Source organism: Ctenopharyngodon idella, chromosome 17 (assembly GCF_019924925.1).
Source record: "Ctenopharyngodon idella isolate HZGC_01 chromosome 17, HZGC01, whole genome shotgun sequence".
Taxonomy (NCBI): Eukaryota; Metazoa; Chordata; class Actinopteri; order Cypriniformes; family Xenocyprididae; genus Ctenopharyngodon; species Ctenopharyngodon idella.
Window position 1 is genome coordinate 21,515,815 of NC_067236.1, and position 72,089 is coordinate 21,587,903.

General features: G+C 37.9%; 1 protein-coding gene across 1 annotated transcript; it reads left to right on the forward strand.

Annotated features, from left to right (window-relative positions):
• Positions 1–1,677: 1,677 nt before the first annotated feature.
• rps6ka5 (ribosomal protein S6 kinase, polypeptide 5) lies at positions 1,678–42,784 on the forward strand. The gene is made up of 17 exons (XM_051868555.1): positions 1,678–1,967; positions 6,772–6,843; positions 6,933–7,151; positions 12,511–12,626; positions 14,117–14,218; positions 18,079–18,162; positions 18,360–18,463; positions 21,174–21,324; positions 21,486–21,647; positions 23,494–23,619; positions 24,848–24,981; positions 25,091–25,184; positions 29,239–29,409; positions 29,731–29,922; positions 33,187–33,346; positions 33,448–33,611; positions 33,987–42,784. Exons 1-17 carry the CDS (start codon positions 1,898–1,900, stop codon positions 34,260–34,262), a joined length of 2,397 nt encoding a protein of 798 aa, XP_051724515.1. The 5' UTR covers positions 1,678–1,897; the 3' UTR covers positions 34,263–42,784.
• The last annotated feature ends 29,305 nt before the right edge of the window (positions 42,785–72,089 follow it).

The window sequence follows — 72,089 nt, forward strand, 5'->3', positions numbered from 1 at the left end:
TTCTGGGTTATATGACAATGATATGTGCTGCAATAAACAATGTTAATTGGTCCCTATAGCCATCTGTTTAGATGTTATGAAGACAATATATTGTGAACAAACCATGCAAAATGAACAATTTGTGTAGTAAACAAAACAGGAGACAATTACCCGAGTCTCATATGGAAATCTGGCAACCCGTTAATCTTTTCAGAGCCATTATCCCTGATGTAGACCATAGACAAACAAGAATAGTCATACACTTGTTTGCACTGCATGCACAGGTGTGCCTCCCTTATATGTGTGTGTCTGTTTGCTACAACTTCTTATCTGTACATTGTGTAAACATCTAAATCAATATGTTTAGGGAATATTTACATTGTAAACTATCTATAACTGTGTGTGTGGGCAGTAAGAGAAGTGCAGGTAACAGGCCTTTGCTTGTCCAAATGAGGACACAGGCTTCCCTTCCCCCTTAAGAAATTATAAACCTGCTCTTTTCTCTCAATACAGCCTGAGCCTCAGGCATTTATGCATGAAAAAAAAAAAAAACAACAACCCTTTGAGCTCACTTATCAAACACACAACAGAGTAGAAACAGTGACTGATGGTCAATTACAAAGGGCTCTACATGATCCCAGCCAAGGAATAAGGGTCTTATCTAGAGAAACGATTGGTCAAATTGTGGTTATAAAGTTATATAACCGCAACCACAACCTTTTTAACCACAAATGCTCATCTTGCACTTCTCTGCGATGCACCACGCATTACGTAATCACGCTGGAAAGGTCACGCGTGACGTAGGCGTAAGTACCACGGTAGGGCGAAAAACTCCATCTCATTTTCTCCTCCAACTTCAAAATTGTCCGACATCATTGTTTTACCTTTTTTTGTAAAGGCCGTTTGACTTCGTCTTTGCATGTTCGCTTTGTAAACACTTGCTCGGTACTTCTGTCTACGTCATGCGTGACCTTTCCAATGTGATTACGTAATACGTGGCGCATCACAGAGCAGTGCAAGACGAGCATTTGTGGTTAAAAAGTATATACATTTTTATTTATTTTTTTAGAAAATGACCGATCGTTTAGCTAGATAAGACCCTTATTCCTCGTCTGGGATCATGTAGAGCTCTTTGAAGCTGCACTGAAACTGACATTTGGACCTTCAACCCGTTGAACCCTGTTGAAGTCCACTATATGGAGAAAAATCCTGGAATGTTTTCTTCAAAACCCTTAATTTCTTTCCGACTGAAGAAAGAAAGACATAAACATCTTGGATGACATGGGGGTGAGAAAATTATCAAGAAATTTTAATTCTGAAGTGAACTAATCCTGTAAGGCACCATTTGGGGTTCATCAAAATCTCTGGAGAGCATCTAAGCATAATAAGATAAAACACGTAAGCATATAAACCATTAAAATGGTTTTGATAACATTTATAGTATTTCCATTTTAGTCGTTAATATATCAATAATTATTAATTATTAAACTACATTTGTTTTAATATATTTCTTTATTAGTATATTTTATATATTTCTTCATTAATAGTTATTCTTTAACAATAATAAATTGTAATTTATCTGTTACACTGTTGTAATAACTGCACGATGGGCAGTGAGTGACAGTTGGGCGGTCCAATAGTGCACAAGTATTTCTCCCAGCAGCTCCAGTGGGCGTGTCTAGTTGGGTCGGCGTGTGTGTGTGTGTGTGTATCTCAGTTAGTGCAGCTGTAGTATTTGCAGCCCCACTCTCTTTTCCACGAGAATGCAGTTATTGTCATTTACATTATTTCTCCAAAGGTTGCTTTACAGCAACAACTCCGTGTATGCAATCCTGCCGTGATTGTCTCGGCTGTAGTATTTTGCATTAGTGTCGCGCAGCGAGCAGAGGAAAGAGTGTGCGCTCCGTTCACGCGAGTAATGCCGTCTACGATGGAGGGCTCGTCGGGGGAAGGTGACCTGTTTACCGTCAAACACGAGCTCAGAAACGGTAAATGAACGCCGGGCAGTCCGTCCTACGCTTATGTTTAAGAAACAGCGCTTATATATCTTGGACTGATAGTGTTTTCGTTGTATGATGGAAAAAGCAGCTTTAATGTTAGCTGGTCGGCTAGTGTAAATGCATTAGTAAGTGCTGTTAGCAGTCTATATTAATGTATTGATATCTGCATCATCACAAAGGTGTTACTTTGAGGTTAAAGGGTGTTCTGCATGGGCAATTTCATATTTCACATTCATAACCGCAGTTGCACTTAAGTGCACATAAGTGCACAGTGCATGTTGTTGAGGTACATTAGATTGACATTTGATGGAAAGTATTTTATTGTATGGAAATCATTGCATTTATTATGTGTCAGCTCTTTAATCAGTTGCTCAGTCATGACATGGCCTTGAGTCCAAAGAAACCCAATTACTGGAGCTAATTTTATCTCTAGGGCCTTGATGATGTCTTTGTATAAATGAAGTGACCAGGTGTGTGTCCTCACTTGCTTCTCTTAGTAAACTTGGTACAAATGCTTAGTAGGCACATTCTGCCAAGCTTTGTTGTCTCATTACTTTTTACAGGCACTGTAATCTCATTCAGTTTTCTCAAATTTTACCAAAATATGACTGCATTCATGAACCTAAACAATTCAATCCTGTTAGAAAAAAAAAAAAATCCACCAAATATTTGTTAAACTGTATTTTGACATGTTCCAAATTTTCGTAACAAAAAGTTATACTTTTTATTAACTGTATGTACAGTATATAGGAATTCAATGTAATATTTTTTTACCCTCTACATTTTTTAGTACAATCTCTACTTAAAATACCTAACTAATTTAATGACAGAAAAACTCTTTGGTCTACATTTTCAGCACAACCCTGTTAAAGAAGATATATCATTTCTTAAAGTCCCCCTGTAGTCAATAATTTTATCTCATCTTTGATCACCAAAATGACATATTTAAACATTTTTCCTGTTAAAAAAATTCTTCATGCCTTAAAATAGCTTGCATGTAACTCTACACCCTTGATTCATTTAATATATGCAGATCTATGAATATGCTAATTAGCCCCGCCTCCACTCACTCACACAAGCTCAGAGATCCACTCGGTCAACTTACTGAGGTAAACGCTGCACAATGGTATCGCTTTTTACAATGTCAGACACATGACGGTAATTAATATGATTAGCCTTTTGCTTGACTATGTTATCAAACAGCTAATAATGTGTTGCTAATGTTACACAAACCATGTTCCTGTTCGCAATCTTAGTGTCAGACAGCTGCCTTCTAAAAATTAGCATCCTTACAAACGCATTGAACAACTTAGAACTTCAGTGGAGAAAGACATATAGTTCATCATAACATCATAATATACATCACACACCCACTATATTGCTTAATCTACCCTATTTTTCATATCAACAGAAAAATATACCGGGATAATCTGGCTTCTCTTGAGTTAGTTAATGATATGCTAAAGCCTGCCGACATGTTGATGTAATTGGTTAAAAGGTAGTTTGTGACGTTTTTGAAACTGTCTTTAGATCACTGCCGTTTTAAATGGAAAATACTCAGCAATGATGTTAAATTAAGAATTTGCACATGGTTTGTCTTAAAGCACATTAAAAACACCACATAGACATATAAACAACATTAAAAACTTGATCTTCACCACAGGGGGACTTTAAAAATAGCCCCCATGGGGAAAAAAAAAAAAAAAATTGACTCTTACTGCAGCATGACAAAAATTTAGTTTAACCTTATGAGGTTGACGATCAGTATTTTTGAAGGTTAAGAACCTCCTTTCACTATTTTTTAAAGAGTTTCAGGCCCTATTTTGTACCCTATCCATTGGCAGTAACTTTCAATGAAACATTTATTGTGCCACCCTGATACAAAGGTCTGTTTTGAATGGAAGCTTATTTCCACCAACTAAAAAAAAATAAAAAAGGTAATTGTGACTTTTTATCTCACAATTCTGACTTTTTTTCTCACAATTGCAAGTTATAAAGTCAAAATTGTGTGATATAAACTCTTAGTTGCATCTTATAAAGTCAGAAATGCGAGATATAAACTTTTTTCCTCCGAGTTTATAGTTGAGTTTATATCTCACAATTCTGACTTTGTCTTACAATTCTGACTTGATAACAAGCAATTGCGAGTTATAAAGTCAGAATTGTGAGATATAAATTCGCAGTTCTGAGAAAAAACATCAGTCTTTTTTCCCTCACAATTGAACATTATAAGTTATATAGTTTATATCTCACAATTCTGACTTTATAACTTGCAATTCTGACTTTATATCTCACAATCTCAAAAAAATATCTCAAATCTCAAAAAAAGTCGCAATTACCTTTTTTATTTTTTATTTCATGGTGGAAACAAGCTTCCATAGTTTTGACTTCTGTATTAAATCATAAAAATGAGTTTCAACTACTGATGAATCAGCCAGGCTGAACGATCAGTCAGTATTTTCAGATTGTTGTTGGCCCATAACTGTGCAGACTGGCAGATTAACAGTAATTTAATCCACTAACCAAGATCTAGATCTTAGACTCTGTAGTGCATTACTGTATCAGTACTGTACTGTACTGTATAAAATGCAGGTCAATGGGGATGATCAGTTTACAGGCACTTAATTGTTTCTGGCTTGTTATGGTTTACAAACGGTGTAACATTAGAGTGAAGAGCTAAAGACAAGAAGGCGGTCATCTGATAAGGCTCATCTAAGAAAGCCCAGTGGGGACCACATTCTCTCCATTAATGCCTTTGTATCCTGAGTGGAGAAAGTCAGGGCCTGGAAGCTTATTCATAAACATTGTAGTTCCCATGGGCCTCTAGGTTGGTTGCAAAGGGGGCTACACATAACTTAAACATGCTGCTTGATATCCAGTTAGAGGATGTGGTAACGGCATATGTTTTTTTTCTTTTATATCTAAAATCAGATAATTTGCAAAGACAGAGAAAGATCAGTGTTTTGCGAGAGATGCAGTGCTGCTGTGAGTGAGGATAACAGCAGGAATGCGTTCACTTCGCTGGGCTCGCTCATTGCTATCTACTGCATAAAACAAGCGACCTCACTTTAGCCCCAGCTAACGTGTAAACATATACCGCGCACATGTTCACATTCTTCCTTGTCTCATTCATGAAGGCTGTTTTGTTTCCTCTGAATCATCAAGCTCTTCGTTATTTATGAGCAGGCCCACACAGAATCAGTGCCTGCAGAACTCGAGTGCTTTTTTAATTCATAGTTCTGGCTCTTGTTTATTTATATTACCATTCAAAAGTTTAAAGGATTAGTTCACTTCAGAATTAAATTGTCATCCAAAATGTTCATGTCTTTCTTTCTTCAGTCAAAAAGAATTTATGGTTTTTGAGGTAAACATTCCAGGATTTTTCTCCATAAAGTGGACTTCAACAGGGTTCAACGGGTTGAAGGTCCAAATTGCAGTTTCAGTGCATCTTCAAAGGGCTCTACACGATCCCAGCTGAGGAATAAGGGTCTTATCTAGCTAAACAATCGGTCATTTTCTAAAAAAAAATACAAATTATATACTTTTTAACCACAAATGCTAGTCTTGCACTGCTCTGAGATGCGCCACGCATCCACGATCCATCAAAATCGTCCGATATCATTGTTTTGTCTTTTTTAGTAAGGGCCGTTTGACTTAGTCTTTGCAAGTTCGCTTTGTAAATACTTGCTCGGTACTTCCACCTATGTCAAACGTGACCTTTCCAACGTGATTACATCATGCGTGGCGCATCTCAGAGCAGTGCAAGATGAGCATTTGTGGTTAAAAAGTATGTGAAAAAAAAAGTATGAAATGACCGATTGTTTCGCTAGATAAGACCCTTATTCCTCGTCTGGGATCGTGTAGAGCCCTTTGAAGCTGCACTGAAACTGACATTTGGACCTTCAACCCGTTGAACCCTGTTGAAGTCCACTATATGGAGAAAAATCCTGGAATGTTTTCCTCAAAAACCTTAATTTCTTTTTGAATGAAGAAAGAAAGACATAAACATCTTGGATGACATGGGGGCGAGTTAATTATCAGGAAATTTTAATTCTGAAGTGAACTAATGCTTTAAGGTCGGTCTTTTATACTCACTGAGGCTGCATTTATTTGATTAAAAATACAGTAATATTGCGAAATATTATTACAATGTAAAATAAATGTGTTCTATTTTAATATATTTTAAAATGTTATTTATTCCTGTGATGCAAAGCTGAATTTTCAGCATCTTCAGTGTCACATGATGTGCTGATTTGGTGCTTAACAAACGTTTCTTATTATTATCAGTGTTGAAAACAGTTGTGCTGGAAACTGTGATGCATTTTTTCCGGATTCTTTGATAGATAGAAAGTTAAAAAGAAAACTCTACTGTCACATTTAACGGATCCTTGCAGAATAAAAGTATTAAAGTATTGTCATCTTATTGACTCCATACACTTGAACGGTACTGTATTACATCATTTATTCATTTCATATGCTTTCAGCTGCCTCTTCATATTTTACCATGTTTAAATATTTAAAATCAGTGCAGCAAATGCATAATAAAGTCTGCAGATTCCATCTGGACCTGTTTATAAGCAACATACTGTATTTACAAACAGTTGCAGGCTCGTCTCCAAGGGTTCGCCATTTTGAACATATTTTCTTTTCTCGCTGTTTGAGAAAGTGGCAAGAGTTCAAGTAACTGAAGTTGGGAAGGTTTACGGGAGGTTTTCTTCTTGTATGATATCCAAGTGAAGAACATGATTTCTTGGCTGCATGACCAGATGTATGTGTTTAAATCTTTCCCCAGCCAATCTGACGGGTCACGTGGAGCGTGTGGGCATTGAAAACTTTGAGCTGCTGAAAGTGCTGGGAACAGGAGGTCAGTGGTAGTTCAAGTATGTGAACCATGTGTTCTCTCCTTATCTTTGTTCCTACTCCACTAACAAATCGTTCTCCTCCTCTGGGCAGCCTACGGCAAGGTGTTCTTGGTTCGCAAGGTGAGCGGCCATGATTCGGGTAAACTCTACGCCATGAAGGTGCTGAAAAAGGCCACTATTGTGCAGAAGGCGAAGACTGCAGAACACACACGCACAGAGAGACAGGTCCTCGAGCATATCAGAGAGTCTCCTTTCCTGGTTACACTCCATTATGCCTTCCAGACAGACACCAAACTGCATCTCATTCTAGGTACGCTCTCTCTCCTCTCTCCCTTGTGGATTGTGAAAAATGTGAATTGCACGTTATGCTTGCTTTTGCATTTAAGAGTGCAGTCTGTGCAGCAGAACTTGTGCTCTGCATTGCTCACCAGTGTTGTTACAGTGAACTATGGGTATGTTCCTGTGTCTAAGGGTGCTTTCACACCTGAGCGATTGTTTTAGAAGCTGGTGAGTTTTCTCCCTTGGTTCGGTTCATTTAGGCATATGTGAACACGGCAATCACGCTCAGATCCGCACCAAAACAATCACTCTGAGACCGCCTGTACGAGGTGGTCTCGGCCCAATTTCCAACGGACCAACGAACAAAAACGGTATCATAATCCATACAGGGCCGTAACTACCATAGACATTGAGGGGGACAAGTCCCCCCCAAATATTAGAAATGGCCAAATTATACCCCCCAAAATTTGATATGCTTGATGCTGCTCTGCTGCTTATGCATCGCTCAGTTTGTTGTTATTATGACAAAAAAAGTTTTAAAAGTTACATTTTTAGGCTGGTCTGCCTCAGCAGTCTAACAGTGCTCATCATGAGTGAGGTGGCCAATCAAATCAAAGAAGGCAGGGCTTATTGTTCACAGAAGACGAGTGTGAATTACTATACAATGTTTTTTTTTAGCAGTAAAAAGTATGGCGAGTAGGCTAAGTAGCTAAACATTTAATATTTGACGACTCTTTTGATTGAAATATTCAGCGACCGACAGTAATGCAATAATCCAGTGATGCAAACTAATCAATATTTTTATGAAATTTGGCTGTTTTGAATTGAAAACTTGCTATTATTTGATTAATATGATGTGATTAATGTAATTCATAACTGAATGTGACGAGACAAGAAATGTTTTGCGTTTTTGTCATATTAGATGCACATAAGAGTGAATTAAAAATATATATATATTATTTGCAAAAAGTTTAAAGTCAGCATGAAGCGGAAATTGCGATTATCTTCTCTACTGTGACGTCTATCCCAGTGAAATGGCATCTGAAATAAGAGGGTGGGACTTGATTTCATACTTCAGGAATTGATTGGATCGTTGGAAGTTGGGCGTTGTTAACAAAATGGAGGCAGATCTGAATGCCCGTTTGGGGATTTCTCTCCACCAGACTCACTGTGAGCATCCTCACGTTACTGTAAGAACTTTATTTATTGAGGATGACGAGGACGGTCGACGGCACTAAACAGCGAGAGAGTCTGACTGACTGACTGACTGACGGTGCGTGTCCATTGGTTAGTGACGCTCAACTTCCATGAATCTAAAAACGCTCTGGTCGCTTGCTCTGCTCCAGTGGACATGCAGCCTGACTGACTGAGCGTGTCCTCCATCAGGTTCCTTTCAGAGTTGACTGGCATCAGCGGTGGTTAATGCAATGATCTCTATAAAGTGAAGCATCAGCTTACCCCAGCGACAGCATTTACCCCTTACCTCACTGGATCTGCTGGCAGTTCCAGATAGCTCCGCCCTTGCGCCATAGCATGTGACAGGAAGAGACAATGAGTCGTTTTGAGGGAGAGGGCAGGTTAATGTTTTTGATTAAAGATTACAAGGGCACATGAATTTAAAAAAAATAATAATAAAGTACACAGATAAGTTATTAATAATTAATACTACAATATTCCATAAAAAAATAAGAGTTGTCCATTTTGATTTCATGCCGACTTTAAATTGATTAACTACAACAGACCTGAAACTTTTAGCATTTTTATATCTTTTTTGTTATTCCCTTAAATCCCTTTTAATCTTTTAATTATTTAATTCATTTTAATAAAGTTACTGCAAGTTACTGCAGTTGAAAATCAAAGAGCGCCTCTTCATCTTAAAATGTTGTGTAATCCTGACAAAGCCTTGATTCCTGCTCTGCTCCATTATAACATTCGTATAATGCATCTTGATGGATGACGCATGAGAAACTCTGACCAATAAGAGGACAGTTTTACTCGCATGTGATTTGCATAAACATAGTTCAATCATAACAACTTTTGGAAGATTGTTAGCATGGTAATGAATATGACAATGTTCATGTATTTGGTCTTGGCGGAATAGATCTGCTACGCTGCTGCTGAAATGATGCTGCTGTAGAGCAAGTACAGAAACTTGCTACTGCCAATACGTACGCTGATATGCTGCTGCGAATAAGATATAGTGCTGCTGCACAAATAGCATATATCAGTAACAAATAGCAGATCTATACAGGTGGAGCTAGGGAAGGTGGAGGGTTTTAAAGAAACTCTGAAGCGTGCTGCAAACTGCTATAGTGAATGTAAACAGCCATTTAAGTGTGTGAGAAACAAGCTCATTGGATGCAGATGTGACATGGCCCAATCGGCTTGTGCCAGTAGTTAACGCTGTAATTATCATCAGCTTGCTTAAGACCCATCAGCCTGTGCCATCTAGAGTTTCATGACTGAACTATGTATTTTAGTAGGTTTTGAAGTGTTGCCTTGTGAAACCGAACCAACTGAACGTTAACAAATTAAGTCCCTTTTTCGAAAAAAACAAGGTGTGAAAACGCTCTACGAAGTGGATTTTATAGGGTGTGGTTCAGTCATAGGAAGCATTTAGTCTGAAATAGCTTAGTGAGCAACTGTACACTGATATCTCACTTCACAGGAAGCGGGCAGGGAAATTTACCCATCACTCATTGTGCACAACCTCAGGCATTTTTACTCAGCTTAATTAACCTCAGAAGTGGTTTACTGAGCAATTTGAGGGAGGGTATAATGTGCACCAGATATGTGACCTTTAGAAAACCGTTATTACTATGTCCATCTGTTACAACAGTTAAAAAGAATTGCATATTATAATTATTACAATATTGCAACAGTATTTTTTTCCAAGTTTGGCTATTTTTTAATAAATATAGTATTATATTTATATTTTTATATAAAAACATACACTACTGTACAAAAACTTAGTAAGATTTTTTTTTTTTTTTTTTTACGTTTTTAAAAGAAATGTTTTTGCATTTATTTGACCAAAAATAGTTTAAAACAATAATATTGTGAAAAATATTATTACAATTTAAAATAACTTTTAATTTAAATATATTTTATAATGTAACTTATTCCTGTGATGGCAAAGCTGAATTTTCAGCATCATTACTCCAGTCTTCAGTTTCAAATGATCCTTCAGAAATCATTCTACAACCCGAATTCTGGAAATGTTGGGCCGTTTTTTATATTTGAATAAAATAAAAACTAAAAGACTTTCAAATCACATGAGCCAATATTTTATTCACAATAGAACATAGATAACATAACAAATGTTTAAACTGAGAAATTTTACACTTTCCACTAAATTAGCTCATTTCAAATTTGATGTCTGCTACAGGTCTCAAAAAAGTTGGCACGGGGGCAGCAAATGGCTGAAAAAGCAAGAAGTTTTGAAAAGATTCAGCTGGGAGAACATCTAGCAACTAATTAAGTTAATTGATATCAGGTCTGTAACATGATTAGCTATAAAAGGGATGTCTAAGAGAGACAGAGTCTCTCAGAAGTAAAGATGGGCAGAGGCTTTCCAATCTGTGAAAGAGTGCGTAAAAAGATCGTGGAATACTTTAAAAACAATGTTCCTTAACGTCAAATTGCAAATCTCATCATCTACAGTGCATAACATCATCAAAAGATTCAGAGAAGCTGGAGAAATCTCTGTGTGTAAGGGACATGGCTGAAAACCTTTATTGGATGCCCGTGGTCTTCGGGCCCTCAGATGACACTGCATCACTCATCGGCATGATTGTGTCAATGACATTACTAAATGGGCCCAGGAATACTTCCAGAAACCACTGTCAGTAAACACAATCCGCCGTGCCATCTGCAGATGCCAACTAAAGCTCTATCACGCAAAAAGGAAGCCATATGTGTACATGGTCCAGAAGCGCCGTCGTGTCCTGTGGGCCAAGGCTCATTTAAAATGGACTGTTTCAAAGTGGTAAAGTGTTCTGTGGTCAGACGAGTCCAAACTTGACATTCTTGTTGGAAATCATGGACACCGTGTCCTTCGGGCTAAAGAGGGGGGAGACCTTCCAGCGTGTTATCAGCGTTCAGTTCAAAAGCCAGCATCTCTGATGGTATGGAGGTGCATAAGTGCATACGGTATGGGCAGCTTGCATGTTTTGGAAGGCACTATGAATGCTGAAAGGTATATAAAGGTTTCCAGACAACGTCTATTTCAGGGAAGGCCTTGTGTATTTCAGCAGGACAATACAAAACCACATATTGCAGCTATTACAACAGCATGGCTTCGTCGTAGAAGAGTCCGGGTGCTGAATTGGCCTACCTGCAGTCCAGATCTTTCACCTATAGAGAACATTTGGCACATCATTAAACGAAAAATACGTCAAAGATGACCACAAACTCTTCAGCAGCTGGAAACCTATATCAGGCAAGAATGGGACCAAATTCCAACACCAAAACTCCAAAAACTCATAACCTCGATGCCCTGACGTCTTCAAACTGTTTTGAAAAGAAGAGGAGATGCTACACCATGGTAAACATGCCCCTGTCCCAACTATTTTGAGACCTGTAGCAGGCGTCAAATTTGAAATGAGCTAATTTTGTGCATAAAATTGTAAAATTTCTCCGTTTAAACATTTATGTTATCTATGTTCTATTGTGAATAAAATATTGGCTCATGTGATTTGAAAGTCTTTTAGTTTTCGTTTTATTCAAATTGAAAAAACTTCCCAACTTTTCTGGAATTTGGGTTGTAATATGCTGATTTGGTGCTCAAGAAACATTTCTAATTATTATCAAGCTGCTTAATATTTTTGTAGAGACAATGATACTTTTTTTTCAGGGTTCTTTGTTGACTAGAAAGTTCAAAAGGACATTTTGTAAGAATGTACAGTCATTTTTCATCAATTTAATACATCCTTGTTGAATAAAATTATTATTATTTTTTTTCCCAAAAAAAAAAAAAAATCTTATTGACCCCAAATATTTGAATAGTACTGTATAATTTATTTTCATTCATTATTTAAATTAATTATTTGAGTGAATATAAATAACTGATTTCATGTCATGCCATCACATTTGAAGTGTTGTTTGATAAACTGCAGGACATTTCAAATAAACTGAACTTCTACACACAGCAGTGAACACTGCATACGGACCCTGTGAATCGTAACAGTTTATTTGCTATAATAATGAAATGCTGAAGCCTTTTTTACCACTACAGGAACTCTTGGCTTTTGTGGTATTGCTTGGAACCGATTGAGTCAGTGTTAGCATGAAAGCAGGATTTTGCAGTAACTGCACAATACCAGGTGCATTTAAAATATAAAACCCTCATTAACCAGTTGCAATTTTGTTTTCTATATCCTAAATCGCAGACTATGTGAATGGAGGTGAGCTCTTCACACACTTGGTCCAAAGGGTTCGCTTTAAAGAGCAAGAGGTTACCTTGTACAGCGGGGAGATTGTACTAGCACTGGAGCACTTGCATAAGGTAAAATTGCAAAAATTGCACACTTATTTTCACCCTTCATTTCCTTTGCAATCTGACTGAACGCTGCCTCATTTTGAGAGAGTAGTGAAAGTAGTTTCTTCCTTTACTCAGGAGGTACTTCTCCTCTCTCCTGCCTACTCAGATCAATTCCTCACTCATCTAACCAGGCCAGGCCGCATGTATCTGCAGTGCTCAAAATTTCTTGAATGCTGTGTTTACAGAAAGAGGAAGAGAAGTGTTTTTAATGCATGCTTGTTCTGTGCAGCCATTATTCAGAGAGAAGAGAGTTGCCTGGGGGCCAGTGCAGGGTTGGTAGAATGGACCTTGACAGTGAGACTAACATTGTTTTGGTTCAGTCTCATTTTTTGTCATTGCCTATTATGTTGCCATTTATTATTTATTAAAGTAGCAGTACATTTTCCAGGTGAATGGCTGCATTTTATGACCCAGACAAGTTGAGGTTGTAAACTCAGCAGTTGAGCAAATAACTTTGGCAAGGATAAAAAAAAATGTGGTAAATAGGGGTGTGAACTGTACACAAACATGATGGCACGTACCTCAGTATTGAAGTCACGGTTCGGTACAGCAGGGTGGAGAAAACTAAACATAAAATTGTTACTTTTTTCTTTTTTTTTGTTAAACAGCGGTTTATTGATCAAGTTGTCTCTTTTTTAAATAAATTCAATTATAATTAACATTTTCTTAAGGATAAAAATTCTTTCTCAGCTAATGCTGCAAACTACATACAGGGAGCCCTTTCTTACACATTATTATAATATTAAAGGTTACAATTAACAACAGAGTCCAAACTATTTTAAATTCAGTTGCTATTTATTTTTAGATATAATAATCAACACGCAAATAAAAAATAAACATGTAAATTGCACATAAGCAGTTTTGCATTAATAATTCTCCAATTAATTTTGAAATATAATCATTTACACCAATACTGTCAACTTGTTTTCATGACAAATTTATTTAAACATATATTAAATAATTAAGACATTACTAACAGGTAAAGTAAATATAATGAATATATAATCTAATATAGTGCAAATATTCAGTGAAATGCTCCCTCTAGAGTTCATTTCTCCAGTGAACTAACATGCTGTGGACACTAAATGACTTGCCTGAGGTAAATGTAATGCTACGTGAGATATTATTCTCAAGCTGTTTTATTGATGTCTTTCTGCGTTTGGTTGAGAGATTACACATAAACATATCTATGCATATATCATCTCTTCTTCTTCTGCACTTTTTCCTGTTGTGGCAGTTAGCAAACAGCGTTGCATTACCGCACGCGCCCCCTTCTGGACTGGAGTGTGGATCACCTGTGACTGACTGTATTCATCAACTTACTCTATAATTGTCGAATACATGTACAAATACATGTACCATTACACCCCTAGTGATGGATGATGACATGAAATTGAAGTATTTGGTCTCACATCTAAACATGAGATCTTATTCGGTTCTGTTTGTTTTTTCAGCTAGGAATCGTCTACAGAGATCTAAAACTTGAGAATATACTTCTTGATGCAAACGGTCACGTTGTGTTGACGGATTTTGGCCTTAGTAAGGAATTTCATGAGGTGAGTCCCTTTTTATATATATTTTTTCCTTTCAGAAACTCATTTTGCATTTTGGATTTTTGCCAGTTCTCCACAATTTAAAATCACGTTTTTAATGTTGTTTATATGTGTATGTGGTGTTTTTAATATGCTTTAAGACAAACCATGTGCAAATTCATCAGTCAACTCCATTATTTATCCTTAAAACTGCAGTGAACTAAAGACAGTCTCTGTCTTTGTTTCACTGCAAAAACATGCCGTTTTTGTGTGTGTCCCTTTAAATGCAAATGAGCTGCTGCTCCCGGCCCCCTTTCCAGAAGAGGGCGGAGCTTTAACAGCTCGTGCTTCAACAAGAACAAATCTGGAGAATCTCACTCAGCCAAAATGTCAGAAATTGTCAGTAGCAGTGTTCAGCCTTACAAGTTCGAACAGGAGGCGAACACTGATAGAGAGACGCAGTTATAATTTTCACGTCCAAGACCCATGTTGTAGCAAATGCACCCGCGCCCATCTGTTTTCCCATGGGTGTTTTTGGCGTGTTGTTATTTTGAGGCAACTGAAAACGACTGTGCCATTGACCAACAAAACCTATTTATTTTTTTTGTTATTTAATGGGTGCGTTAGTAATATGCACCTATAGGCGGGTGCACAATGCGCATATACTCTGCTTGTTACACACACAGGGACGCGCAGAAGCACACAAACATGCCAAATATTAAAAATAAAAGGATTACAATGCTTTAACCTCGCGCACAAGCAGATCTGTTTCCTTTCTGGAGAAGTATTCAGTCATATTACGCCATGTAAATAGCAATCCGCCATGGTGCAAGCACAACTGGCTTTTAAAGGGAATGGGAGATGACACTCAGGTTGGTTTATTGCACGTTACGCCCAAAACACACCCATGACTCATAAAGAGAATAGGTACGACTCTTTTGGACCATGCACCTGGCGCACCGACCAGTTTTTATGTTGTTATACTAGCAAAAGTGGATTCAGACACGCCCTAAGTGCACCTTCGCCATGAACTTTAGACCATGTGCTTAGATCGTTAAAATAGGACCCAAAAAGTTACATAGTGTATCTTTTAAAATGTCCAAGTGTTCCTTATTAAAAATGCCCAGACTTTCACTTTTCTAAATGTGTTTATGGGTGTATGAGACCAATGTTGAAAGATCTGTATTGAGAGAGTTCTTGTTGCATCATTGTCTGGGATTTTGACATTCACCCATAAGAAGAGCATCTTTTACTTAGCTAACAAATGACTGTTTATTCCCGGGGACCACCCAATATCCTGCACACGCAGGTCCTGGCGTGTCCTGCCCTGTCAGAGATGATCTGTTTGGTGTTTCAGTAGTTCACAATAAACCTTATTCCGTCCCATGGATGCAATTACAATGCAAGGCTGTTTACTCAATGCTGTAATTGCTTATCATGCATGTTTTGATCATGCTCTTTGTTCTAAAAGATTATATTAACTTTTTGTTTTTCTCAGTTTGACCTTTTTTGTACCAGCTAACAACCCATTTCAGCCAGAATTTCATTTACGAGTGTGGTTTGAAAAGACGCCTGTGACTATTAAGACTTTATAGCGTACATATAAACCAGCACACATAAAACGAGTAAATTCATCCGGCAGAAATATGCTTATTATGAGATGCATAAAAATAAAAGCAATTAATAAATGTACACAGGAACTTTAATTATAAAAGCCATGTGCTTGTAGCGGTATTCAAACGTGGCAAGAACATTAAATGCTCATAGGATATTAAAGAAGATTGTTCCAGATGTTTTCATGTATTTCATTCCATAAATATGCCGCATAATTTAGAAAGCAGTTTTGCCCAATTTAGAAAGCACAGATGGTGCGTTTAGTCTTATCCACAATGGCATCTAAGTGCAGTAAGTAATCATTCTAGATTGATGAATCTTGTTTCGATGTATAGGTTTAAATTTAATTGTATTTTTGACTTTTGAAAGACTATGTTGCAATTGAAGTGTACTACACTCAAGTTTGGGGTCAGTAAGATTTTCTTTTTGTAAGAAATTAATACTTTTATTCAGCAAGGACACACTTAATTGATCAAATGTGACAGTTTATAATGTTACAGAATGTTTCTGTTTTGAAGAAATGCTTTTCTTTTGAACTTTCAACATTGATTCTTGAGCATCAAATCAGCATATTAGAATGATTTCTGAAGGATCATGTGACTGAAGACTGGAGTAATGATGCTGAAAATTCAGCTTTGCATCACTGGAATAAATTCAATTTTAAAATATATTCAAATAGAAAACAATTATTTTAAATTATAATATTATTTCATAATACTTCTGTTTTTACTGTATTTTTGATCAAATAAATGCATAAAAGATTTCTTTTAACATTTAAAAAGCACTGTAAAAGGTTTTGCCACAAACTCAACTGACTGGCTTCTCTCCTGTATGATTTCATACGAGTCTCTTCAACAGCACATGATTTATGAGCTTTTGACCTCCTAACTAAACTCCTTTCCACAAATTGATCATAAAAATTAAAACATTATGAATAAAAATGAATAATACAGATTTCTCTTAGTCTTAAGTGCAAACAATAAGTGCAACCATAATCAAAGTTTAAAAAAATTTTTTCTTCAAACATGATACGTGGTTACAACTACACTCCTCTGAGATTGACGGTTAGATGAATATGTAAAAATATTGGGCGCTTTCCTCTCAGTAACAAAATAAACACAACAAAATTGAGAAACTAGCAAGGATTTTTTAATAAAGCATAAGAAAAGCATCTGATCATGGCAATGTGGATATGTTTGTTTGCACGAGCTCTGTAATTTGGCACTCCAGTAAAGTCACGTCGCGTTTATATTATAACACTTTATAAAATAGATTGCTTAAAATCAAGCAGCTTTACCGTATTAAACACGAAAAACGGTGTCAGTCTCTCATTTTATCAGAAGTACAGCTTTGTTTTCTACTATAAAGCAGCTCTCCAGTGTTCATGTTTTCACTCGCGGACGTCTGACTTCTACGGACTCGAGAGGAGAAATAAACTGGAAAAGATTTTCTGAGTGAAAGAAGTCGGAGCTTCAGCGCACACCTACCTTACGTAATGGCCAAGGACCAATGGTAGTACGAAGGTGTTTAACAGCCGAAGCGAACTTTTTCAGAAAGCTTTGTCAAGCTGTTTCGAACTTCCAAAATGAACTCCAAACAAACTTCATTTCGGACTGATTTTATTCGAAATGACGTCACATCAGTTTGTTCTTCGATTCCGTTTGAAGTATATCAGGGCCTTAAGATAGCTTTCATATTGGGTGATATTTGCATGCATCAGGTAGTCAGTATTGGATATTATCAATATTTTCAATATTGAAATTGCATTTGAATGTGTGCTTTTCAGGCGGTGCTGAGCGCGCATTCTACAAGATAAGACATTTGTCAGATGCTTTGGCTCTGTTGTGCAACTCTGCAGCTCGTCTTAGATGAGCTGGATGGAATTGAAGCGACCGTTATCCAACTGAATTAAATGTTTTTTATTTCTATAAAAAGCAAAAGGACTATTATATCCTAATTTCACCCTCACACTCCGTCATGGTAATATCGTTTCACGTTTTAATCTCGCAAGGTCTCGTGGCACCACGAGATCTCATCACACCCCTAGTAAACACCTTCGCATTCATGATGTATTGAGTCATGACTTGTATTTGATATGTAACGTTGCCTTTGATATATCATGATGTAATTGCTGATACCCAGCCCTAAACAACATCTACACTTCCAAAAAAGAAATAATCATCTGGATGTGACAAAGGCAACCGTAAAAACTGAAACTGTACAGGTTTTTACAAACAGTAAAATGAACACTTTTTTTTTTTGTCTTGTAGGTAGAGAGGGCTTATTCCATCTGCGGTACTGTTGAGTACATGGCGCCTGAGATTGTAGCGGGAGGAGAGTCAGGACATGACAAGGTAAAGTGAACTGCTTATCCGTCCATTTACCACATTTTAAGTTCTGTTTAATTACGTCTAATTTTCTTAAGTAGCTTTAAGTTAGACTTTTGTTTATTGACCAGTGATTCATTCATTAATTTTTTTAATGTTCCTGCATACATTTGAATGTGCTGTTGGGAATATAACCAGCGTGTTGAACCGATGTTCTCCTGCAGGCAGTGGACTGGTGGAGTATGGGAGTTCTGATGTATGAGCTGTTGACCGGAGGCTCTCCTTTCACTGTCGACGGCAATGAGAACTCTCATTCTGACATTGCCGAGTAAGACCAGCACATACATACACCAATACATGATGGGATGGGAATTGTAAGGAATTTAAGCATTTTGGTTCTGATTGTGATTCTTCTTAGCAACTCTGGTTCAATTAATAATTCTCTAAGTTCTTTATTGAACTAAATTAAATATATTTATTTAAAGTCCCTCTGCAGTCAATAATTTTATCCCTTAAAACTCATCTTTGATCACCAAAATGACATATTTAAATGTTTTTTTCCTTTTAAAAAAATCGCTTAAAATAGTTTGAATGTAACTCTACACCCTTGCTTCATTTAGTATACGCGGGTCTATGAATATGCAAATTAGCCCCGCCTCCACTCCACTCCAATCATCGTTGATGATCACACATTGACGTGAAGGTAGTTTGTGATGTCAGAAACACCGCGATTTCAAACCGCGTTTTTGAGACTGTCTATGGTTCACCGCAGTTTTAAAGAGAAAATACTTAGCAGTGGTGTTGAGTTACCTTTGGTTTGACTTAAAGCATGTTAAAAACACCACGCAGGCATATAAACAACATTATAAACTTGATTTTCACCACAGAGGGACTATTTTTTTTAAAATACCACTTACTAAAATGCAACAAAAACCATGATGTGTATCTCATTGTCATATGAACGATCAGTTAACTACACTGACTTTAGTATCATGAGCCTGCATACACATAAAAATATATATATATATTTTTTGGTTCATTTTAAATCAGAAATGATGAAATTTGAAGACTGATAAGAGTAATTCGTTCAAGAATCAGACTTAAACAGATCTGAAAGCATATGAAAATGTTTAGATTGTTGCTTTTTTTATAAAAAGTGGAACTTGCTCTGAATAAGAACTGTTTCTTGGTTCCCATCCCTAGTTCTCTGTACGCATTTATGTGGTTAAACATGTGGTTTCCTTTTCATTATCTAGAAGTCCATCTTGTTTTGAAATCATGAGTTGAATATTTGGTTGCATCAGCATGTTGACAAAATAACATCAAATTACTTTCTTAAAGGCACAATATGTAAGATTTTTGCATTAAAATATCCAAAAACCACTAGCACAGTGTTATATATCTTGTTAACTTGTGTACTTACATTATCCCAAATGTTTCCAACAATGTTGAAATTCAGAGAAATTCACAATTTTAACCAGTGTAGCCTCCTTCCTCATTGCATCACCTGTTAATGCCCTTGTTTTCAGCTTTTACTACCATATAAACCATGGCAACACAGTGAGTCTCATGAAAAATGCGGAAGTAGTTGTTTTAGTGTCTAGCCAGAGCCACTTGTAGGCCATAATAAGCCAAAAATAAGGCCGTCTCTGGTCTAGCACGCCACTCTGTTGTTGTTTTGCACAGCTGTCATGGACCACAGTTATTCGTTATCGTTTGCAGCAGGTTCTGTCGCCAAAGACAACTCCAAGAAACGTAAACGCAGGGGTGAATTAAATGACCCCAAAAGAGTTTTGGACAAGAGGAGAAAAAAAAAAGGAGTGCTGTCAGTCGATTAAAAAAAAATTAATTGTGATTAAAAACATTTTTATATTGTAAAAATTTCACAGTTACTCTCCAAATTAATGTAGTAACAACTTAAAGACAGTATATTTTAAATATTTGTCTTTTTATGAATGAAGGCCAGTATCACTGATACTAATACTGGTACTGATGTCTTTATGAAATTGATTTTTTTTTTAAACATTAATTATAGACATTCAACATTACAGTATAACGAAAAGCTATCAGTTTAAGCATTTATTAGTCTTTAAAGAAAATCATTTTTAATTCAAGTGAACTTAAAACAATCTTCACATAAACCCATTATAATAAATGTCATATTTACCTGTGGCCTTCTGTCTAACAGGTAGGAAATATACAGAAATTGATAAAAGTTATATTAAATTATAAATTAAATATAGATTAATTCTTATTAAAGCTACAATTTTCTCTCTTACCTTTGTTCTTTTATTAACATTAATGACAGACGTCACAGCAACTGATTTATTAGGCTGCTGTCACTTTAAGAGCTGCTGCTGCTGAACATGATGCGGATCTGATGCTCATTTCATTTTCTCACAACTCTTTAAGTTCATTCAAGAGGTTATTTAACTCATTTAAGACTGCTCTTATGAGGATACTCAACAAAACGGGCATTTTGGCATAACTCTGTGTTATTGTTTGTTCAAGTGCGAAAGAGAACTTGATACTGGCATGCTGTGTACACGAGTCGTGTGTGTGTCACATGTCACAACATTCACAGAGAGCGCATTCTCGTTTTTGTGTCGCTTGAATGGTTTAAAAGCATCTGCGTGAATAAGAGCGTGATCATATAACGTAACACTAGCCAAATTATGACGGAAAAAAAGATGCTGCGTTAATTGCGTTAAATATTTTTTACGTTAAACTGAAATTTATCACATGCGTTAACGCTAATTTTGACAGCACTAAAAAATTTATGTCATAACCTCATCCATGAACATGATTTGTGAGTCCTGTCGGATTGATTTCCATCGGCAGTGGAGGTAAAGACGACAACTCCCATCATTCCACACTCCTTCACAAGCTACGCCTTTTGTTGTTGTTTTGAATATGCAACCTCTAACGGGGAAAATTACATACTGTGCCTTTAAAGCTGCATTTGTTTTTGTTACAATTCAAATACGAATTTGCAGGAAGGGTATGGTTTTGATTAATTCTCTCTCTTTGCCCAATAGGAGAATTATGAAAAAGGATCCCCCGTTCCCCAAAGACATGGGGCCTCTGGCCAAAGACATTATCCAGCGACTGCTAATTAAAGACCCAAAAAAGAGGCTGGGCTCTGGCCCCTCAGGGGCCCAGAATGTGAAAAGCCATCCATTTTACCAGGCAAGACATAAATGAACCATTGACTTTTTTTCTTTTTTTTTCACAAAAATTCATTTTAAATGAGAAGCATAATTATTTCCCTTGTCATTTCGTTGGCTTGTTAAAGTTCATTCAGGCTTTGAGGGACCAACATCAAAATTGTTTGACTTTTGTTGCTTCAGAAAATGAATTGGGAGGATCTAGCTGCTAAGAAGGTTCCGGCTCCTTTTAAACCTGTAATTCGTGATGAGCTGGATGTGAGCAACTTTGCGGAGGAGTTTACGGAGATGGACCCCACCTACTCTCCTGCGGCTCTTCCTAACAACTGTGACCGCATCTTCCAGGTAGAGGAATTAAAGGAATAGTTCACTTAGTTCAATTTCCTGATAATTTACTCACCCCCATGTGATCCAAGATGTTTATGTCTTTCTTTCTTCAGTTGAAAAGAAATTAAGGTTTTTGAGGAAAACATTCCAGAATTTTTCTCCATATAGTGGACTTCAACGGTTACCAACGTGTTGAAGGTCCAAATGTCAGTTTCAGTGCAGCTTCAAAGAGCTCTACATGATCCCAGACGAGGAATAAGGGTCTGATCTAGCGATCAGTCATTTTCTAAAAAAAAAATGAAAATTTATATACTTTTTAACCACAAATGCTCGTCTTGCACTGCTCTGCGATGCGCCATTATGTTGAAAGGTCACACGTGACATAGGCGGAAGTACCACATTAGGGCGAAAAACTCTCATTTTCTTCCCCAACTTCAAAAATGTCCGATATCGTTGTTTTACCTTCGGCTTAGTCTTTGCACGTTCGCTTTGTAGACACTGGATAGGTACTTCCGCCTACGTCACGCGTGACCTTTATAACGTGATTACACGTTAGCGTATTATTTGTGCGTTTATTTGTAACAGAATTTTGTTGTAACCTTATAAATGTCTTTACTGTCACTTAAATTTTAATGCATTAAAAGTGTTAATTTCTTAAAAAATCATACTGACCCTAAACTTACTCGAATTTCACTCAAAAATATTTCAGGGTTCGAGCAGAATAACCCAGCTAGAAATCAGCTGATTTCTTTGCCAGGCCAATATATCAGTCTATCACTAATGTTGGCCAATGTGTGATCTACCTAAACCAGTGTTGATTCACACACTGAGCATTTATTTATGATACTGAGAATGAAATTCTGCACACGAGTGGACATTTGATGTTGCGTTAGGATATAATTGTTCAGTTAACCCTTCATTATCATTAAGCAGGAAGTACTGAAGTGGATATGGGCAAGTCAGCCTTTATAATGATCACTTACGCAACGTGAGCCCGGCTGTCTGTGTTGGTATTCAGATGAATTAGAGAGCTGTTTGGGGATGTAATTATGGTGATATGTTTCAAGCATCAGATGTGAATGACTATTTTTGATGCGGCTTGATCCATAACGTTGCCTATAGCATGATGCCAGCTGAAATGGGAGGCTGCGAAAGAGATGGTGTCTATGATTGCCTTCTGAATCCTTCAGTCTGGCGGATCAATGCCGCCATTAAACGGCTCTGTCATGGAATAAAAGGTCGGCGTCTGCGAGAACAACCATGTCTGGCTCAATTACTCCTTCAACCTTTGATTACCAACTTCATCTTGGCTTTTCTGAGCGTTCGCCTTTCATGTGCGCTGGAATTTTGATCCTTCATAATTCTCGGGCGGTACAATTGCAGCGACGTCTGCAATGATAACTTTCGAAACGCTCCACCACGCACACACATGCATAGCCGCATATAAACCCAGCCACCCCCTCGAACTCCTCACAAACTGAAATTAGGCTGCATTAGAGGACTGTGATAATTTGAAAAGCAGGGCAATCAAATACCTTGGCTTAGCAATTAAAAGCATTTCAACCATTCATCTCCTCATCCTTCCGTCCAGCCATCCTCTCATCCCGCCAGCCACTCCTCCGCCCATGTAGCACACAGCTGCAGTCTGGCCGCGTAAGTGGGACATGGGCTGGCGGAGGCTTTATTTAGATGGGCGCACATGATGCAGTCGTCGCAAACAATGTGACTGGAGTCCCTCGGCATGTAGGATTTGCAGAAATGCAAAAGGCTGTGTTGTTTGAGTTCCTTCAGTGACCCTGAAACTTCCTCTGCATTAGTTCCCTCTTCTGTTAGTGAGTGTGTTTATTGATGTTTGTATCTGCAGGGCTATTCCTTCATGGCTCCCTCCATCCTGTTTAAGAGGAATGCGGTGATGGACGACCCGGCTCAGCTGTGCGGCGGGTCAGAGAGGCCCGGCTCCGCTGCTGTTGCCCGTAGCGCTATGATGAAGGTCAGTCTGCAATATTGCTGTGTAGTAAAAACATTGCAACATTTAAAGCTGAAGTGTCTGTGAAGTGTTTTTTTTTTTTTTTTTTTTTTTTTTTTAATGGTTAGTTCAACCAAAAATAAAAAATTCTGTCATTAATTACTCACCCTTAAACCTGCAAGACTTTCGTTCATCTTCAGAACACAAATGATGATCTTTTTGATGAAATCTGAGAGCTTTCTGTCCCTCCATTGACAACTACGCGACTACCGCTTCAAAAAGTTCATAAAGAAATCGTAAAACTAATCCATATGAATTGAGCGGTTTAGTCCAAATTTTCTGAAGAGACTCGATTGCTTTATATGATGAACAGATTGAATTGTTCACATATAAACATTGATCAACTCACACATCAGTTAAAAGTTAAAAGGTAAAAGGAAGCTCAAGCATGTTTGCTTGACACATGCAAGAACCAATGAGGTTTATTCTCATGTGTTACGCATCACGTTTGAGCTTCCGCAAGAACCAATGAGGTTTATTCTCATGTGTTACGCAGCACATTTGAGCTTCAGCAAGAACCAATGAGGTTGATTCTCGTGTTACGCAGCACGTTTGAGCTTCCGCAAGAACCAATGAGGTTCATTCTCGTGTTACGCAGCACGTTTGAGCTTCCGCAAGATGTTTGTTCTCAAGCATGTTCGGAGGCTCTCTATTCATCCCGTTAAAATCACAAAACAAAATGCACAGAAACGTGTCCCTGCTCTTGATATACAATCACTGATGAACATCTTAGGTTTTAATGAGAAGAAAAATCTACCTCTGACACGCATAACAAAAGTTCTACCGCCAGACCATTAGAACTCACAATTCATTATTTATTCACTGACGTAAAGAATCTCGGGACTAACAACTTATTGGTATTATAGTAGATATAGTAGAAACTATATCATTAAACATGAGTTCTATGTCATTAATAAATTAAATGCTACAAAAGTTTAGAACAGGGTTCCTGGAGGGCCGCTGTCCTGCAGCGTTTAGCTGCAACCATAATTAAATACCTGAACCAGCTAATCAAGGTCTTCAGGATTACTAGAAACTTCCAGGCAGGTGTTTTGGAGATTGTTGGAGCTAAAATCTGCAGGACAGTGGCCCTCCAGGAGCAGAGTTTGACATGTGTAGAATATGGTCCCTTTAAGTAAATTAATGTCATTTATTTTCCTTGACCTCTAAACTTCTGACAAACTGACCATAGGACTCTCCGTTCAACATGAACTATGAGATGGACCTGAGGGAGAACGCTTTGGGAGAGGGAAGCTTCTCCATCTGCAGACAATGCACTCACAAGAAGACCGGACAGAAATATGCTGTAAAGATTGTCAGTAAAAGGTACCGGCTATGCAGCCTGACAAGAGATTATTTTTGATGTACTTGAAGTTCAGTTGTATTATATAACAGTCATGGAAGTGATTTATAGTGCTCTTTTATCATTCTGCAGAATGGAAGCACAGACGCAGAAAGAGATTGCCGCTCTCAAACTGTGTGACGGACACCCCAACATAGTCAAACTACATGAAATCTACCATGACCAGGTATGACAGTGTTTGAGACTGAATCCTACAGCTCTTGTGCACATCAAAGCCTCATTCATTCAAAGGACTGGGCTAGCCTGAATAAGTTTGAACCCTCTTTGTCCTCACACCTGCCCCAGATTTAATTCCCTCCTGTTCATAAACTTGTCCTCTTCCTTTTCTTCGTACTTCATCTTAATTACCATCCAGTCTTTATCAGATGCAGCCGCAAAGAAGGTTAAAACTAACTGGGCTGCGTTTCTCAAAAGCATTGTAAGCCTAAGAAGATCGTAGAACCATTGGCTCCAACCATTGGTTTTGAGAAACGCAGCCCTGGAGAAATAAAGCCATGGTTGGTTTTCATTACACAACAAAAACATCCAAACATGTCCTGTTTACTTGTTTAATAAGCGTACTCTGTCTCTTTTCCTAAAGAAATAGAAACAAATTAAAATTTCCTGAAGGAAGTGTAAGTCCTCGCAAGGCAGCAAAACAAAGGAAGTCCATCAGATCTGCTTTCTCATTGTTCTGACCGCTGTGTTAGAATTTGATATAGGTTGAACAGAAGTAAGAAAAAGAACAATTGCAATACACTATGCCAATCAAAGCAAGAAAGAAGACAAATAAGAATTCATTATGCAATTTTTTATTATTATAACCTTTATTTTACCAGGAAAAAAGCACATCGAGATTAAAAATCTCTTTTGCAAGAGCGTCCTGGCCTAGATTGTCAGCAACACAACACGCATAGGTTTAACAGATAACGTACATACATCCATACATAGATACATACAAACACAAAGAAGTTAAATGAAATTTCAAAAAAATAAAATATTCAATGAGAAGGGATATCAATACATACCTAAATCAGACAAAGCATCTACAACCCAATGTTTCTGTCTCCAAATCATTTAAAAACGTCCAATGAGACCAGCTCATTAAGTTTCAACTTAATTTGCAAATTATTCCAGGCAGAGGGAGCAGTGAATTTAAATGCCTTTTCTCCTAATTCAGTGTGCACCACTGGAACAGACACTAAGAAAAATTCCTGGGACCGAAGCCTATAACTACCTACGTGTTTTTTTTTACAAATTTAGGTCTGAAGATATGAAATAAGCAGACCCAGGATCGATTTATAAATACGAACATGCCAGATAAACAGCGTCCAAAGCATGTAAACACTGAGAAGATGCATATGACATCACCATAATCCAGTACAGACATAAAAGTGGCAGCCTTTTTTTAGGAATTGATTCTAAAATAAAAACCCAGTTTCACTTTCAGTCTTTTCACCAGTTGTTGAACATGAGGGCCAAAGGAGAGAGAGTCATCAATTAAAATCCCAAGATACCTATGCTGAGACACAATCTCAACCTTGGGAAGTAGTAATTGAAAGAAGATTATGAGGGATTGAGGGATTGAGTAAGTTACGCTGAACAATATTAAAAGCAAGCTACAACTGAGAGAGAGCCAGATTGGGTGTGGATGCTAAACTATATATAACTGTATTATCAGCGTAATAGTGAAAATTTGAATTATGAACATTTTGATCAATATTATTAATATATAGAGTAAATAGGAGTGGTCCTAGGACTGACCCCTGTGGCACACCTTTAGTTACATTGAGTGAACGAGATAAGACCTTCTGCTTGTACACATTGAGTTCTGTTTGAGAGATAGTTATTAAACCAATAGCATGTTTAGATAATCTAATACTGACGAGTCGTTGTATCAGTAATGTATGATCAACAGTATCAAATGCTACATTATGATTAAATACATGTTATGATGACCTCGTTGTGGATTAGATTTTGAATGCTTAAAATTCAAACAATGCAAGCCGATAGGAGCCCAAAGACTTTTCCATCAAGAGGTGGATCAATTTTTGGTCAAGATCTTGTATTGACAAAACAAGAGTCAAGCACTCTGTAAAGTCTACTCCAGCATATCCCAGAGACTTCCAATGAATTTAAGGTCTGGACTCAGAGGTGCCTATTCATGTGTGAAAATGAATCTTCATGCTCCATCCTAACCATTCTTTCGTCTTCAGTGTCACATGATCCTTCAGAAATCATTCCAATATGCTGATTTGGTGCTCAAGAAACATTTAGAAACATTTGCTGATTTGGTGCTCAAGAAACATTTGAATTAGAAATCTTTTGTAACATTATAAATGTATTTCCTTGCTGAATAAATGTATTCATTTCTTAAATATTTATTTACTTTTCTTTATATTATTTATCGTCACTGTTGCTGGGGTTTATTAGGCCTTTAGGCGTTTGTGTGTGTGTGTGTTTTTCAGTGTGTGCCAGACATCCTGATCCATCGTCCTATTCATTAGTATGATAAGCTAGAGTCAGTTGGGCTGCTCTTCACATCTGTGAAAGTGTGTATGTGTGTGCGTGCCCACTTGCCAATTGGAGGTTATCAACCCCCACGCTCTGTACCCAGTGCCATGCCCCAGATGAAAAGCAGAGCCGCCCTGCCCGGTCAGGGTCTTTGTTCCTCTATACCAGAGATAATGAGAGATATTAGCTTGCTCTTTTTCATTTGCCTCTTTTTTTTTTTTTTTTTTTTTTTCTGTGCGCACACACACATACACACTTGCACACTCATACACTCTTTTCTATCTCATCCCACCCCCATACAGGACCCAAACACTTGTTCTGCCGTTCACTTATTCACACTCATTCAGCGTATAATGAGACTGAAGCTCATTTTAAAAATCATCTTAAATCTGAACCTTTGCCAAACGGTTTTTCCAGTCCTTCAAAGGCATCATTCCCTCTGTCTGTCATTAAATGTATATCTGTGGATATACAGGATAGAAGGCTTTTCATAATATCTATCTGTCAGTTTTGTGTAATTGCGATCATATACCATTCCATGTGGTTATTCTTGCAAATGGTGCGTTTCCTTGTGCTCGCTAATTTTATATTTGGACTCTTGCCTCTTTTATTAGACAGAATGATAGTAGAAAGCAGGGTCAGAAATGAGCTTGGCAATATATGCCACCTGTAATGTATTTTTTTACCTTTGTAAGGGCAGTTTTTATGATTACCTCATTGAATGTATCTGTGTTGTCTTTTATGTCAAATACTTACATGTTATAATTTTTTTTTCCAGTTTATAACATAGACCAGGGGTTCACAACTCTGATTTTAGCTCCAATCTTGATCAAACTCACCTGCCTATAACTTTCTAGTATTCCTGAAGATCTTGTGTGTTCGATTTGAAGCAGCGCTGCGCAGACCGATCGGTGTATGACATCAAAGTATCGCAAGAGCAATTAAAGAGGAGATGGCTCCGTATGCTTTCGAATTTCTCTTGTGGTATTTGATGTCATATCGCAGCGCCACTTCAAGTCGAACACACTTCTTGATTAGCTATGACTTCAGTCTAGCGTAAGAAGTTATATGCTGTCACAAAAACTCCCGTTATAATCACTAAAGCTGTCTACACTGCAAAATAAATCATTTATGTTGTATCTGCACTTTGATGTTTATGATGAGAGAATCTGAGAATTCAGTCAGTGAGCATGTAGTCAACAAATCTCTGGTGTTGTCAGTGGATTTCGTTTACTGGTGACTAAATGCCTCTGATTGGCTGTTGCATTCATACGCTCAGCAGAAATGTGTGATTGGTTGTAATGCTTAACACAGCAAAAAAATGTGGAAATGAAATGTTTGATGCAATGTAAGCAGATCTGAATGTAATGCTGCAATCAATGCTTTTCATTCATTTTCTTGAATTGTGACAGTCGTAATAGATTTAAATTGATTGTTCAGGGGCAATTTTTCCCTATTTTACATATATATATATATATATATATATAATTTTTTGTTCATTGGCAAGCCCCAAGCACCCCTTCCAACCCTGGTAGAAAGTGTCATAAAATTGTTGGAAGGAGAGGAGAAATGTGATCAGGATGTGTTTGACGTCAGACTCGAACCTTATTGCTCACATGAGCACCAAGGATTAAAATTTGTAGAGCACATTCATAAACCACTGCACCATGGCTCTGAATAACTTGAGCTCTCTAATATGGTGAATTTATGTTTGTGTGTTTGTATAGCTACACACATATCTCGTTCTGGAGCTCTTGCGAGGTGGAGAGCTGCTGGAGAGGATCAGAAGGAAGCAGCACTTCAGCGAGACGGAGGCCAGCCGTATCATGCGCAGACTTGTGTCTGCCGTCAGCCACATGCATGATGTTGGCGTGGTGCACAGGGACCTCAAACCAGAGGTACAGCACGCCACTGTCATTATCGTAGATATACAACCCACATGTCACAGCACTTTAGGTCAGGGAGCCCCAAAGTGCAGGTTGGGCAGAACTTTACATAGTAGTTAGGCCTCATGATTGACAAGTCTTGGTTAATGAAATAGAAAATGTATTGAAGAAAGATCTGCGTTAAGTTAATGCTTCTCAATATTGAAATAGTGTTTCAGTTTGGTGAACATTGAATTAGTAAATGTTTATAATGGTTAACTAATAATGAGATTTTACTGCCTTTTTCTGACTGTGTAATGGAGATGTTCTTCAGTCTCTCTTTTCTCTTTGTAGAATTTGCTCTTCACTGACGACACTGAGAATTCAGAGATAAAAGTTATTGACTTTGGCTTTGCACGGCTCAAACCCCCCGACAATCAGCTCCTGAAGACTCCCTGCTTCACTCTTCAGTACGCCGCACCAGAAATCCTTAAATACGATGGTTACGATGAGTCCTGTGACCTCTGGAGTTTAGGAGTCATTTTGGTAAGGCCAGTATTCATATTGTTCATGTCATGCTAGTATAATATGTAATGTATGGGTACTAGGAACAGATGTGTAGACAGTTGACAGAAAGGAAGCCCACTGGGGTTTAAAACAGTTGTGTTCACTATAGAGTAGTGGTGTGACGAGACAGTTAGCTCACGAGATAAAACAAGACCAAATTTTTCTTCAAGCATGATACAGAGCTAAGAGATGATTACAATTACACAGCCTAGCCTAAGATAGCTTTCATATTGGGAGATATTGGCATGCATCAGCGAGCTGCTATCAAAATGCGGGGTATTGAAATCACATTTGAATATAAGATAAGACGTTTTTCAGACGCTTTGGCTCTGCAACAAATCCTCCGCCATGGTCTTGTCAGTCATCTCGTCACATGATCAGTGAACTCTGATTCCTGCTGCACTACGTATGACTCTGCAGCTCGTGTTGGATGAGCTGGATGGGATTGAAGCGACCGTTATCCAACTGAGTTAAATGGTTTTTACTTCTATAAAAAGCAAAACGACACTGGAGGCATTATATAAACATAGCGGTGGCATATTATATCCACATTTCACCAATATACGTCATGGTAATATCATGAGACAGCTTTTCACCTCGACGAGAAATCTCGTCACATTTTAATCTTGCGAGATCTCGTAGTACGAGATCTCGTCACACCCTTAGTATAGAGTGCTGCTGTGATGACGTATTTTTGTAGGCCAACCTGGAAGTTGGCATCACCCTGGTTCCCTTACCAAAAACCCAGTAGCATTTTTCTATAGGCCTTTGGATTAATGAAGAAAATGAGCTCTGTGTGACCAACAAAAGTTGCAAGGGCAAGTAATAAATGTGACCCACACCACTCTGCTTTAGGTCACTTGGAAGTATCTCCTTGTTCAGGCTTTTTAATGGAAATAAAATATTGAATGGTGAATAAGAGCGCTTTCTCCCATTTCTGTATACTTGAGCGTTTATCCTGCTTCATGTAGATTATTTACTCCTTTTGGATATGAATCCATGTCTTGCTGTTTCTGACACTTAATTCAGTTGAACACCAACCAAAATAAACAAACTATCAAGCCCTTTCCCAGACAGCTTAGCATTGCTGATTGGAGTCATCGCAGCTACCCTTAAGCACACGATTTCAGCCAGAACTTCATTGAGAGAAAGATGAGAGGAGATAGCGAGATAAGCCTGGGGGAGATGTCCATAGCTGAGTTATTTTTGTGGGTCCATTTCTGCTTGCTCTGTATTGGGGAGCAGGACCTGACTGGGGGGAGAACAAGAGCAGTGCAGCAGAGTTTGACGTGATGATCTCTGACAGGCTGTGAACTGAGAGACCCTGGAGCTCTGCACAGCAAGGAGAGAGACCATAACACTGAGAGAGATGAGAGCTATGTAGCTTATTTAGCTGTGTACATGTTCTCTATTCTATTTTCTGACATTTTCATAAATCTTAATAATGAATTTTTATCTCCAGTATAATTATAGTGCACATCAACTTTTGTTTTTAAAAGTGCTGTGCTGTACTCAAATACAAACAAATGGAGAATGCACATTACATCTGGCACACAATGACTTTTGCAATGTCTAAAGTCTTAAGACACATTTTAAACATGTTGATGATGGGGGAAGGACCCAACAGACTGTGATAAGCTATTTAATGACCTCAAGGCACCAACACAGAAGGCACAATTACCTTTAAACATTAAGCATCACCAGTGAGTGAGGAGCAGCTGGTTGGGACATTTAAGAGACCTGTAGGTGTGATTTTTAGATTGGCAATAGCTCTAAGCTGGAAGAAACTGCTTTAATATGCTTGTCAAATTTAAGAGCTTAATCAAACGAAACCTGTTGGTTATATAGATAATGATGTTGTGTTCTGTCCAGGGACTACAAATGAAAAATGGCTTAATTCTGGCACATTTACAGTAATCTTTTGTGTACGGTCCCTGCTGAATATAAATAAATAAAGTGACAAACAAAGTCTGTATAGTCATTTATAATGTAAACACTGTCTTGTTCTTTGTTTTTTAACCAGTGAAATGTTTTATCCTACATTTAAACACTATCCTGGCAATGAAAAAGGATTACTGATTACAAATTACATCAGTTACTGATTACAAATTACATGACAAAATTTGTAATCAGTAATATAATTTCTTAGGTTACACATTTTTGGTAGTGTAATCTGACTACTTTTGGATTACATTGGATTACATTGATGTCACATATATTGTTGATTAATCTTGTACTATTTTGACAGATACAAAGAAAAAATATATTCCAAAAAATACATTCTATTCACCGACAAGAGCCTCAACAGATTCTTTTTAAAGTGCAATGTATGGACAGTTAATACTTCAAAATACTAACACTAATGTACCTGTTAGTGTTTGCTGATAGTAACATTGAATAAAACAAAATCACATCTTATGATTTTAAAACATATTTACTTAAAATTAAGTACATTTAGAAAACAGCAACATTACAAAAACAAATATTGAAAAACATGAAATTCACAGCAATATCATCAAATATTTAATCTATATATTCAGCTATATTTCCCAATCACCGCTGGAAAAACTCAAACATATATAAGTGGCAGGTTTATTATGAAAAAATATATACGTTAAAAAAAAAAGAAAAATTAGGAGAATCAATGAATTGTGAACAACTTACTGCCATTGTGTAAATAATATGTAATCATGTAATCCATAAAAAAGTAACTGTAGTCTGATTACGAGTATTTTAAAAAAGTAGTTTACTCTAATTACAAGTACTTGATTTTTGGAATCTGTTTACGTAATCCATATTACATGTAATTCGTTACTACACAGCTCTGATCATCGATAGGTGTAAAGTCAATATGTAGTTTCACAATCCATTTTACTGCTATAATTGGCACATTTTCTAGTGAAAAAGATAAAAGACTTGATTTTATCCATCAGTAATTGACTGGATCAAGAAAAGTGTTTACAGTAAATTGTGGAGGACTATTCCCCTCCATAGCAACAGTTGGTATTTTGAAAATTAATTAGGTCATTTTTCATTTCATGTTTACTTTAAAAGTTAGATACAGCTCTGTATCATCAGCATAAACTGTTAAAATAAATGTCATTGTTTTTTTTTTGTTTTTTTTTTTGTTTTGTTGTTTTTTTGCCAAAGAGAAGCATATATGAAGAAACTTAAATTGGTCCTAAGATAGAACCTTGAGGTACTCCGCATCAAGGTGCTCTTGTATGCTTTGTTTTGTTGCAGTACACCATGCTATCTGGCCAGGTCCCATTTCAGTGTCAGGGGAAGAGTCTAGCGCACACCAGTGCAGAGGAGATCATGAGGAAAATCAAACAAGGAGACTTTTCTTTTGAAGGTGAAGCCTGGAGGAATGTGTCCAACCAGGCCAAGGATCTGATACAAGGTGAGACACAGCTGGAGATGTTTAGAAACCTTTTTTGTAGTCTAAATAGGAATACATTTGTTAAAACTAAAATGTAAATGTGTGGCCTACTCATGGAACAGAGCTGCTGACGGTGGACCCTGACAAGCGGATAAAGATGTGCGGCCTACGTTATAATGCCTGGCTGCAGGACGACAGTCAGCTCTCCTCCAACCCTCTTATGACCCCTGACATCCTGGGATCTTCTACCATATCAGTGCACTCTTGTTTCAAAGCTACCTTCAATGTAAGAAAACTGGAAGGAGGCTAGAAAATAAAGATTACAACATAGTATAAAAGAGTAGATAGGTGTGGGTAAATTTTAATGATAAATGCATAATTTTGGCCGTTTGGTTTGGGGAAAAATTGGTTTGTTCAGAATAAATCTTGATTTTTACATGCAATTTACAGAAAATGCAGACAATGCAGAGTAGGTAGGAAATTTGGATAAGTGTTTAACTTTTATAAGTTATTTTTGTAGCTTTTTAAATTATTATTATTAGTAAGCTTTGTATATTATAACTGTAATTTTGGCCGATAACGAAATGGACACCCAATTTTTTTTTTTTTTTTTTTTGCATATCTCTAGTTTTGTTGTGTAATATGGTTATGTCTTCCCCAGGCCTTTAATAAGTGTAAGCGGGAGGGCTTCCGACTTCAGACGGTTGACAAGGCTCCTTTGGCCAAACGCAGGAAGATGAAGAAGACCAGCACCAGCACAGAGACCCGCAGCAGCTCCAGTGAGAGCACGCACTCCTCTTCCTCTTCCTCCCAGTCTCAGGATAAGACGCCACCGGATGAAGAGACGGCCATTATTCCCCAGTCCTCCATGAGCACGCCTCTCACTCTGGTCCCTGACGATGAGCCCTCTCAGGGTGAACTCCAGGTTACAGAGTGATAAGACACAACTTTCCAACTGTCTCATTCTTTCTCCTCACACTCTGGCAAGGCTGTACAACTCCAGAATTTGCATGTGGGAACCAACTCAAATCCATCATTAGCAATAGATGCACACCATGAGCACTGAAGACCGAGCTGGAGTGAACTTCTGGCTCAAGTCCTGCATGGCTAAGTATCACTGTATCCAGTCTAGTGTCTCAAACACGAGAGAGAAGTTCACTTTGAGGAGCATCAAGACCTTCTCCACTGATAGAAAAAAGAAGAAAAGCCTACTTGTGCATTGTCCTGACCTGGCGCTCTGCTTCAGGCAAAAAAAAAAAAAAAAAGATAAGGAATATGTATTTAAAAAAAAATAAATAGAATTTATTTAAGAGGAGATTTATTGTTTATACAGACTTCTCTCAAATTTAATAGATATTTGGTATATACCAGTTTGTCAGATTTAACAGCTCCATTTGTGCTGGGAGCTTTATGGTGTTGATTCACATATTTAACTTCAATCTTTGACTTCTTCCAAAAGATTTTACTTAAGTAGCAACAATTAGGTGTAATAGTTTCCGTGTTCTGTGTAAAACTCTTGTTTATGTAGTTACCCTTGGCAAGGTAAAAAAGACCGTTTGTTTCACATTTACGTGTTATTTTGACTTTCCTCAGGTTATTTATTTGTTCTTATAAACTTGAGCTCATTTTTAAAGAGTTGAAGACAAAGCCACTGGTTGAAGGTGCGGTCACATTTACCCTTGCTCTGCGAAATTTAGTCGCTGGAATCCAATTTTGTATTTGGTTTTGGTTAGCTTTCACACAGATTTGCATTATTGACCAACAAGAAGAAACTGTTTGGTTTGAAAGTGACTTCTGTGTGAGCATTGCTTTGTGCATTGATACACTATTGACAGTGGACGATGGAACATTTTTAGCTTTTTTGCTGAAATTTCGCTGATGTGACCGTGCCTTAAAAGAGAAACGCTAGAGGTGTTGCCTTGGATGTTGGATTTTGTTACTCAAGGTTTTATGCTTGAGTATAAGTTTAGGCTGAACATGAATCTGCCGATAGATGTTTAAAGTCAATGTGAATTTAAGATCCATTTTAAATTATTAATGCACCTGGTTCTATTGTGAACGATTCATCGGTAATGTTGTTACAAAGAAAAAAAGTTTTTTCGTAGTCTTTAATCAAAATGTAGAAAAACTCTTGCTTCCTTTGCAATGACTTTTCTAGTGACATCACTTAGGTCCTATTGGATAACACTAACCAGTAAATGGTTATTTAGCCGTAGATTTAGCAAACTCACTTTTGATCTGGCTGTATTCTGGTTTGTATCACTGCCTACTTTTCATGATCCAATCAATTCCTGATGGATAAACTCATGTCCAGTGTTGCCAAGTACGCGGTTCTCCCGCAGAATTGGGCTACTTTAACACTGTTTCCGCGGGTTGTTTTTCATGTCCGCGGGTTGAAGTGACCCCAAATATCATGATATTTAGTCCCTGGAATGCAAATTTTACCAGGGAAACCCTGCCAAAAACAAGGATTTTACCCCCCGGAATGCGATTTTTACTGGAATCCCCCTTGAAACGCGATTGAGCTAGCTTTGGGCTAGTTTTGAGTAGCAATTGGGCGGGTTTTGTTGTGAAAACCTGTCAACCCTGCTCATGTCCCAACCTTGTTATCCTGTTTTTTGAAAATGCATCATATAAGAGGAAGTACAATAGGTTGCAATTCATGTTGACTATAAACTATGCGTATGCAAAGTCTAATGGCACGTTTATCTTATATAAGATAACCATGACTGCAGGCCACATTTTACCTTGAAATGAAGTTGAAATGAAGTGATATGCCAGAAGACATCTGTGGCTTCCTGTTTGATGGTGGCACGTTGTGTTTTTTTGGCCCTGTGTTTGTTGACTGATGCTTTAAGGCGGGCTGCGGTAGAGTCTGTGGTGTTTAAAACAATGTGCTTGCATTTTTCATCTTTGCAACGTCTGTTTCAAAAGCCTTGGAGGGTTTGTGACACTGAGCAGCAATCTTGTAGTACTCAAGTCTGGACAGGATCTGATATTTTCTCAGCCTGGACTCGGACTCGAATGAGCTGGTCTCGGCTAGTCGTAGAAAATATAGACTTTTGAGATGGACTTGAGTGCGAGTCCAGTCTTGTTCCAAAAGAGGATTTTCGCAGCAATGCCATAGAGGAACCATTTTGGGTTGCCTAAATAACCTTTCATAGCTCTTATCCACTAGAATAGTTTGTGGTCTCGAGGCCAGACCTTGTTCTCGGCCAGGCGAACTGGAGTCTGTCGCGAACTGGCCATGTGTTTCCACAGACTTGAGGAATGAACGGTGATGTAACGCTGCTACGTGTTGTTTACCTGACTATAAACAGTCTAAAATTGGGCGCATCCTGGTGTTTGTGCAGGCAGTGCGGCACTTCTGTTTTGCTGTTCACAGTACCGGGAGTAATTTTAGTGTATCGGCAGCTCGCATAAACTATCATCTGTCCTTTTTGGAGATATTTTTGAAACTGAAACCATTGATTCACTCGCTCTTTTACGCACAGATTATCTCTCGTGTGTAGTTTTATATATTTAGGTATAAAGAGCAAGGCCTTCGAAGGCCGTGAAGGTCAGACCAAGCGCCGGTCTAGCCTATGGATTGTTTTTGTTGTCTAACAACTGTGACAGCTGCCGTTGACGAGCGGCAGTAACGTTTGTACTGGACTTTTTTGAAAGTTATATTCAACTGTCTAAAAACAAAACAGGGTTCACAACCTGTCTAAATATGTTCACCTTGGTCCATTTCTGTACATAATAAAGAGTATAAACTCTATGAAATTGCATCATAGTAAGATATAACATTTGAACCGCTTTATATATATAGTTTTTACATTTGTATTTGAGTAAATTGGAACCCAATACTTCCATTTAAAAGTGGAATCCGGCAATTTCTCTCCAAAAAAATCCTGTCGTCAACAGCACGCAATGAATCCTGCGGTGGGGTAGGCTAGGCTGCGAAGGATCCATCTGTCGTATCCTTCATTGCTCGGGAAATGAAGCATTTGAAGGACCTTCGAATTTGGGATTGCCTTCGTCACGCCGCTGTGACGCAATCGGCCTTCAAATGTGCCGTGGACAACACTGCTGAGCTGATCGTATGGTTCTCTGTGTTTGTGTCGTTTGTATTTTCTAGTCGTTCTACAGTTGAAAAGGAATGATTTTATCTTTGGCCTAAAGGACCATCTGTATTATTCAGAGCATTATGCTATAATTCATTCATATCTTACAAGCACTACAAAACTATTTGAAAGGCACTTGAACTCTACATTGCTATGCAAAAGTTATTTTCTTCCTTTCTTATTGTTTTATGTCTCTATTCATATCCTGAAAGACCTTTATGCATTACAAAATAATGAATATAAACGGTGTCTCATCAGGACGAACATAACTGCCATCTTTAGGGACAGTCGTAAGGCTCCGGTCTCTAAGTAAATCATGCATTCCGCTTCCTGTGCACTAACCGAGATTGAGCGCTTAAATGGTGAGGGCTGGATCTGGGTACGCATACATGCACGCACACACTCAAACTGGTGCTCCTGCCCACTCGAACCCGGGCAAAGGACAAGAGCAATAAGAACAGCAGGAGCTTGGCTCACTTTCATGTGGCTGAAAGCTGCCACGTTTGGCCTCTTCCCCATCACTGTTCTCCCTGAAGCTCCCTCATTACTGCCTCCTCTTTTTGTTTGGGTGTATTAATAGAACAAAATGATGGGAGGCTGAGAGAGTCCTACATTGAACTCTCCTCTGGGAGTGAAGCTTTATTAGATGATTTGCTGTGCTGCTGTTTGTCCCACTGGCTCCCTGCGCCCAACTGCACAAACATAGAGCTTGTTTTACGGTCTGATAAGTTTTTAGGGGGTTTTGTTTTAGCTGTTATGAGATTAAAGGGTTTTCGTTTAGCGTTTCAAAAGTGTAGTGAGCATGTTGTGAGCATCGGCCCTTAAACTGAACTTGCTCCTTTGATCTGTGCACTTCATTTTTGTTGCTCTATTTTAGTGCTCTTGGGTGCTTGTAAATGGTGTTGTCTGGTTGTGAAATGTAACCGAGGGGCCCCGTGCGCTTGTATCTGTGATAGCGGCGGGTGTGGGCGGCTCATCTGCTCGTGGAGGTGGGGTGATTAGACTCTTTAAACTTTGTTTTTTAAGGGGTTGTGGATTTGAAAGTGGAGAGTTGAGTTGATGTTGGAATGTAAATGAATTTTTTGCATTGCATGGAAACTTGTTCCCATCTTTAGTAGAATTACCTTGTTTTAGAGGTGGCTATGCTTTAGTGGTAAAAGTTCTTGAAATATAATGTCAGCCACCCAAATACAACTTTTTACATTATTTTTGACACACTACCAGTTGGGGTACAATTTTTATTTATTTTTTTTAAAGAAATTAATACTTAAATTTAATGCATCCTTGCTGAATTAAACAAAAATGAAAGTAAAGCAAATATGATGTTAGATTTTGTTCATCAAAGAATCCTGAAATCATGGTTTCTATAAAAAATATGAAGCATGAATCAGTATATTAGAATATGAATCAGTATATTAGAATGATTTCTTTAGGATCATGTCATGTGACACTAGCTGCTGAAAATCCAGCTTTACCCTCACAGGAATAAATTACATTTTAAAAATATTTTAAAGGGGCTATATGAAGAATTCAGAAATGTGCGTTATTAGTGACACCAGTGGCCGTTAAGTGAACTGCAGCCAGCAACTTATTGCTCGTGCTCGCATTTGTGCACACTTAACGTATAAAGCAAGGAACACACCAAGCCGACACACTAGTGGTGACGAAAGCACACTGCAGGGTTGGCTCATGTCGGCAGCGTCTGAGTCCAAAGTTGCCCTGACACACCAAACCGACGCTTGACACCCGACGGCCAAGTAGTACGTCCGTTCTGCGTAAGAAGAAATGGCCTTCCGTACCAGCAGGTGGCAGTAGCTGAACAGCCAATCAGAATGATCAGATGGCCCGACTGACCGACGAGCTCCGATGCCGATTTAACATGTCGAATCGGCCGAAAAAAAGCCGACGAGGACCAACTTCAGCCGACGGTGTGGAACACACTGAGAAAACTTGCATTCACACGGGGCATAGACGTTAACGCTTCTCGTTTACTTTGAATGGGTGTCGTCATGCGTTGCCGAACTGAATTGTGGGTTCCGTCGCATCACTTCACTCGCGTTGCAAGCAGCAGAAGTTGAAGATTTCTCAACTTTTCAAGCGCCAACGCAGGCGTCAGCCAATCAGATCGCCTTATGCAAACACTCGAGCAGTCGCTAGCCAGTTGCGTTCATGCAACACCGGAAAGTAATGTGATTGGCTGTTATCACTATAACGGTTGAATCAACACAAGTTTCAGACACGCCCTCCGTCAAGCGTTAACGCCGACGCCCCGTGTGAATGCAGCATTAGTCGGCCGACGAACAAAAACTGCCCGACGGCTGACCGTCAGGTTGGTGTGTCCCAGGCTTAAGAGACTGAATGTGATTCAAGGCCTTGATATAGACCTTATGTAGGCCTGCCCCTTTTCAGCGCTGCGCTAGTTGTCTTTTGACTTCCGGTTTGTATTTCCACAGCAATCTTACTTTTTTATGAATGAACTGCTCATTTTAAAATCTTCCCGGTTTACTGACATATGTTAAGACATCTGCTTTAAACATTACAATGCTCATGATAACATTTGTTAACTCTACAATAAGTAAATCCACTTCACCAGCTAATTATTCTTTGACAGTGATGCCATAGAAATATACAGGGCTACCGCAAAAACGGAAGTTCAAAGACAAAATTCTAAAGATGGCTGCGCGCACGTTCCTCGCATAAGGTCTATATACTCACCTCACGGCAAAGTTCTTTTTCATTCTTGGCTTAGAAGTAAAAAGACGGTGGAAATACCTTTGCAGCGATACATCGTTAACAACAACCCGACGCCGTCCACGCTGCTGAGAGCGACGGTTAGATGAATATGTAAATATGTGCTGCGCGCGCTTTCCTCTCAATAACAAAATAAATACAACAAAAATGACAGCGGTGAGAAAGCGGCAGTTAAGAAATAATCTGATCATAGCGATGTGGATATATGTTCCCTGCTGGCAGTTCACCGTCATCATATGAGGTAATTCAATTTACACAGTTATGATAGTTTGATTATTATAAGGTATAGGCCTATATTTCAGTTTGAATGAATCCCTTTTCTTGGATAACACATTGCTATTGCAGTACAAAATGGCTCTTTCGGCGTTATCCTGATCATTGAAAAGACTCCTTGAACGAAAGAAGGCTCTCGGGAACGCGCTTAAACGTCACATCCTTTTGATTTCCCGGCAAAAACGTCCCAGTCCTTCAAAAAATAAAAATAAAAATAAATAAATTCAGTCTTCAGGTTTTCATTATCCTGATCATTGTATAAGCATCGTTAAAGGAAGAAGGCTCTCGGAAACGCGCTTAAAAGTCACATGCTTTTCATTTCCGGCAAAAACGTTCCGGTTCTTAAATAAATAAATAAATTCATTAATAATAATAATAATAATAATAATAATAATTAATTCAGTCCTCAGGCTTTCATGCACAAGTCGGGGAATATCTCTTTTTTTCGTCAAGCTGTTCATTGGCAATAAAAAAAAATAAATAAATAAAAAGCAATTAATACATGAAAATTCTTACATAGCCCCTTTAAAATAGAAAAGTTATTTTAAATTGTATCAATATTACAGTTTTTACAGTATTTTTGATCAAATGCAACTTTGGTTGGGATGAGACTTATTTCAATTAAAAAAATAAATAAATTACTGACCCCAAACTTTTGAACTGTAGTGTATATAGCCAGTATTATGGGCTGTATGCCTGACTGTATTGTCTTTTTGGCTAATGTGACCAGACAAACAATTTCATTTTGGATCGTTTGTTGGTTTTGACACAAATCAGTTATTCTAAAACATTGAAGTTACATTAAATCACAGGTATTTATTCAGTATTGGAAAACATTTAACAGTTTAACATTTAAAATTGATTGTGAAATGAACACGGACTCTGTACACTGTAGGTAATTGTTATTGTTATTTTGATGTAAATGTCTTCAGCTTCGACCACTTTACTGTAGTCTATGTTTTCATTCTAAAAGCATCTGTCCATGTCAATGCCTTGGATTGAATAATTGACATATCCATTTTATTTTTACCAAAGTCATGATTTGTAGCAGTGAAACTTAATGCAAAATTTTTCAACATACACTGAGCTTTAATTTTCTTTGTAGTAAAGTCTTTAAAACTGTTGGTTCGGTTAGGTTCTTGTCCATGTGCTTCCTTTCTCCAGCATTTCCTGCTGTGAAACACATTTATTAATGTGATTTTGTTGATTATGTTTTGTCTGACGTAGAAATGGACCACAAAGCCACCAAAAAGCATAATGCAAAATGTACATCATATACGTTCCTGTTGTCTGTGGGCTTATGGGTTTGATAGTGTAACTGCCAAAATACGTTTGGTGTCGCAGCAAATTCAGATATTGTGATCGTGATGATCTAAAATTTATGGTGTTTTACAAAGATGCTCATTTTTGAAATATGTATTTTTGCTGTTTTTCCATTTTATTGTCCAGTTGTTGCAGCACAAGCTGCTTTAAATTGCAAACAGTAAACAGATTTAAAGGGAACTTTCACAGGCTGTTTTCCTACTTGTGTACAACCAAATGCTGCCGCCAAGGGGCGCTGTTTACACAGATTTAGGTAGCCTGTTTGCATTGATGGTCATTTCTGAGGAGAGAAAAAAATGATTATGGGATGTATAGAAGAGCTTTCCTGTCTCTGTACTCTGTACTAGTCTTCAATGTGCACTAGATGTTTAATGTTTAGGCATTACATGAAGACAGATTTAAAAATGAGACCTGAATGGCTTATCAAAAATGCAATTTTTTTTTAGTTACCTAGCTGGGCTAGAGTTTTTCTCGCATTTAATTTATTTAAATTGGATTATTAATAAACTATAATGCTTAAAAGCACCAAAATAGTCATATTTATAGTTAGTTGTAATGCTACGTACGTATTTTGTAAGTGCTAAGCCATATGCTTCACCACACAGTATGACACTGAACCCTGTTGATGTGTCCAGTACTTTTTTTAAGATTTGAAATAAGAGGACACAATATACATGGAAAGGTCATATTTTCCAGGATTGTGTGGTTATATTAGTCCATTATGTTGATACAAACGCTTTGAGTTGGAGTGTCTTGCATGAGTGTTTTAGTCTCAGATGAGTTGAATCAACTCTGTCTGTGTGATGTCAGAAAGTGTGCTTCTTTTATTAACTGGTCTTGTTAGCAGCTGTTTTCCCATTTGTTTTGTGATTCAAAATATGTTTGAGGTGGTTATTAAAAAAAATATAAGGGCTTAAAGTTTTAAATAAATACATATCTTATTGAACAAGAGTAATATAATTTAAATTGTCACAAATGGAATAAAACCTCTAAATTCACAAAATGTGTATGTAATATGTGTATTTATTCTTATGTGTTTTTGTAGAAAACAATATTTTCAGTTTATATTATGTTCAGTGTTGGCTACAATGTTTTATCCGTCTATATATTCCATCAGTATTATCCAATGTGTGCAAGTTTTAATTTATAAAAATAGTTTTTATAAAAAGACAGACCTGTTCGAAGCCCATAGATTTATTGATTTTAATTAGCCCTTTGATTTTAATGTTTGAATTAGTTTTAAGTAAAATGACAATTATGTAAAAATGCGAGGAAAAGCAAAAATGGAGTAAAATTCATGTTTCATATTTTCTGAATAGTGTAATTATTGTCGTATTGTGATTAAATATTCAAAAATAATCTTGATAACCCCAAGCTCTCCGTATACTACATAAAATTATATATATATATATAATATATATATATATACATACACACACACACACACACACACCAGTCAGGCATAACATTATGACCACCTTCCTAATATTGTGTTGGTCCCCTTTTTGCTGCCAAAACAGCCCTGAAGCCCTGAACCTTTGAGGCATGGACTCCACTAGACCCCTGAAGGTGTGCTGTGGTATCTGGCACCAAGATGTTAGCAGCAGATCCTTTAAGTCCTGTAAGTTGCGAGGTGGAGCCTCCATGGATTGAACTTGTTTGTTCAGCACATCCCACAGATGCTCAATTGGATTGAGATCTGGGGAATTTGGAGGCCAAGTCAACACCTCAAACTCGTTGTTGTGCTCCTCAAGCCATTCCTGAACCATTTTTGCTTTGCAGGGTGCATTATCCTGCTGAAAGAGGCCACATCCACCAGGGAATACCGTTTCCATGAAAGGGTGTACATGGTCTGCAACAATGCTTAGGTAGGTGGTACGTGTCAAAGTAACATCCACATGGATGGCAGGACCCAAGGTTTCCCAGAAGAACATTGTCCAAAGCATCACACTGCCTCCGCCGGCTTGCCTTCTTCCCATAGTGCATCCTGGTGCAATGTGTTCCCCAGGTAAGCGACGCACACGCACCAGGCCATTCATGTTATGTAAAGAAAACGTAATTCTTCAGACCAGGCCACCTTCTTCCATTGCTCAGTAGTCCAGTTCTGATGCTCACGTGCCCACTGCTGGCACTTTCGGCGGTGGACAGGGGTCAGCGGTTTGGTCTGCGGTTATGCAGCTCCATACGGAACAAACTGTGATGCACTGTGTATTCTGACACCTTTCTATCAGAACCAGCATTAACTTCTTGAGCAATTTGAGCTACAGTAGCTCGTCTGTTGGATCGGACCACACGGGCCAGCCTTCTTTCCCCACGTGCATCAGTGAGCCTCGGCTGCCCATGACCCTGTCGCCGGTTCACCACTGTTCCTTCCTTGGAGCACTTTTGATAGATACTGACCACTGCAGACCGGGAACACCCCACAAGAGCTGCAGTTTTGGAGATGCTCTGACCCAGTCGTCTAGCCATCACAATTTGGTCCTTGTCAAACTCGCTCAAATCCTTACGCCTGCCCATTTTTCCTGCTTCTAACACATCAACTTTGAGGACAAAATGTTCACTTGCTGCCTAATATATCCCACCCACTAACAGATAATCAGTGTTATTCACTTCACCTGTCAGTGGTCATAATGTTATGCCTGATCGGTGTATATATTAAGCTTACGGATATTTTAAATATTATTGTGGGATTCAATATATAATCAAAGGATTTTAGTTAACATCTAAGATTTGAATAAAGCACAAACTGCTTAGTAAAGAGCTCCAACATGCAATGAACGGAAATGAGTGCAGAAAGGCCTAAAGTGGGAGGTGTTGAAGAGTCAATGGCGGGAAATACGGGATTTCTGCACGGGACCCACATCTCCTATTGTCTCCCTTAAATTTTGACCAGGCTGCCCTGGCGAGCAGTGATGGGACTTTTTCTTTTCTTCTCCACCTCAGTCCCGGGGCCCTTCCCTCCTGTCTCGCCCAGCATTCCACTGGGCCACCAGAGAAGCTGCTTTAGAGACGGGGCCGCTCGCTCTTGGGTGGCCTCTTGTGCAGGGGGCTGCAAAGGGGAGGAGACGATGTCTTATTAATTGACTGGGTGTCTTGGAAGGAGTGTAGGAATTTGGCTGCTGGAGAAAAAGGAGAGGAAGGACTGCCTCACAGCTTAGCCTGGACCTCCTACTCAATCATAAATGTCAACTAGATATTTACATTTTCTGAGAAAAAAATGGAAGCAGAGCTTGGAAGTGCAGAAGTCAATGCCACAATACTATAGTGCCGTCGATGGTTTCTAGGGTGTTGCTAAAGTGTTCTGAGTGGTTGTTAGATTGATGTTTTGCAAAGGGTGTTTTGAGCGGATGCTTACAAGTCTCTATACCCATCCCCACCCCCACCCCCCACCCCAAAAAAAATGCTTTGTCAGGGGAAAATCACTTCAAAAAGGTGTTTCCCTTACCGAAAAGTACTGTGACAGTACCGTGATGGTATCAGATACTAATAAATCAATGACAAATAAGAGTGTCCACATTAAAGGGTTAAAACACATGCCAAGTTCTTAGAAATGTACTCTTTGTAAGTTTTAAACTTTGATGTAAAACATATGGATGGATGAAAATCAAATACACAATTTAAAGGTTTCTTGTATCTTTCTGCATGTTGATTGCAACATTTCTAAATATTTGGCTGACAACTGTTGTCATAATATGGTCATAATATTTTAACAAAACTGCTTCACTGTATGTTTTTTTTTTTTTATATATAATTATGAAAGATAATACCAAACTACTCAACTACTTCTTTTCATGAATTTCATTCTTTTAATCTTTTAATGAAACTGTTTTTCTTCATTATGATATCTGTTTATACACTGTCGTTCAAAAGTTTGGGGTCAGTAAGGTTTAAACTGATCAAAAGTGACACTAAAGGCATTTATATTGTTACAAAAGATTTGCATTTCAAATAAATGCTGTTCTTTTATGGAAGAGATAAAGTCAGAATTGTGAGTTATAAAGTCAGAATTGCGTGAATAAAAACTCACAATTGCGAGAAAAAAGTCCAAATTGTGAGATACAAAGTCGCAATTACCTTTTTAATTTTTTTATTTAGTGGCGGAAACAAGCTTCCATAGTTCTTTTGAGCTTTTTGTTCATCAAAGAATCCTGAAACAAATTTCCACTAGAATATTAAGAAGCACAACTGTTTTCAACATTGATAATAATAAGAAATAATAATAAGTTTAAACTTGTAATAATAATAAGTTTAAACTTGTAATAATAATAAGTTTTAACTTATAATAATAATCAGTTTTATCCCCATAACCCCTCAAATGAATTAAATGAATTTCATTTGTAAATGTGTTTTTGAACAAAGTAGTAGATCCAGACCAGTAAACTATTTCCATGAATAATCTACTGTGTACTATACACTGTGCATCAAAAAACACCCTTTTATGGTATTTTTTGTATTGTTCAAATCCCTAACCCTTTAGTGATGCTTGCTTTACGGTAGTTTTTGTTTCCCACATGCACAGATTTTGACTATCAACCTTAAAAAAATGAGACAACTGCTGTCATAAACCTGCCTTGTGTGGCAAGTGGAATGTGAAAAGAAGCAGCAGAGGTTTCGGTGGGAAAGGCCCGTTCAGGTTGGAGTGCTCCTGGAGGCTCTGAATGGGCCTGCTGTGGCTGAGTGTGTCAGTGGGATGTGATTGAGTGGGATGTTCTCAGGGTACGGCAGGAGGGACAGACAAGGGGGAGGTGTGTAGAAGTGTAGTAGCTACCAATGTGGTCTCCCCCCTCCCCAACCTTCACCATCAGTGTCCAGAGCCGTAATCCCGTTACATGTGTCCCCATTAGCTCCGACGGGAGCCTCTATTGTCTCCTTGTGAGTCGGTCGGAGTCACCGTCCAGGCCTTGCCATGTTTGCTCTAGCTTCCCACAGCCAGCTGTCCCCATGGCAATCCCACACACACAAACGTGGGTCGCAGGGTGAGGAGTGAGGTGAAACGGCGCTCAGCAAGAGTTTAAGCTCATACACTGTAAAAAAGAATTGTTGATTTAACTTAAAAAGTAAATTATTTTGCTACATATAAAGGTATTTTTAAGTGTCAAAAGGTCATTCGGTTTAACCGTCTGAAGGCCAATACAGCCATTTCATTTGTGATTAAAATGTCTTAAAATGTAATAAATGTATATATTTTTATTCTGGCATGATTTTATAAAATCATATATCAACATAGTGCAAAATGGTATTAGATTATGTGTAGAAGTCGTTGCTTTGTTATGAGAAAGAATGTCCGGAAAAATTAATTTCATTGATGTCATTCGGAGTAAGCAATATAAAGGGACCATTTTGGATTAAGTCATGTGGTCAATATCATGTGACAGGATGTCAGACACCTGCAAAGGACCACATGATCATGTAGCAAAGTAACTAACTCTCTCTTAACTATTTGAAAAATTCATGTTTTCACTTGATCATATGCATGTCCTGAAACTTCAGGTCATTCGGTACAACCGCTATAAAACATGGAAAATGTAATATTTTAAAAACTTGTACTAAATATAAAATGTTTGATTGTCCTTTTTCTAGTTAGCTAGATATCAGCCTGTTAGCATTGTTTGAAAATATCGTCATTCGGTATAACCAAAAGTGTCAAAACCGAAATTTTGGTTAAACCAAATGACTTTTTTTGTGACAAATTTTGTCTATCTTGTAAAAAATGACAAAAGCACTGTTAATTGATTATAAAAACCACATAATCTCATTGTTAACACTTAATAAAACTTAATAAAACTTTTTTTTTTACACTTTTAAAACTTTATTTGTCAATGACCCATATATGTAAATGTTATAGCATGGTACTGCACAGTAGTTTCACATGGATATTGCTAATGAAGAAAATGAAGTTTGTAGATGTTTTGAGTCTGTCTCCTCTGTCCAGCGTACAGATCCATCATGTGATTGATGGAAAGCTGGACAGACAGAGTTGACCCAGGCCTGATCACCACAACCCCCATGTGCTTCCTGTGACTTCAGCACAAAGCCTGCACTCATGCACACAAACACCGCAACAGCTCAGTCTGACATCACTTTCCTTTTCCTTACTATAGATAAATATCAACAAAATGTTTAATCAGATTTAGCCAGTGCTCTTTGTGTGCATTTGTTGCATGTTACAGTATCAGCAAGGACAGCAGTGTAAATCTTTTGCTCCTTCACCTTCTCTTTATGTCTCTCTGCATGTGGATTTGAGCGTCTACCCAATTAGAATATATTAGCTGTGTAATTTGAGGTCAACAATTTCACTGATCCATGCCATGCATTTGAATGAAAGTCATTTGTGTGGATTTGGGTGTTGTTTTAAGGAATCTGGCCCTCTGGAGTACATGACAGCCAATTCTAAAAATATTATTATAGATTATTACAGATGGCTTGTGATAACAGTATTTACTACAAAGTTTATGCAACAAATTTGACAATTTGAGAGCCTTAAAGGGATAGTCCACCCCAAAAATGAAAATTCTGTTTTCATTTACTCATTTTCATGCTGTTCCAAACCTGCAAGACCTTCTTTTTCTGCAGAACACAAAAATATTTTGAGAAGCAGTTTCGTTTCCCATTGACTTCTATTGTATGTTAATGGGAATCGAAACTGGTTACCAACATTCTTCAAAATATCTTCTTTTATGTTTCACAGAAGAAAGAAAGTCATACAAGTTTGGAACGACATGAGGGTGAGTAAATAATGAGAGGATTTTCATTTTTAGGTGAACTATCCCTTTAAAGGCACAATATGTAATTTTCACCGCTAGAGGTCGCTTATTCAAAATAAAGGTGTAGCTTGATGACGCCTTGATTTCGTGGAATCATGGGAGGTGTTGTCTTCACGTCTACAGCCAGTGGAAAAGAATCCCATGGGACCCGGGCAGAAATCATATTCATGGTGGGCTAATGTATTAAAGGTTTAGTTCACCCAAAAATGAAAATAATGTAATTTATTACTCACCCTCATGTCGTTCCACACCCGTAAGACCTTCGTTCATCTTCGGAACACAAATTAAGATTTTTTGAATAAATCCGACGGCTCAGTGAGGCCTGCATTCACAGCAATGACATTTCCTCTCTCAAGATCCATAAAGGTATTAAAAACATATTTAAATCAGTTCATGTGAGTTCAGTAGTTCTACCTCAATATTATAAAGCGATGAGAATACTTTTTGTGCACCAAAATAACAACTTTTCAACAATATAGTGATTTCAAAACACTATATTGTTGAATCGAATCAAATCGAATCAGTGATTCGGATCTCCTATCAAATGTCTTAACTGCTGAAATCACGTGACTTTGGTGCTCCGAATCACTGATTCGATTCGTAAAGCTCCGAAGCAGTGTTTTGAAATCACTATATTGTTGAAAAGTCGTTATTTTGGCGCACAAAAAGTATTCTTGGCGCTTTATAATATTAAGGTAGAACCACTAAACTCACATGAACTGTTTTAAATATGTTTTTAGTACCTTTATGGATCTTGAGAGAGGAAGTACCATTGCTGTGAATGGAGGCCTCACTGAGCCATCGGATTTAATCAAAATATCTTAATTTGTGTTCTGAAGATGAACGAAGGTCTTACGGGTGTAGAATGACATGAGGGTGAGTAATAAATGACATTATTTTCATTTTTGGGTGAACTAACCCTTTAAAGATTTATTAACATTACTGTAGTATGAAGCAGGGTGGGGCTGAGAGCCTTTGGAGCGGAACGAGGCTGCTGGAGCGATTGCTAATGAGTGACGAGTGTGACACACGGCTCGAGAGCAGTGGAGCTTTTATTATGCCGCAGACGAGCGCTTCCGCTTCTTCCGGTCAAGCGTATGTGTGGTAAAGCAGCACTGTTTATAATATTAGATACATTTGTGTGTTGAAAGTTATAATGTTACTCTGTGCGTTGGCTCGGCGGCTGCTAGATCGATATTAGGCATGGTACAAACATGGTAGTCGCGGTAAATCAAAAAAACGAAATTCAAACGATAATACTTACTATGTTGAGCGTTTTAACAATGACTCGTTTTCTGTCGATGAATGTATCCAAACAGTTGCTCACCTGTCTAATAAAACACATAATATATTAAAGCGTCTTTGGTGTTTCCATGGTTTCTACAAAATAAAACCGGGAAGTGAGGGTAACACAGGTATGATGTCATTGATAGGCGATGCACGGACACGGTCCGTGTCCTGGTTAAAATTGCTTATTTCTTTGGATTTAAACATTCCTGGAAACATTTGGGAGAATGTAAGTACACAAGTCTACAAAATATATAACACTGTTCTAGTGGTTTTTGGCTATTTTAATCCAAAAATCTTACATGTTGTGCCTCTAAGTGTAATTAAGAAGAAAAGTTAATCAACATTGATTAGTTAGAGGGTTTGGGGCTCACCAAATTTCTCTGGAGTTTGTTTATTGTGTGTGTGTGTGTGTGTGTGTGTGTGTGTGTGTGTGTGTGTGTGTGTCTGTGCCCTCTGTGATCTGAAGTACTTTCCGGTTACCATGACAATAGCGCTCGCTGAGGGTTCGGAGAACAATCACCTGTGAGTCGCTGTGCTGGTCGCTGAGGTCTGTGCAGGCTTTGAGAACAATAGTGCCACTATACTATATGTATTTTTCGAAACGAACGAGCCTCGTACGACCACAGCCGCATAAAATCCGTGGAATTGTAGTGCATGACATTGTTTAAACAAGATTACACATCATCACATTTGTTTCGTATTTGCACAGCACTTTTCACAATTCACAAACACTTCCATAAAATCTTTACATCAGAAAACGCTACACCTGCAAAGTCCCGTTCACCGTTTGTTTCTGTTCAGTCCTCTTTTGCGTCACGTAATAAATGCCGTGCATTTCTTGCAAATGACCAATTACTCTCTTGAACAGTCACCCTTCACTTTGACAAAACTGGACGGCGCTCGACGCCTGTCTGCGGGGCTCGTTGAGACCCAGTCTCTGGCCCCTAAATGCTGGGCTGAGGGTCTCTCTCTTCTGACCTCATTTGCAATGCTAATGGTCAGGAGACAGCTGCCATCTTACATGGAACATGGCCTCTCAGAATTTCCCAAAGGGGGAAAGAGGAATAAAAAAACAAAGGCAGCCGATAAATGGGTTTGCCTATTATTCCCCAGGCCTTGTGTGCACTGGGTCCTTGAGAACATGAATTTGAATGACAGTCAGCGAGAGAGACAGAGAACGGCGCAGTAAAATAGCAAAGATGTCAGTATGAATATATAATATCGAAAAAACAAAACCCCGAAAAGTATGATTTTTAAAAGCGTGCGAGTTGAGCTCATCAGCAGAATGCTGTTTTAACAATAGCAAATAGAGAGCGCTCTTAATTTAGCCCTCATTCTCTCAGTCACTCAGCCCCGCTCCCATGCAGACTATAAGTGTCTCTGTGAGTGATTGCGCGCGCTCTCGCCGAGTGGAGAACACTCGTGGATATTGTAGCGAATATGACGCATATGTGCATATCTGTCAGAATGGCTTTGTGATATCAGCGGTGGAAATATCTCCATTTAGAATTAGAGACTGCCACGATACTCCAGCTGAAGGTTAATGGCTCAATGCACTTCAGGCTGCTTTTGCTAAAACTCTTTTTCTTTGGCTTTAAGGGATGTCCAGTCACAGTGTTTGGCATACATAACCTCTTACAATTAATAAAATAGTGATTTGTTAAGTCTTTGTCTGCTGATGTTGGCTATATGTTTGTTAAAGATGATTTATTGGCTATTACACTCTAAAAAAAAAATGCTTGGTTAAAAATAACCCAAGTTGGGTTAAAATTGGGACAAACCCAGCGATTGGGTTGTTTTGACCCAGTGGTTGGGTTAAATGTTTGCCCAACCTGCTGGGTAGTTTTATTTAACTCAGCTATTGTTTAAAAATTACTATATTGCTCGGTTAAAATGAACCCAAAACAGGTTGGAAATTAACACTTATTAATATGTTTAAAAAATGAGCATTTAGTAATAAGTTTAATAAACAATAATTAAGTAATAAACATTTATTAAATTGCTTATTAATAAATGTTCACCTTTTTATTATTACTGTTGCCTCTAGTAATTATGTGTCTGATTTTTAATTTCCAACCTATTTTCGGTTCATTTTAAGCCAGCCATATAGTCATTTTTAAACAATAGTTGAGTTAAATAAAACTACCCAGCATGTTGGGCAAACATTTAACCCAACCAAGACCAAGTCCTATCTGCTTGAATGGGAATATCCTGAAATTTTAAAAAATTGCTTGCCACACTATAACATTTAAAATCAGCAACAAAATCTGACATGAACTGCCCCATGTGTTGTTTCTTATGCTCAAATAGCATTAAAAAGCTTATATATTTCAGGCTGAACCAGCCAATGCACATGTGTAGTCCTAAGCAGGTGCCGCAGCATCTGGCTCTTTTATTTAGAAGGCAGGATTTTTCCGCCATATTGTGTGATGCACTTTCTCTTATTCATAAGTAATATAAGTGCACCATCTTTGTAAATTTAAAATCTTTGGTGTGAATCCAATGGATACTTTAATATCCCAAGAGGCCTCAGGAAAGGAGTGACGCAACTGATGCTGCAAAGATACATGACAATAACGAATGTAGCACGTCCGGATTACATTCATACTGCACACACATACTACTTTTTTTAGCAGTCGTGAAGTAAAAGAAGAGAGTTTGCGATTTCACAGCCTAAGTATTTTTTTCCCGATGTTTCACTGGCTTGTATGGTTTTCGAAATTTATTCTGACACCTATTGGTGTGGATGCAGTATTACGCAAAAGATTTTGGTTACTGATGCCTAATATCCTATTTACAGATATGTTTGTCACCTATGATAATTTTTAAAAAAAATCCACAAGACATGTGGTTATAGGGTGTTTACAGGAACAGGATGTTCAGTAACAAAAGAAATGTAAGGGAGATCTTAATTTTTGGCGGGCTTGGTAATGTCAACAAAAAAAGAGTAAAGAAAAGTCCTTTCAGAGGCAGAACAAGTTATTACTTCTTGATGAATCATTTTTTGACAAATTTATTTTTTGGACAATGCACACTGATGAATCATATATGGTAAGATCAGAAATATATTAAGAAAATAAATAGGGTTGATTCTGATTTAAAGGGGACCTATTATGCCCCTTTTACAAGATGTAATATAAGTCTCTGGTGTCCCCAGAATGTGTCTGTGAAGTTTCAGCAGATCATTTATTATAGCTTGTCAAATTTGCCCATATTTGGGTGTGAGCAAAAACATGCCATTTTTGTGTGTGTCCCTTTAAATGCAAATGAGCTGCTGCTCCTGGCCCCCTTTCCAGAAGAGGGCGGAGCTTAAACAGCTCATGCTTCAGTTGCTCAACAACAACAAAGCTGGAGAATCTCATGCAGCCAAAATGAGGATTGTCAGTAACGGTGTTCAGCCTTACATTGTTCAAACCGGAGTCGACACTGATGGAGAGACTCAGGAAGAAGTTACAACTTTTAGAATGAAACTGGACGTTTCTGAATGGTTAGTGGATAAATTTATGTAGTTGCTGTGGAGTTGATTCAACTCATCGACTAGCATGTGCCGTCATGTTAATCTTTTGTGCAAATCCAGCGTTGAATTGACCCTCGTTTGTGAAGCAGTCCGGCGTAAAATGACGGCGTGACAACAACACTCTACTACAACAACTCTTCCTCTTCTCTAAAGCAGCCCAACATGGCCTCACCCCCTTTGTTGCGTGTTCTCAGGGGCGGGGTTTATGTAAATTTTGGGGTTTGTGATGTCACTAACCCAGGAGGAAGCTCGTTGTAGTCCCTACCAGTCGTTTGTTGTAGTCCTTAAACAGCGAATTCTTTAACAGAAAATATCTTCCTTTGCATTGAACTTTGAGCGTCGTAACTTTGCAGATGTTATTTATGCTCAAACAGCAACATTACACACTAACTAAAGTTAAAAAAGTGAAATCATAATCAACCACCCCTTTAATGTTACATATTGGCATCATATTGAATTTCTCAGATGAAGCTGATCCTGGCTCCGGCCCTGCGTGAGTGTGTGGAGATGTGGATGTATGCAGGGGCCATAGGAAGTAAGAGCCTCTCTTCACAACTCTTTCATTATTGTTACAATTACACTAGCTCTCTTCAGTGCCCGCACTCTTCCCTCTTTATAATGTTTGCTCAGGCTGCAATTGGGAAATGAGGTGGAAAACGATGTGTGTGTGGCTATAACAGTGGGAGTGAATGTGTGTGTCCCGGCCATTGATACCACAAGTTAAAGAGAAAGTCTGGAGATGCCAAGTGCAAAACACAAGAATGTTTCCTTTAAAGACTCGCATGCCCTTGTGGGGGTCCGTCTCTCTCTTGCTCACTCCCTTCCCACCCTGTGGGTGTCACAACCATAATCTAACCCCGGTACAGCACCTCCCAGATCATTATAGACTCTGATCTGGAGTCAGTGAAAGGGGGAATTAGTTTGGAACACAATCCCAGCAACCTTTGTGACCCCGGCACAAAGCCAGAGCCGTTGGGGGTCCCAGCGGCCTAAACCACTCCATATGTCCAGACAAAACTGTTACAATGGCCAACACAAAGGAAACACAGTGGGAGGGACAGACTTTCTGTGTGTGTGTCTCAGAGGAATTATTTAATGTTCTGCCCGTGTATTTGATCATTACTGCGGTTGCGCTCACCTCTGGGAGATTAATTGCTAGCATTATGAACATATACATAAACAAAGTTATAGTGACATCATGATGATGCCAGCATTGGATGGGTTATAAGCCCCTCCCTCTCTTTCCCTGAAGGTTTCCTGCTGTGTGGATGTTAAGTAGCTCTTTGTGTGTGTTAAGAGCAGGGATATCCTCCGTCCATCCACGTCTCCTGCGCACTACATGCTTCATACTGTGACTGTACAAGAGAAAGTGACACAGAGATGTGCTCGGGATGGTTGTATCACTTTCCAGTAGACGTGTCTAAGAGATTAGAAGGTAGTGTGGCACTTTTTTGGTCAGTCTGTATGTAAAAAGTATGCAAATATCTATTGTTTTCCCAATACACATTTCATTTACTATACATAGCCTACATTGTTGCAATATAAAGTAAACCATTTAGAAGGGGTGTAATGGTACACAAACATGACGGTTCTGTACGTACCTCCGTATTGAAGTCACAGTTTGGTACGGGTTCGGTACAGCAGGGGGAAAAAACTAAACATATTCTATTTTATTAAACAGTGGTTTATTGAACAAAATTGTGTCTCTCTCTTTAAATAAATGAAATTATAATTAACAATTTCTTAAGGATAAAGCAATCTATCTCAGCTAATGCTGTAAACTATATACAGAGAGCCTATTCATACACATTACTATAATATTAAAGGTTACAATTAACAAAAGAACCCAAACTATTAAATTCAGTTGCTATTTATTTTTAGATATAATAATCAACACTCAAACATAAAAAATAAAAACAACAACAACATGCAAATTGCACATAATACAGGTTTTGCATTAACTTCTAAATGTAATTATAAAATAATTTTTCTACTCCAATTCATTTTTTAAATATATTCATAATCATTTACACAGTTACTGTCATATCTTGTTTTCATGACAAATTTATTTAAACATATTAAATAAACTGACATTACTAACAGGTAAAGTAAATATAATGAATTTATAAGCTATTATATTTAGTGAAATTCTCCCTCTAGTGAACTAACATGCTGTGGACACTAAATGACTTGCAAGCATAGTTTATTAAAACAAGGCACAAACACATATTCCAGGCCTGGGAAAGGAATATAATCCACACAAGGGAATCAGGAACATAATCTAAACAGAGAAAGCAGCAGCGCAACAACTTAGATCACACATACAGGAACAACAACACAACTGAAACACAGGCGTATAAATACACAGGGATCACAAGGGCTAACCAGGGACAGGTAACTATGCTAACAAATGAGGGTAACTATAGAAACTAACAAGGTAGGCAATGAAAACAAAGGAAACTGGAACTAAACACATGAAGACAGAACACAGGAACAATGGGAACAAAACTAAACTTCAAAATAAGAGTTGATTAAACAGGCTGGGATCATGAAAGTATCATTATTTTGTCTACAATACAAAAATCATAGTACAGTGAAATATTCCTATACATTAATATTGGATATCGTTCAGTTTGAGTCTTTCTGTCATTGTTTAATATGGAATACTAGTATGCTCATTGAATACTATATACAATTAGCTGTGAAAAATTCCCCCGCCTTATTAATGTGTGGTCACATTTTATTATTCATTTCCTTGTTTTAGTTATCGTGCCCACTTATACTAATTTGTTCCCTCATTTAAGTTAAATCTATTACGCAGCCCCTAAAGGGACATGGTGATGGAAAATATTTCAATGCTTTTGCGTACTCTCACACAAGTTTTGAATTCTTTGCGTTCACTCGCAAAAAATTCAAAAGGTTTACAAGCAAATGCAAAAAAATTCTCAGGGCAACGCAAAACATTTGCGAGTGAATGCAAAAGCATTGAGTTATTATTTTCCCTCCTATTTCATATTGTTTTCCACCACCATGTCCCTTTAGGGGTTATGTACAATTTTATATAAAAATGTCTTAATTTAACACTTAGTAAAGAAGTAAAGAAAAAGGAAGGAAAGTAACTAAAACACAGAAAAAACAGTCATTTTTAAACACCACAACCAATTTTTAAACACCACAACACTAATATAATACAATAAACATGAACTAAATAACAGAAAATGTAACACAAAACACCATAATGTATGTTACTGATAACAATAATAAAGCATTATCATGTGATGTCACATGCAGAGATTTCTGGAAATGTCCTTTCATTGTTTTTCCTAGTAAATTATCCTTCCAAAAGCTATACATTTTAAAAAAAAAAAAAAATTATGTTACATATAATGCGATGTTAAACCATAACCTGCAGTTAACCATTTAATGTTACGCATCATGCTCACAGTCTTTTTCTGTAAAAATTAACATTATTTTTTACAGTGTATGCTATTTCAAACACAGTCGATTTTATTGTTTGTACTTTTTATGATGACAGTGGCCGTTACCATGTTACCACAGCTTATTAAAGCATCAGAAACATTAAAATCAATGGTCCAATGAATGAAAATAAGTTACCATGGTAATTCATTCTCTTAGCCATTGATTAGCTCCAACCGGAAACATGCATGGAAAATGGCTTCTCCACACAAGACCGTCCAAAGCTTTAGTTTCTAAATAGCACATCGACTTATACCCTTAATATTATATCTGCTTCATAATTAGGCCAATAGAGCAGTCCCTGTTTACCCTTTCCTCCTCCATCTCTCTCTCTCTCTCGCTTTCTCTCGTCTCTCCTCTTCAGCTCTTTCTTATTAGAAGGCCCCCAGCTGTGCGTCGGATAGGATCAGAGGCTGCCTCTATTAGCCTGGTCCATTTGTTGAGCGATTGAATCGCTCTCATCCCTCTTCTCTAGTATGGCCTCTAACCCTCTCTCTCTACCTTAGCCTGCCAGAAGGGCCTCTCAGTGCTCAAAACACAATGGAGCCTGATAGAGGCCGTCTCCCTGAGGCAAACCAAATGCAAGGTGACTGTGTGTGTGTGTGTGTGTGTGTGTGTGAAAGAGAGAGAAGGAGACAGATGAAACGTATGATTCCATGACTACTGTTTCATTTCAAGAAACCATGCAGAAGTGGGTTTCTAGGCAGTTCCTCAAAGTGTGGTTCGCTTATGATCCAGCAGGTGGCATACTTGCACAAGCACAGAGGCCAAACCGCCCCTCCCCCTGCCCTTTCTACCACTCTTTTTGAGTCCTACATGGGAACCACAAGTATCCTCATCTCCAACCTGTCTACTCTCCAGAAGTTGTACAGTTATCGTACATCTCTCTCTCTCTCTCTCTCTCTCTCTCTCACTCTCATGCAGTCTATCAATCTTTCTACTCCAATGCATGAAGTGGTGTTCAAAGGGAAGAGAAGCACATCTGTTTCTAAACTATGAAAGAAACAGGATTTACACGCTGACATTCCTGAATGTCATTTCCAGCACTGCACTGACAACGTCAGTTGTAAATTCTAACATCGGTGGGTGTGTTTGTGCTGCCGAGACGTTTTAGCCGTTGTCAATTACTGGAGGAGACTTCAAGATGGTTCAAAGACTCTCGGAGCTTCTCTTTACACTACAACCCCCCCATATTCACGTCCTCTCATATTCTGACCCGCACTCAAGAGAAACGTCTCTGCTTGAGGAGGAATGGCACTGAGGTGTTCTGCATGGTTGCATCTGAATGTCCCTTTTTTCCAGTTTTGAGGGGCTCACTTGACCGCCCCTTTCTGGCACACTGAGAGATGGAGGAGAGAGGTTAGAGAGCTGCTTGAAGCTGTCAGTCACACGCTCGCTGACTCCATTGGAGCCTATTGGGAGTCGACCCAACTGCTTCCTGAACTGCTCAACGCATGACCTTATAAAACATTGGTGGTTGCAACCCAAAAACGAAGCGCAGACCTGTACTCATATTGTCATGGACCGCATCATATAATATAATATGCAACTGACTGATATAATGGTGCATAGTTAGGATAACAAATTAAGTAGGAGGATCAGTGTTTAAAATTGAGGTGAAACACTTCCCATATCTTACATTGTTGACATCACATCACGGGCAATACTTCAAATCAAGCTCGATTTTGACAAGCTTAAAAGTAAAAGTTAGAAAAAGTGAGCAGATCGTGACATGGACAGGTTGCATGAAATTCTCATCCTAAGAAAACAAGTTGCAATGTAAAAAATATTAAACAGTTTGCCCCAGTCAATTGTTAATAATAAAAGTAATATTAATAATAATAATAATTATTATTATTATTATTATTATTATATAATGTGAATTAATAATTATTATTACTATTATTGATAATAATAATTAAAAAAATGTTTATTTTTAAGTGCATTTTTGTTTATTTTGTATGCTAAACAATGGACACTTTTCATTTCACAAATTCTGGGCTAGAAACAACCCAGGTGATTGGGTTGTTTTGACCCAGTGGATGGGCTAAATGTTTGACCCAACATTTTGTTGCTGGGTAGTTTTATTTAACTATTGTTTAAAAATTACTGTATTGCTTACTTAAAATGAACCCAAAATAGAAAATTAACATTTATTAATTTTTATTTAATAAATAAACATGTATGAATATGTTTAATGAATAATAATTAAATAATAAACATTTATTAAATTGATTATTAATAAATGTTCACCTTTTGATTATTATTGTTGCCTCTAAACTCTAAAAATGCTGGGTTAAAAACAACCCAAGTTGGGTTGAAAATGGACAAACCCAGCGATTGGGTTAAATGTTTGATCAACCTGCTTAACTCAACTATTGTTTAAAAATGACTGTATGTCTGGCTTAAAATAAACCCAAAATAGGTTGAAAATTAAAAATCAGACACATAATTACTAGAGGTAACAATGATAATCAAAAGGTGAACGTTTATTAATAAGCAATTTAATAAATGTTTATTGTTTAATTATTATTCATTAAACTTATTAATAAATGTTCATTTATTAAACATATTCATAAATGTTAATTTCCAACATACTTTGGGTTTATTTTAAGCGAGCAATACAGTAATTTTTCAACAATAGTTGGGTTAAATAAAACTACCCAGCAGGTTGGGCAAACACTTAACCCAACCGCTGGGTTAAAATAACCCAATTGCTGGGTTTTTCCATTTTCAACCCAACTTGGGTTGTTTTTAGCCCAGCATTTTTTAGAGTGTAGTAATTATGTGTCTGATTTCCAATTTCCAACCTATTTTGGGTTCATTTTAATCCAGCCATAGTCATTTTTAATCAATAGGTGAGTTAAATAAAACTACCCAGCAGGTTTACTCAAAAAAATGCTGGGTTGTTTCATCCCAAATTTGCGTCAAATATGGACAAACCCAACCATTGGGTTAAAAATGTAATTAAAAAAATTTAACTCAACGTTTAGGTTTGTCCATTTTTGACCCAAATTTGGGTTGAAACAACCCAGCATTTTTTAGAGTGTTGGTCAAACATTTAACCCAACCGCTGGGTTTGTCCATATTTAACCCAACTTGGGTAGTTTTTAACCCAGCATTTTTTAGAGTGCAGGGGTTCTCAGAGGTGAAAGTCTGCGTAGTTGCGTAAACTTCTATAGATGTGAATGGAAACTACAACAAATATATTTTTTGCGTTCTCAATTGCCAATATTTCTTGCTCCAATAGCAATAAAAAAAAAAACTTTACAAAAAGAGGAAAAATATATAGAGAGATTGATTACATTAGTCAAAAAGAGAAACTCCTTCAGTCATTGTATTAGAAGAACTAGTTTTTTTTTTTGTCATTTAATGCCAAGGTAATAAAAGCATAATGTTCTAAATGTACTTTTTTTTTTTTTACGATGTTAGTAAACATGAAAACGTGTCATCACAGTCTGCGTCATTTAGATATTCAGCCATTTTCATTGCCGTGCGCTTTTAGATTTAGACGGTTGTTTCATTTTTCCTCAAATCCGTCCTCGTTGTTCTTGGCTCGGCTGTGAATGAGGTCTCGTCCTCTGCGGTGCCCTTTGATCGTGGCCGTTTGTTCTGGCAGACTCCATCTCCATGGAGATGAAGGAAAAACTCAGGTTTCTGCAGAGCACAAAAATAAACCTACCTGGCCTTGCCTGAAATCTGTCCTTTAATTGATTCTATGTACCATGCAAATACTTCCTCACTAATGGATCCTATGTTTTGTGTATATTATGCTGTAAATCTGTCCATTCTCCATCTGATGCGGCCAGGTAACCTTCATGGCACAAAAAAAACAAAAAAAACAAGACAAAATTTTATAAATATAAATCTATAGAAACACTGACCTTGTTGAGCAATCCTCAAGGATTCTTTTTTGTCACTTGTCAAAGGCCTCGCTTGGTCTTGACCCACATAACCATTAGTTGTCCTTGTCCTTTGTTTGGGTAAAGGCTTTTATTTTTCCACCAGCCTTCATCGCACTGATGATAACAGACCTGGATTCAGAGGTAATTTACAGTTGATTGTGCTCCAGCCACAAGGTTCAAGAATTGAATGGTTTACATGTCTTATGTGTTTTTTTTTTCCTTCATTGTGCTGGTCCGTGTAGGCTGGTAATTTGTCTTCTTTTCACACCTCAGGTTCATCATCATGTGCTTTTTCATGAACGCTTGGAGAAAGAAAAGGCTGCATTCCTTCAAGTCCCCATAAGAGCCAGCAAAAACAAGGCTTCATTGAGTGTACGTGGATGTACAGTTTCGTCTAAGCTTAAGGATTCAAGTACCAATTAACCCTCTGAATCTACATTTTTATTGCCGGCACACTAGATGGAACGCCTGACACTTGTGGGAGGCCATATGTCATGTTATACGATGCAAAAGTTGTTTCACGATCATTCTTGGAGTTCAGAGGTGACGCTTCACCTTCTCCTTCGGTATTTCACTTCTCGCCGTCATTGACTCGGGCCACAGATGGTGTCAAAACCATCTCTGAAACTTTTAAATTGCACCTTCAACTGGCCTTTGCCAACTCCTCAGCTAATTCTGATTGTGATTTGGTGTGGCTGAGGGGCGGATGGATGTGGGTGTCGCCGACGGAAAAAGACAATACAATTAAATGATTAACGCGCAACAGGGCCACCGACAATTAAAACTATTATGGAAATTAAAATGACATTATGTCACAGCGGAGAGTTGATGATACCCGTGTCGTCTTTTTAAAAGCAATTTTCATAATTCCAATAATTGAAATCATAGCATATTCATTCATTTACCGGGTGAGGGGGGCTAAGAGCGGCCACTAATGAAACCCAATCATTAGCATCCAAACAAAGTAATTGGCTAGTCCTTTATCTTCAGAAATAGGTGACAAAGCACAATCACCCCCCTCCATCAGAATGCAAAAACAAGTAATTAAACCGCAGACAAAGATGAGCCCAGCTCGCTGTTCGTGCTCGGTGCACGTTTGAAAACAGCACTGATTGCCTTGATTAGAGACCTTACTGTATCCTCTGATTTTGTTTATGGTTATACTTTTAGGGATGGGGTGCAGCGGGGTTGGAAAGAGATGCGTTTGCGTGTGAGCGTGCGGGAAGGTGTGAGAGTTATGCTTATGCTTGACAGCTGAAGATGTATGTTGAATGCTCTTCCAATGTGTAAGGAACGAATCAATGTTATTGTATTACATTTATTACATCAATACTCGACTCTCATTGGTGAATCACGTCATCTAGCAATGCTGTATGTTTGGGTATTACTGTAAAACCTGTGTCATGAACAAATGAGTCAGTCGTTAGGCCTTTTAATAAGTACTCTGTGATCAGAAATCCTACTCATTCGATTCACAATATGCGTGTGTCTTAATTATTTGATTAATCTTTATTTAACCAGGCAAATAACATAAAAACAGCCTGGCAGGAGAGTTAAAAATCTCGTGAAAGACATACAAACATACATTGCTGTATAAATTCAATTAAAACATTTAAAGGCTGTGATAAAAACTAGTTTTTTGAATGCAGAGATTGAAATATATGCCAATTTTGTAGCACATTCCAATCATTTGGAGCAGCAAACCCAAAAGTGGAACAACCATAAGCAGTTATCTTTCTTGCGATAACCAAAAGAATATGAAACTAACTCTAGATTTAACTTTCTTCTGAAGATTGATTATACACGCTAAAAAATACTGGGTTGAAAATGGACAAACACAGCGACTGGGTTGTTTTAAATGTTTGACCAACATGCTGGGTAGTTTTAACTCAACGATTGTTTAAAAATTACTGTATTGCTTTCTTAAAATAAACCCAAACATGTTGGAAATTAACATAGATAACGATGTGATTACGGGCAGGTTGAGTTAAAGGACCTGTAAGCTCAATATTTTTGTGATGCATTTGTTTCAGGTTTCTCTGATGAATAGAAAGTTCAAAAGAACAGTATATATTCGAAATATAAATCTTTTGTATAAATTACTGTCCCCTTTGATGCATCCTTGCTGAATAAATGTATTTGAGTTAGCAATTCTGTAAGTAAATAACTCATTTGATTTGCAAGAACTCAAAATAAAAAAGTTAATTAACTAAATTTTTTATGTTAATTGCTATCAAAATGTATGAGTTAGCTAACTCAGTACTTCAAGTTAGGAGCAATTAACATGCATGAGCACTACAAACTCAAAACTTGATAGTCCTGCTTACTAACTGATTACCTCAAATATTTTGAGTTAGCCCAACTTATTCGGGTTTACAGTGCATTCAAACACTTGCACACAGTACTTTTTGGGCCGCCAATCTGTTCCTACTTACCAGCTAAAAGTTTGTCTGTCTCTCACAGAATGACTGACACATGTAAGAGGCTTGATGGGGCGTAGGGTTAAGGGGACAGGCGGAGAAGAAAGAGTAAGGGGGTTGAGAAAACACCTGAAGGAACATGCAGCCATGGATATCAGGAGTCTCGAGAGATTGAACTGCTCAAACTCGCCCTTTTACCTTCCACACTCTCCTGGCTTTCTTGAGCAGGGCATTTTTTTTCCTGCCCTGCACCCTGAGGCCCATTATCCAACCCTTCCAATGGAGAGAGTCAACAACATAATGCAAGAAGCCTGACAAAGCATCTCCCAACAACAGGACCCCCCTTTTCTCATTAACACCCTCCCTCACTCCTTCTCCTACATCCTCACCTTGAGCTTCCCTTTTCCCATCCACTTCAGTCCCATCCTCGTGTAACCTTGTGCTCATTCGAGAGCTTTTTTTTTCATCCTGTGAAGCTGTAGAGAGGTTTCTTGAGTCTCACTGGTGGGAGAAAGCACCTCGTCTCATGCTCCTTCCTTTCCATCAGCTCTTCTCTTCTTTTTTTTTTCGATAACCCGATGGCTTAAAATCAGGACTTTCTACTTTCTGTCCTGTTGCTTTCTTTACTTGTTCTTTGTGCCTACTTGCAGATGGGGAAAAATTCTTTGCGTGTCTTTTTCTCTTCAGGTTAGACAGGAGAATTGATTTTCATTTGTACACACTTGATCTGACCCTCTGGCAGGCATTGAGCATATATGTGTGTGTCTTGGTTGGTGCTGATGGTCCCATTACCAGTTTATTCTCCCCCACCTCACTAGACAGCGTTGTGGAATGACCCCGGCCACGGATAAATGCATTGGAAAGAAAGGAACAGAAATTCTTTTTCCACCCTCCAATGGACGAATGAGACTGAGGGCAGAGGGGAGAGAGAGAGAAAAGAGAGAGGGGTGCATGTACGGAGCGTACTAACATGGCTGAGGGGACGTTCACAGGCAGTGTTTTTGGGATTGAGCACCAAAAAATAGGCTTATTTAAACGTGCCTCCCTCTGATTTGTTAGCCAAATGTATTTTGAATGCAGCTTCCAAAACAGTGTATCTTGTATCTTCGGTAATTAGTTAAAGGATTAGTTCACTTCAGAATTAAAATTTTCTGATAATTTACTCACCCCCATGTCATCCAAGATGTTTGTGTCTTTCTTTCTTCAGTTGAAAAAAAAATTAAAGTTTTTGAGGAAAACATTCCAGGATTTTTCTTCTACTTCACAACAGGGGTTCAGTGGGTTGAAGGACCAAGTTAAGCTTCAAGGGGCTCTACATGATCCCAGATGAGGAATAAAGGTCTTATCTAGAGAAACGATCGATCATTTTCTAAAAAAATAAATAAAAATTATATACTTTTTAACCACAAATGCTTGTCTTTGCAAACGTGCAAAGACTAAGCCAAATGGCCTTTACAAAAAAAAGGTAAAACAATGATATCGGACGATTTTGAAGTCCGCGGTACTTCTGTCTATGTCACGCGTGACCGCACATCGCAGAGCAGTGCAAGACGAGCATTTGTGGTTAAAAAGTAAATAAATTGTATTTATTTTTAAAAAAATGACTGATCGTTTCGGTAGATAAGACCCGTGTAGAGCGCTTTGAAGCTGCACTGAAACTTCAACCCGTTGTACCCCAGTGAAATATGGGAAGAAATCCTGGAATGTTTTCCTCAAAAACCTTAATTTCTTTTCAACTGAAGAAAGAAAGACATAAACATCTTGGATGACATGGGGGTGAGTAAATTATCAGGGAATTTTAATTCTGAAGTGAACTAATCCTTTAAGTTAGTATGATTGTTTTTGGTAGTTTAGAAAAAAGTTTTTTTTTTTTTTTTAAATGCTATTGTAGAAATCACACATTTACGTGTCTAAATTTGGTCAATCCAGTCGAGTTCTGCAAATTCTTACATTATCAACCCACCCATGTGTCTCCAATTTACTAAATTCATAACTTTTCCCCATTGCTCCAGTCTTCAGTATCACATGATCCTTCAGAAATCATTCTAATAGGCTGATTTGGTGCTCAAGAAACAGTTTGTTTGTTTGTTTTGTTTGTTGTGCTGCTTAACAATTTTTGTGATACATTTTGTTCTTAGATGAATAGAAAGCTCAAAAAATCAACATGTATTTAAAATAGAAATCTTTTGTATCATTATAAATATCTTTACTGTCACTAGCTGCGTTTCCATACCCTTCAAATTGCGCAAATCGAAATTGCGAATAAAAAATACGCCCAGTGGAAACACGTCAATTTTTCAAAAACTCCCGTATATCACAAAAAAAGTTTTAACGCTCGCATGAGGTGGTTTTTCAGGCAATTCAAAAAAGGAATATTTTGCAAAACTGCAATGGAAGCAGTTTTTCCGCATTTACTGGTCACTTGGTGTATGTAAAAGTCGATCATTCTTTAAAAATGGCGTGGCATGTTTGGACAGAAGACGAGACGAGAAGAGTTCTTTATTAAACTCATAAAAGACAAAAGAATTATTGGAATACTGGATTCTAAACAACAAAGAAATGCCACAATTGATCAAGACCTCAAAGCAGATAGGAGGGAGAAACACCCAGAAACGCCTCATATGTGGCCGCTCCCAAGTATAAGGGGCTTTCCTTACCATTAATGTTTTGACTACACGCCTACGTCTCCTTCGATTAAAAATAATGGCTAGTGCAGTGGTTGCGATATACTTAAACCTACTAACATCCGTTACCATGATTTTTGGAATGACTTATCGCGAAAGGGAAAAAATAAGTTTAGGTTGCATAACATCAGTTAATGGAAATGTTTTTTCACTTACATATAATTAAATAGAGTAAAGGTTATGCGTATTTGCCGTACTGTCCGAGGGGAGGGATCCGAGCTCAGAATCTGGCCCAAACCCTACTCCCCCCATCCCAGGTTGGGATAGGAATATTTATAAGTGAGGAGATGGGGTGGTGGAGGGATGTTAGAAAACTGTCATAGAGCGGAGGTAAGTGTGCTGTATAAATACCTCCTGATGATAATTGAGTTAACTCAATAAGCTCCTCATGTGTTAATTGGGTTAATTATCTGAACGTGCTCCTCCCGAACTTTGTTAATAAAACATCATTTATCAACATTTACAAAATATCGCAAATGTTTTGCGCAAATCTGTAACGGAAACCTTTCTAGTTTTGATCAATTTAATGCACCCTTATTGAAAAGTAATTCTTATTTTTTCAAAGAACATTTTTTACTGACCACAAATTTGAATGTATATATTTATAAATATTTTCATCTCCTATAATACAATTTGTATTCATTCTAAATATATGTTAGAACGTATAACAATGTTTAATCTTATTTAAAAATACGAAATTGTTTAGAAAAAATGTATTTCCTTTGTCCCTGAAAGGAGTTACCATATTCCAAACTAAAAAGTACTAACATTTACTTTCTAAACAATAATTTATGCTGTCACTTCATCTACCATCATCACACTCCTCTCTGAATACTTTCTGAAAACCCATTATCATGAAACACCTGACATTGTGTGCTGGGAGAGACAACACGCCACCATAATGGAGAGAGACAAAGGGTCGTACGTTCCTCATACCTGAGTGAGTGAATGCTTTTTAATTGCTGGTGATTTTCACTTGTTGGTGTTTTGCACACCTGAAACAAACTCCGAAAAGTCACCAAAGAGCCGCACCGAGAGAAAACGAGACGAAAGAGAAAAGGGATGCTGAAAGAATGTGTTTGATTGCAGCTAGTGCTAGTTATGGTTTAGTTGGTAGTGTTAAGCAGTTGGTCCATTGTGTTCTTTGTGCATTTCTGAGTGTTGCAGCTATTGAAGTGCAAGAGAGAGGGGGAAATGCGTGCACTGACATTCTCTAATCAAATACAGCAATCAGGAACCTCAAACCAGCATTACACCATTTACAATCCCTTTTAATTTATAATCAAAAATTGAGCGGGAGAGGGAGTTGGGAGGGAGAGGGAGAAGAAGAGAATGACAGACACAGACAGGTCATTACATCTCTCTTTACTGGGCCGATGAGAGCAATGAAGAATTAATCAGTGGCCATTAGACTGTATTTACTCACCACTGTAGGGGTTGTGATCAGACCTACGCTTCCTCTAACCCTCTCGCTCTGTCACTGGATCTTTTTCTCTGTGCTGTGGTGTCTGTGATGGACATTTCAGATGTATACTTCTCCTTGACCTTTCTGATGGAGGTCAGATCAGAGGCAGAAGATTGTGTTGTGAATGTAATACAAGCATGTGCACAAAAATGATTCTGTGGTGAAGTAAATACCACAGAAAAAACAAATGTAATTTCTACCTGAATAGGTTAGTTCAGGCACAAATTTAAAAAACAAAGTAGATTTTATTACTATATTATAGTACTATAAATATACTATAGTATAGTACTATATCAGTACTCAATTTAAGCTTAAAGGCACAGTATGTAAGTTTTGCCGCTTGAGGTCGCTTATTCAAAACAATAACAAAGGCGTAAGCTACGTGAATGAGCGTGGAATCATGGGAGTTGTCGTATTCACCTCCACTGTCGATGGAAAGCAATCCGACCGGACTCGAGGCAGAAATCATGTTCATGAATGAGGTGCTAATGTATTAAAATTTTATTAACATTATTGTGGCATGAAGTAGGGTGGGGCCGAGAGCCTGGGATATTTTACGCAGATGTTTTTATTATGTTATGTTTGTTTTACGATTAAAGTTCCGTTTAACGTCCGCCTTTTTCTTCTTTGAATGATTAATAAGGTTCAGTATTGGCCAAAGCTGATCATGTGAGCATGTCGGCGTTCTGACGTAGAACCTGGAAGCGCTAGATGTAAACAACATATGAGAATGACACAGAAGAGAAGATATTGTTGAATAAAGTCGTTATTTTTGTTTTGTTTTTGCGCACAAAAAGGATTCTCGTCGCTGCATAAAATTAAGGTTGAACAACTGCAGTTACATCGACTGTTTTTACAATGTCTTTAGTACCTTTCTGGACCTTGAAAGTGGTGATTATATTGCTGTCTATGGATGAGTCATATACCTCTCGGATTTCATCAAAAATATCTGATGATCTCAAAATCTCTTATGATCTCTTTATTAACTTTTTGAAGTGTCAAAGTGGTAGTTGTGTAGCTGTCTATTGGAGGGACAGAAAACTCTCAGATTTCATCAAAAAGATCTTCATTTGTGTTCCGAAGATAACAAAAGCCTTACGGGTTCGGAACAACATGAGGGTGAGTAATTAATGACAGAATTTTCATTTTTGGGTGAACTAACCCTTTATTCACAAAGCTATACATCTCCATTCTAATGTGTTTGTTTATTACATATTTTGGCTAATATGACAATGCTGTAATTCTCTAAGCTCCTTTTAATACATTTTATGTTTAAATCCATTTAGACACTGTTAGGCCTGATTATCATGTTGTTAGCTTAGCGACATGTAGGCATGTGACGGTATCATTTTCATGTTGCAATTAATTGCTGAAGCTTTTATCACGGTATATGGTATTATCACGATATTTAAATAAGTTGCAAAAAAAAGTGTTGTCATGTACAGGTTTAAGAACTCTTTTTGTAATAACAAAAAGGACTCTGAATGTTTAAATACAATAATACAATACACAAAAAATATATAAAGTAAAATTTTCAAACAGATTAAAGTGCAAAAGAATTAGGCTATAAAGAACAACACTTTACAATAAGGTCTCATTATTTAATGCATTAACTAAGATTGAGCAATAGCTACATTTGTTACAAAAAGTATTATTTTTTGTTGATGTTAGTTAAGAAATACAACTGATCATTGTTAGTTTTAGGTCCATTAAATAAGTTCTTTTGATTTTATTAATGTTATTAAACAGTAAGTAATAATTAATGCTTTATAAGTATTTTTCATTGTCAGTTTGGTAATAATTAATTAACATGTTAACTAATGAAGCCGTATGTCTCAAAGTTTTACTGAACAATAACAAATAATCAGAACATTTCTAATCATTAGGGCATGTTGTAGTCCAGATTAAAATATAAAAATGGTTAAGTTTGAAAATAAATAGCCTATTAAGTTTTTAAGTATTTGGTGCTGTGATGAGCAACATTGAGATTGCAAAAAATGAATGGCTGTTTGAAGCGTTTAAAAACTTCACTAGCGCAGTTGCTTTGTTTGCGGGGTTTCCGGGGTAATCGCTGGACTTCTGCTGTTCCATTAGCGCCCTCTGCTGTCAGAGAGTGAACGTGCACTTTCATTCAGCGTGTCTCCTTCACACGTTCCGCCATGTGCTTCTCATGCACGTTGGGCTTGTTTACATCTGAGCGCGTGTCCCTTTGACGCAGAATACAGCGGTGTTGTGCATTTTATACGGTTGATGGGGAAAGTATTCTTAAATGCATTATAAAATTTTTAATAATTAGTAATAAATTATTATTTACGGTATTTTGAAGTGCCCACGATAACAATATCGTGCATATTCATTATCGTGATATATCGCATTACCGAATATTGGCACATGCTTAGCGACATGCTAACATCAAATCCATTGTAATCAACCTTCGAGTTTCCTGTACACAGCATGTGAAGCACGCTAAATGGTGTGTTCAAAACCAGCCACTCATGAGGTTCCATTTCACTTAAATGGCAGCTTGCTCATGCAGGCAGTACATATTAATGCAGCTCACTAGGTTTTGAAACCAAGCTACTGTATGTGCCAAATCCAGGGGATTACTTACAACATTTCTGTTTACATTTGAATGGGTTTAAAGCAGCGCCGTTTCTTTCCTTTTGTGTTGAGTGAGTGAGTGTGTATGTGTGTGCGTTGGTGTCAACACCATCAAGCATAGTGCAGGAAGCGAGACAGGTCGAATCTCTCTTAAATCACCTCCTTTAATCTCGGCTGTGGGCTCCTCTGACCTGTGTTAGCTCAGGCCAAACATAGAGTACATCTTCTCTCCACAAATCAACCCTCATTCCTGACGCTCTAGAGCTGGACAGGATACTGAACTCTGTGACTTCCTGTGGTTTGCGGATATACTTTCTAATCTCAACAGTGTTTAGAGGCTCAGATTTTATATAGGCTAAGGCAAATTTCTGATCTATGTGCAGGGGAGTTCAGGGGGTGAATCGCCACTTGAAAGGACTGTCACTGCTGGCCAACCCCATTATGGTACGAAACCTCTTTAAACTCCTGATAGCAGCACAAAAGACTCACTGCCACACTCTCTGTGGCCGATAGGAGCAAACAGTTAATGATGTTTGCTCAAGATTATCAGCCTCCCTCCAGAAAACTTGTCAGAGGTAAAAAGAAAAAGAAGGCAAGGCTTTGTTGTGTGGATGTTTGTAGGGTGTGACTGTGGCCAGGAGGAATGTCACCTTTAGGGTGAATTATTGGCCAGTTTTTTTTGTGGTAGTTTAGTTCACCAAGAGGTAATGCTGGAAGGTGATTGAAGACTGGATATATTTTTAAAAATCGTGTTTTATATTTGTAAAGTGCTACTTATTAAGGAGAATCCTCATGAGAAGTATCAAACAGTGAACCATGAAATAGAAATTGAGGGCCAAATTGTACATGAGTGTTTATTTGTTTCTGGACGAGAGCTAAAGAAAAGCTAGAATGCCGAGTTGCTCCGATCCTTCGTTGTCTTAGCAACCTGTAAGTATCTAAAGGAGGGATCGGTACGCTGGGTTGAATGGCACGCAAGGGTGAAAAACTCGGCAATTAAAAGCAATGGAAGTGACAATTAATATTGTGAGTGCGCAAATAGAGTGCCATGCCCTTTCGAGCATGCTCAACACTCACCCCATGCTCGACTTAGCACTTTTCTCTTATTAAAATCCTCCCTGAAGACCTCTCCACTCTTCCACTTGGTGAAATGGTGCTGCATGTTCTTTTCTCCGCTCGCCTACTGTAGGCAGACATGGCTGGTGTTCAAGAGGGAACTTATCTCAAGCATATAAGAAAGAGTTAATCGTTGCTAGAGTTAAAGCTTGTGATGACCTCTAACCTGAACCTTCCTTTGGGTCAAAAACATCTCAGCCTTTTACTGAAGGTAGAGCTTTCTGGTACTTTCTGTACCCTACATAAGGGGTAGTAGCTGATGTGTTAGCCGATCATTACTGCGAAAGAGGATAGCAATGCCCCACTTCTACAATGCATGGTCGACTAGTCAGCCGATGGACTCTAGGCACATTTAGCTCAAGAGCTACTGCAACTGTGCAATGTATGGAAATTTAAAAAAAAAAAAATCACGCACAAAATTAAATGTTATGATCTGCTTTCACGCTAAAAGTATTTAAAGCTTTTGTAACATATTATGAAAACATTGTTTTAATATAATATATAATATATTGGTGCATACAGTCAGACGACGAATACAGTCAGTCACAGCCGATCCACACTCCAATCCAGAAGGGGGCGCGTGCAGTAATGCAGTGCTCTTTGCTAACCGTCACAACAGGAAAAAGCACAGAACAAGAAGAACAGATGATCTATGCATAGATATGTTTGTGTAATCTCTCAACCAGTGTTTAAACTGTGGAAAAACATCAATAAAACAGCTTGAGAATAATATCTCAAATAGCATTACATTTACCTCAGGCAAGTCATTTAGTGTCTACAGCATGTTAGTTCACTGGAGAACTCTAGAATGGAGCATTTCACCAAATATATGCATATATTAGCTTATATATTAGCTTATATATATAAAGAGCTATTACCAAAGTTTGTTATGGGACAATACAATAACATATTGTGAAATACGTAGGCATAGGCACACATAACAGACAATTAGCAAAGTTGTGTAGTTTGTGTAGATTTTTAATATATATTCTTGTATTGATATTTTGAACAGCTGATTTACTGTGCTTTACCTATAATGACCAGCTGACTGTACACCAACCCCCACGGC

Excerpts from the sequence above, each read along its gene's own strand:
- rps6ka5 (XM_051868555.1), top strand. The coding sequence starts at position 1,898 with ATGCCGTCTACGATGGAGGGCTCGTCGGGGGAAGGTGACCTGTTTACC. Across the intron at positions 1,968-6,771 it reads CAAACACGAGCTCAGAAACG|CCAATCTGACGGGTCACGTG; the intron begins GTAAATGAACGC and ends ATCTTTCCCCAG. Across the intron at positions 33,347-33,447 it reads GGCCAAGGATCTGATACAAG|AGCTGCTGACGGTGGACCCT; the intron begins GTGAGACACAGC and ends CTCATGGAACAG.